The 60,948-nt window shown below is 44.9% G+C and overlaps 4 protein-coding genes across 5 annotated transcripts; 2 read left to right on the top strand and 2 right to left on the bottom strand.

Moving 5' to 3' along the window:
• Window positions 1-6,136: 6,136 nt before the first annotated feature.
• LOC133896634 (uncharacterized) lies at window positions 6,137-10,635 on the top strand. Its single transcript, XM_062337231.1, has 5 exons — window positions 6,137-6,589; window positions 6,714-9,019; window positions 9,412-9,822; window positions 9,920-10,149; window positions 10,244-10,635. Exons 1-5 carry the CDS (start codon window positions 6,408-6,410, stop codon window positions 10,493-10,495), a joined length of 3,381 nt encoding a protein of 1,126 aa, XP_062193215.1. The 5' UTR covers window positions 6,137-6,407; the 3' UTR covers window positions 10,496-10,635.
• An 11,857-nt stretch (window positions 10,636-22,492) lies between these two features.
• LOC133897843 (large ribosomal subunit protein eL34-like) lies at window positions 22,493-24,239 on the bottom strand. The gene is made up of 4 exons (XM_062338672.1): window positions 24,062-24,239; window positions 23,857-23,936; window positions 22,901-23,010; window positions 22,493-22,810 (listed from the first exon to the last, which is right to left on the bottom strand). The coding sequence occupies exons 1-4, from the start codon at window positions 24,138-24,140 to the stop codon at window positions 22,720-22,722; spliced, it is 360 nt and encodes a 119-aa protein (XP_062194656.1). The 5' UTR covers window positions 24,141-24,239; the 3' UTR covers window positions 22,493-22,719.
• A 21,085-nt stretch (window positions 24,240-45,324) lies between these two features.
• LOC133897165 (uncharacterized) lies at window positions 45,325-48,770 on the bottom strand. Of its 2 annotated transcripts, none has more exons than XM_062337779.1 (10): window positions 48,408-48,770; window positions 48,025-48,140; window positions 47,776-47,883; window positions 47,551-47,633; window positions 47,139-47,272; window positions 46,854-46,903; window positions 46,666-46,758; window positions 46,442-46,533; window positions 45,924-46,030; window positions 45,325-45,694 (listed from the first exon to the last, which is right to left on the bottom strand). In XM_062337779.1, the coding sequence occupies exons 1-10, from the start codon at window positions 48,660-48,662 to the stop codon at window positions 45,653-45,655; spliced, it is 1,080 nt and encodes a 359-aa protein (XP_062193763.1). In that variant the 5' UTR covers window positions 48,663-48,770; the 3' UTR covers window positions 45,325-45,652. The 2 variants fall into 2 exon arrangements, with proteins under 2 accessions (XP_062193763.1, XP_062193764.1); XM_062337780.1 differs by having other exon boundaries at window positions 48,025-48,113; window positions 48,408-48,768.
• Window positions 48,771-48,896: 126 nt separating this feature from the next.
• On the top strand, window positions 48,897-57,665 carry LOC133896955 (uncharacterized). The gene is given in 5 exon segments (XM_062337574.1): window positions 48,897-49,007; window positions 56,470-56,586; window positions 56,707-57,017; window positions 57,019-57,097; window positions 57,591-57,665. Coding segments are annotated over 5 exon segments (693 nt in total).
• The last annotated feature ends 3,283 nt before the right edge of the window (window positions 57,666-60,948 follow it).

Below are 60,948 nucleotides of genomic sequence, written 5' to 3'. Positions count from 1 at the left end.
TGACATGAAAAATACCGCTGGTACTTGTCATTTATTGGATACTTCTATTATGTGTTGGTCTTCTCGCAAACAGTCTAGTGTTGTGCAGTCTACTATTGAAGCTGAATATGCAACTACTGCTAGCTGTTGCTCATAAATTTTATGGATGGTTGCTATTTTGAGGGATTTTAGACTGAATTTCAGGAGTGTGCCACTTTTGTATGACAACACCAGTGCCATAAGCTTAGCTAACAACCCAGTTCAACACTCTAGAACCAAACACATAGATATGAGATTTTACTTTCTAAGAGACCACAGTGAGAAGGGAGAAATTGAGTTGAGCTACATAGATACCTAACACCGGCTAGCAGATATATTCACCAAGCCTCTATATGTTACAAGATTTACTTATTTGAGAAAGAGCTTGGTGTGTGCCATCCCTATGACATTGTGTGAGGGAGAGTTGTCCTTGTACATACTTTATATTACTTTTGTTGCATTTGCATTACATTTTATTATGTAAGATAATCATAGTAGTTGAGGTTTGACTTGAATGTCTTTAGCATTTTCGATTGCTAGACTTGAATTTGGACTAAGTTAAGTAGTTGTGTGGAGCAATCTTTTAATTTTAGACTCTTCTTGATGCTTTGACATGATATATTTTAAGCAAGCTTGCTTTCCTTAAGATGAAATTTACCAATTTTATGAATCATGTAGGCTATGAAATGCTACATTCTTGATCATCATATTCGTAATTGCTTAGGCTTAGTCAATGCTTGTGTTAAGGCTAGTTTGATTAATATCTTGCTCTAGGTCTTCTTGGTTCAAGACAGTGGATTAGAGAATATTACACTATGTTTTCTGTCTTTGTTAAATGTTTAGCTCGTGATAGAACCTTGGGGAAACATGTGTTCCTTGTGTCGCAAAGGCACTACTTAACTTAATCTTGTAACCATTTTAATAGCTTGTGTGAATTGAATAATCATGAAAAATCAAGTCTCTTGTGCTAAATTATGATCCAATACGGTTGTCTTGAAGGCTCAAAGTGTTTACCGTACCCAGTCGCACGATACTTTGCTTGGATAAGAGGCAACTTGAGGATAAAATAAAATTCAAAGAAATGTGTCTAACTATTTAATTCTTTTTAATCACTTGATCAATCTAAGTCATGGTTTCATATGTGAACGTTTGCAAAGCCTACTATCATGAACACTTATTTGCCTAATTTGAGGTTAAAATTGGCTAGTTCTTAATGCTTATATTGCCTCGGCACGAGTTGATGCTTATGTGGTGGTCATTTTGAAAATGATTCAGCTATGTGAAATTAAATGCTCCAACCAATTCTTCGGGTTTAACTTGTCAAGCTTCATGTTCTTATGTCACTGTCTCTTTTTAAGCATCTATGCGATTTTGAGCTCTACGTTCTACCTTCCGGAGCCCTTTGATAATTCTAGCTCTCGCAAATGATTTGTGATATACTTGTAAAAGGTCATTTAGTTTTTCTCTGTTTGTTCCCTTGCAAGTTTGCAAGTTTTCGATATTTCGTTTTGATTTTTGGGTTAAATTTTTAGCACCTTATGAAGTCATTCTTCTTGTTGCTAGAGGCTTAAAAATCACATACAAGTGTATACTCATGGGTCTTGAACTCCCTTACCTCTAGATCATCAACTTCGAGAATTTCTTCAACCGGTGACCTTATCTTTGATTTTTGAATCTTTTTTCTCAAGTTCCAAACTTTATGTGGGGATAAGTTATGGATTAGTTTGCTGTGAAACCTAGTATTCGATTACAACCATGATACCCACCTTTGATTGGATCTTCAAGCTTGGTTTTTAAATTCTTTGAGTTTTTGTTCTATTTTAGACGGATCTTTCGGATTGAGCTCCGTTCTTCTGCTGTGTTTTTGTGTTTTGTGTGAAGCTTTGTTCTTAAGGTGCGTTGGGTGACAAAATAGGAGAAGACCGTCTATTTCAAAAGAAATTTGTTAAGGCGCCTATTCACCCCCCTCTAATCGTTATTCTCTGTCTTACACTCCTCTCTTTTTTCTCTCTATCACAAAAACTAACATTGTCTGCTCTTCTATTGCGCAGTTTTCACGACCCAGTAGCCTCGGTCTTCTTTTATACTACCCAATACCAACACTAAACCCTAGCCCTTTTCCTACTCGGTTACTGAACACCAGCTGGATGAACATGTCCTATATGGCCATGTGTGCATACACATGTAACATGCAACCATATAATTTTAATATATCAAGGCAACAACATTGTTGTGTCCTACTCGAACACCATCCATACCAAATAAACAACGTCTAGCTCCTACAACCGAGTATGTCTCATGCTCCCGTCTAACTTTGCCTCACACTCGACTCGAGTATGTCTCGTGCTCAAGTCCGACTCCACCTCGCACTTACTCAGATTCGTTTCGTGCCTGAGTCAAACTTCATTGTTTGACCACATCGTTCGACCGTATTGTTCTCTGGTTGCCCACAACCTCGCATATGTCTGCTCTTCCTATGACGCACCTAGTCGCACACCTGTAACCTCATCTTCACATGCATTATTCTCTAACAAAAACATCTCGTATGATATCTTTGATCACTAGAATCTTAGTTCTTCCCTGAACCTAGATCCAATCTCGTCATCGACCACATTCACCCTCAATACACACATGCACATGAATAAATCATGAAACCACATACGAGCACAAGATCTTCCTGACTTGACTCAATATCAGTACATGCAACATCGCTCACATAAATGTATTTCATCCATATCAAAACCAACTGCTACCCAACTAGAAGCACATATCACTATGCTATCACGAACATATCCAAGCATCATATTAGCAACACATGCACATCATCTTATGCAATTATGCTAATAAATCACTTTGCTATGCCAATTTTATCACTAAACTAATTTTTCTTCACGCATGACCTCACAATCCTTCTCTTGATGAAACATTAGTGACTCTATTTGAACATTGGCAACACCTTTATAGACATGTTTAAAATGTAAAAAGCAAAGTGAAAAACAATAGATCATCATCAAAAGATCCAAAAATTCTCCCCCTAAGAGAAAAAGAAGAAGAAATATTCTCCATTTGACTAAGAAGGAAAATAATACAAAAACAAATGCGTCCAAAAATAAAATAAAAACTCTCCAATTTCTCCAAATATCCAAAAACTCTCCCAAAATAGTCAAATTTCTCCCCCTTTGACAATGGATTCATCAAGAATTCAAAGGAAAAAAATATTTTTGTTGTTTTTGTAATTTTTTTATAATGAGCATCATAAACCATCTACATATATTGCAAATACTCGCCCATGCACACTATAAAAAATATTTGCACCAACTCATCTACACATGTAAAATGTAGTGTAAGCATAACTAGACATCAAATATTCTTAACAATTTATTTGCAATACATGATCTCCCAATTTCAATTACTTCAATCCCTGAAAACTTGATACCACTTCTATACCATACATCTATTTGGTGCTTAAAAAAACTCATTTGTACCACTTGTAATCAAATGAGATTCTTTTGCAAGGAATTCTATGGATTATTTTGCCTTACTTTTCAACCAAGTCAAACCTATGTCAAAGTGATAATCAAAAGTTTAAGGTCAATGGTTTTGATCATACACAACTTCTTACAAGTCCATATCAAACTGCAACTTCTTGTGAATTTTACTTTCAAGAAAGAGTTTGCCCAACTTTCTTAGGAAAGAGTGTCAATACCTTTGAAAGTTTTGTTGGATCTCATGTTGGTTGATTTTGGGAAGCCAGTACCTGTAGCATCGAGAGATGATCTTCAAGAAGCTTTTTTAGATAAAGCACAAAGCTGTGAAATCAAAGACAAAACAAGGCGTATGATGTTGGAATTAAAATCAAGCAGCTAGCTCATATCCTATTATTTGATCAATACTGATGCTTGGCAAATATTTCCACGGCAATGACCTCCAAAGAGTGACACGGCTTGATTGTTTCTTCTCTTTCTTCCTCCTTCTGCGATGATCTTAGGAAGTAGCAAAGTTTTTTCTTTTTAAGAAATGGAGCAACGAAGCTAACAGTGATATGATCTTGGTACCAATATCTGTGCATGCTCATGTTGATTGGATGGTTCAAGATGGAGCTGGCATATTAGCACTAAGAAAAAAATTTACACAGGCCACCCAATTTATCAACGGTCAACACTTCCGAGTTTATCTTTGCTAGTCACAATAAATCGTCCACCGCTTATATTAAGAGTACACCTGTAAGGTGTTGTTTTGGCATTCTAATGACCTTTTAAATTTGTTCTTAATTAAGACTGTAATACTCTCTCTAGTTACAAAAGATTGTCGTTTTGAATTACATGCAATCAACACATTTAAACTTTGACATCAATATATTTTTAATATTGCAATTGAAATTTCAAAAATTTATAACAGGATTTGTCCTGAAAAGTAATTTTATAACATTATAGTTTTGATAGACTTAACATATTTTATACTAGTAATTAGTGGTGATTGGTGACCCTACACTCATTTTGACCGGATGTAGTTAGTTTAAAGCGTGTTTTTCTCCGCAACAATAAAAACTTACTAACACAAATAAATATTTTGTAGCATAACAGAACATAGCAATCGCAAAATTACCCTGCATCGAAGGTTACACAGATAAATGAGTCAGTAATTTGCTTCGTATAATTACTTAGGCCAACTCCAACGGAGTCGACAAACCATCCGCAAAATACTGTGGTTTGTACTTTTGCCGATTATAGTTCCCGTATTTCTCTCCAACAGCTACTCTAAATCTACTTTTTTCATTGCTACAATAATGCGGGATGAAAATAGGGGTCAGCAAATTTGCGGCAAAAAAAGGATCGCGTAACACTGTAGCTAGAGTATGCGTGTGGGCTCGAAAGAAGGAGGAGAGTAATAGAAGGTAGGAAATAAATGATGTTGTAATAGTATTAGGGGATGCTGTAACAGTGTTATAGATGATGAATTTTTAAAATTTCTGTTGGAGATGGTATTAGCACTAGCCGGTGAAAAACCAATGCTAGGGAAGAAGGATATCTGCGTTTTGCTCATTGACTCGAATAGCTGACTTTATATTGACATAAAGGAAGCATGAATGGATTCCATAGCAGCCTTTTCCAAATCCGCACCGCACGGATGCGTCATAAAAAGAAGCGAATCCCATATCCCACACGCATTTGATGGCGGGCCATTATCATTGGACAAGAATCCGAGCTATAAAAATGGAAATCATAAAATGTTCATAATAGAAGGTGCCCCCCCCCCCCCCCCCCCTTCAAGAAAAGGCAACCAATGATGCGCTATGCCAAAATATCCCGTTCTCGTGTTAGTAGTATTACTTGGAAAAAAAAAGATGTAAGCCGTAGAAAATTTAGTTCGTTCCATATAAATAATCTATTTCACCTTTTGGCAGCTAAGATGGACTCAATTAAGATGTGTTATTCTAAGACGAATAAAAATGAGCACTTTACAAAATCTAAAAGGATAAATTAAAAAACAGAGGTAGTGCAGGAAAGAATAAGAGAATCGCAAGCCACTCAAACCCTGAGCTTATATCCTCGTTAAAAATTCTCCAATAAAGATCAGAAGGAAGGGGTGCTAAAAAAAGAGAACCGAGGGCTTGTGATCTGTGAAAGGGAAGGAGACGCAGAAACGGGTCGTTCGGGATAGGAGTAGGACGGCACCGGCGCACCGACTTGGACGCGGCCGGATCATCAGATCAGAGGTTGTTATTTGGCCGAGTCAGCCTCCACACTAACCTAACCGGACGACACCTGACCCCGCGCAACACCGACTTGGACCTGCCGAAATCCTTCCCGTCCGGTGCTGCGCGTACACGGGAGGCGGGAGAAAAGAGATGTCGGTTTCGTCCGTCTGATCGTATCGGCCCCGAGGCGAGCCTGACCCAGCGCCCGCCGGGCAGCGGCCAGGGGCTCGAGTCGAGGCTCCGCGCTCGCGAGTCCGCTGTTGATCTGCCATCGGGCGGCGGGATAGGGGGTTCGGCGTGAGCGCACGTCTCCGTTTGTGGAGTGGTTTGGCTCGGTGCACGGGCGTCATGTCAAGTGTAGGTGCGACTCTGTAGCGCGACGCGGTCTTTCTTTTGAAGCGCAAGCGACGCCACGGCGACGCCTCCAGTCGCTCTCCCTCCCCTCTGGCCCCTGCTCTATCTTTCTTCCTCCTCCCGTCTCCACTGCTCGATACGACTTGTGGCACGTTGCTTTCTTCGCCTCTTGCACAGGGGGTCATCCGCGGCCGCGGTGTAGAAAGCGGACAGAGTAGTAGGATCGGTAGTTCGTCCCGTTGCCCTGCCGCTACGTACCTCGGTACCTGGCTGTCTGGCATGGTGTGTTGGCTTGGAAGGTGAATTGGCCGGCGGGCGTCTGGTCGCGGGTCCACCCATGGATGCCAGAGGTGGAGGAGGAGGTGGCGGTGCGGCTGTGAGCGCTGCCGCCGCGGCCAATGGCTCACACGGACTCGTCCGCACCGTGGTGGGGTACTCCTCGTCGCCCCTCTTCTTCTGGCTCCTCACCGTCGCGCTCGTCGCCGCGACCCACCTCGCCTCCGTGTTCTTCTCCTCCAGGTGAAAAACAAGGGCTATGAAACTGCCGGAATTCTGAAATTTGATTGGTCGTATTTGTTTGGCGTGTTCTTTGACACGACGGATTGATGGTTCTTTTCCCCTTGGTGTTTCTTGGTCTCGGCAGGAGCGAGGAGAAGGAGAGGGAAGAGAAGAAGGCGCGGCGCGGCGGGTTCGCCGCCGGCGAGGAGAGGGAGGAGGCGGACAGGAGCGATGACCGAATTCTGGAGATGATGCGCAGTTTCAGCTTCATGCAGGCGACCGAGGAGGATTTCCTGGAGGGTATGGCTTCGTTCCATAACGTTGCCGCTGGCAAGGAGCCTGAGCCGGAGGCACCATCGCCAGCGTCGAGCCTCAGCTTCAAGTTTCAGCTTCAGATACCCGAAATTCCGCGGGAGGCGGTGGTGATCTCGAGAGACTTGCCAGCCCGAGAAGAGGAAGAACAAGAACTAGAGGAAGAGAAGGAATCATCGGTTCCATTGGGATCGACGGCCAAGCAAGAACACGAGGACGAAGCAGAGGAAACGGAGCTAGCAGTGGAAGAACAGAGGAGAGAGGTTGTGGAGGCAGCACCATCGAAGGTCGTCGCGACCACGCACAACTACCGGTTCTTGACGGAGCGCGACTTCCGGGGGTTCGTGAGGGAGCCGGAGGCCATGACCGTGCGCGTCGAGGAGTCCTTCGTGCCGGCGGCGGCAGCGCAGCCCGAGGAGCGAAGAGTGGTCGACACCGCCCCCCGCAGCGGTGGCTTCCTCACGGAGAAAGACTTCCGGCCAGCGAACGAGCCCGACGTGTGCGAGAGCGTGGCGTCGTCCGGGAAGAGGGCGCCGTCGCAGAGCCGGAAGCTGGCGAGCCCCCCGTCCGCCGCGTCCAAGGGCAGCGCCGTCGCCGGGAGGATGAGTTCTGCGTCGGAGTTCTCCAGCTTCAGTGACTCCGACTCCGAGACGAACGCCAGCGACGGGTACTCTGTGAAGGAGCTCGTCATCGACTCCGACAGCGAGTGGTTCCTCTCGGAGAAGAACTTCCCGGCGAGCGCACGCGACGCCGGCACCCTCAGAAGTTACAAGGCCAAGGTGCTCAAGGCCATCGAAGCCCTGGATGAGGCGCCCAAGCTGGAGCAGTCTTGCCAGGACTCGGCGACGACGGTGTGGACGGGCTCGCTGGGCCAGGGCTCCCCGGACAGCATCCCCGACAGCTCTGCCAAGTATCCTGAGGACATGTGGTCTCGCAGCCCTTCGCCGGACGTCGAGTACAAAGAGGACGAGGTGAAGGTAACACGAGAAGCTGAAGAGGCCGAGGACAGGAGCACAGCGGAGGAGGAGGGGAGCATCCACATGAGCGACGACGAGCACTCGTCGGGCGGCAAGAAGGTGGCGTTAGCACCGGTGTATGATGCTGCTCCTGTTTCTGAGGACAGTATGTATCATTCAGAGAAGGAAACCATCACCGTAAATGATCACTTTTCTGATGTTCAGAGAAGTCCAAAGGCAGTCTCTGAGAGAGAATTAGCTGTTTCCTCAGATCAAGTAGCTGGTCCTGATGCTAAGACAAGCCCAGAACGATCAGAGAAGGAATTTGTCGGTACGGTTGATCATTCACTTGAGCACAGTTCTGAGGACAGGAGAGAAACTGCCAGTGAAAGCGATCAGTCATACGAAATAGTTTTTGACGACAAGAGAAACCCAGAGCCTTTGGAGACAGGATTTATCGGTACGATTGGTCACTCGCATGAACTTACATCTGATGTTTGGAAAGAGATCCTCAGTATAAATGATCAGCCATGCGCAGAGGATTCTGACGATAAGGGAAGCCTTGATCCATCAGATAAAGAATTTGTCGTCGCAAATGATCATTCAAACGAGCTTATTTCTTATGAGAAGAAAGTGACTTTCAGTACTACAAATGATCAGTCATATGCAGCAGTTTCTGGTGATAAGAGTATCCCAAAGGAGCAAGAATTCAGTGCAAATGACCATCCATATGGAATGGTCCCTGACGCCAAGCGCAGTTTAGAGCTTAGAGGAGAAGAGGAACAAGCCAGTGCAAATGATCTTTCAGACAATGCAGGCCGGCAAGATAATGTTTCGGCAACGGGGAAGGCGAAGATGTATGAAGAGGACGTGGAGGATCCCGAAGTCAAGTGGAAAGATTTGACAGAAGAGGAGGAGGATGAGTTGGAGTCATTGTGGGAGCACCAGGACCTAATAGAGCAGCTGAAGCTTGAGCTGAAGAAGGTCCGGTCGACCGGGCTGCCAACGATCCTGGAGGAGTCGGAGACACCAAAAGCGCCGATGGAGGACCTCAAGCCGTGGAGGATCGACGCCAAGTTCCTCCGCGAAGACCCGATGGACGAGCTGAACAAATTTTACAAGAGTTACAGAGAGAGGATGAGGAAGTTTGACATATTATGCTACCAGAAGATGTATGCAATAGGTACGCTTAATTTCGCATTTGTAAATTTATTTACCTTTACTTATCACTGATTCTAGTATTTTGTAACACTTCATTTAGTTGGGTGAAATTTGCAAGTCTGTTCTTGATTTACCTGTTTAACTCAGATAAGAATCAAGAACCATTCCTCAAAAGAATAAGAATACTAAAAAAATGCAATTCTTTAGTTAAAGGAGTACATAAAGTCTGAAATGCTAGTCAAGATTCACATTGCTGCAACTTTTTGTAACATTCAAGCGTGGAATCTACATTTTAAAGCTACTTCAGGACTGGAAGACTGATGCAGCTTTATCTTGCTTTACCTAGCAGCTTTATCTTGCTTTACCTAGCAGCTTTAAGGCACTAAAATGTTGCTGGACTGAATTTGGATGCAGATTTCTTACAACTGAGAGGGCCTCAGCAGTCCACCAACTCTCTGAAGTCCTTGTCGCCAACGGTAACATCCATCCTGTCGCATAATTTCCGGTCATCACGTCGGAGATCACCCGAGGACCCGTCGGAGCGGTTCCTCAAGGAGCTCCGGTATGACCTGGAGACAGTGTACGTTGGTCAGATGTGCTTGTCATGGGAGTTCCTCCGGTGGCAGTACGAGCAGGCCTGTGACCTGCCGGAGTCTGACCCTTACCACAGCCATCAGTACAACCAGGTGGCCGGGGACTTCCAGCAGTTTCAGGTGGTGGTGCAGAGGTTCGTTGAGGATGAATTCTTCAAGGATCCTAGGCTGCCAAACTACATCAACAACCGTTGCATCCTTCGCAATCTCTTGGAAGTACCCGTAATAAAAGGTAGTTCAGACTTCGGAGCTGAAAAATTAGTTAGCCCATGTTACCGCTGAATTTTTCAGTGTAAAGATTGATCCTAATGTGTATGTTGGATTTGCAGAGGACAGCTTGAAGGACAGAATGGAGGACCAGCGCAAGGGGAATTATGTTGTAACCAGCGAGGAGCTGGAGAACGTCATGGAGGAGGCGATGCACATTCTGTGGGAGTTCATCAAGGCCGACAAAGTCGAGACGATGTCAGTGCTCAAGGGCTTGTCGAGCACTCACGTTGAGCTTCAGAACCCCTCGGACCATGATCTTATGGCGCACATCCATGCTGCGCTACAGAAGGTAAGTTTCTAACACATTGCCGGCAGGAGATGATTTGCTACAGTACCAGTAAAATACTAGTTGTATGACGCTGTGAGGTCTGAAACGTGTGCAGAAAGAGAAAAGGCTCAAGGATCTCCTCCGCACCGGGAACTGCATTGTAAAGAAATTCAAGAAGCCCAAGGAGGACAGGACGAACCAGAACCTCTTCTTCTCGCAGGTCGACATGCGACTCGTGGCACGGGTGCTGAGGATGCCGAGGATCACCAGCGAGCAGCTGCAGTGGTGCAAGGCGAAGCTGGACAACATCATACTGGTAGATAGGAAGATCCACAGGGAGCCTTCATTTTTGTTGTTTCCCTGTTGAGAGAGTACATATATATGTTTTTTTTTCCCTTGATAAAAATATCTTCACCATGTAATCCACGGGTGTAGGGTTTTCTTTCAACCTTTTGGTAATTCAGTGCCTTACACAGGTTCATAATTATAATTGTAACCTCATGAACAGGTCACAGTCCATAGAGTTTGTCACACCCATGTTCTTCTAGAGGAAAAAAAATCTCTATCTCTCTCCCCCTTCCCCGTGACCCGGCGCCACTCGCCCCTGTGTGCGCCAGGGCTCTATGCCGCATCGTGCCGCGCGTCACAGGCCAACCTCGCGCACGGCATCGCCTCGCGCCCCGCGCCACTCTCTCGAGCCTCAAGCTCCGCCTCACGCCCCGCGCCGTCTCACGTGCCCATGTCGTCGCCCTATAAATGAATAGTACCCTCTTCCTCCTCTCTCCACACTGCACCGCACCACCTCCCTTGCCTCCACCGCCTCCCTCTCCCACTACGCCACCACACGAGGCCAAAGCGTCGTCACCATTGGTGAGCCCCACCGCCACCCTCTCCTCCCTTCTCACCCGAAGCCCCAAAATCTCCAAATCCGAACCACATACCTTAGCCACTCCGTGAATCGCCTCCACCACGGTGTAGATGAGGCCATCCTCGCTCCGTTCTGCCAGTCACCGGATCTCCTCCCGTCGTTGGCCGTCGCCCCCACCCTCGCCAGTTGATCATGTTAACCTTATATTTTCAAACACAACTCGTAGAGGCATTATTTTAAATTATAGTGATATGCATGTTTTAAGTTAATAATTGTAATTTTAAAAATATGCTAATGTAGTTATGATCTAGCTTGTTTATGCTATGTCTTGATATTGTCAACTTTATTCTGTTGAAACCCTAGAAGGTCCTAACATCAACTATAATGATTGTTTGGATGAATTCTTGTTTACCAGCATGCTTGGGATTAATTTGCTCAAATGAAAGAATCAGGATAATTACATATGTTAATCATACCTTTTCAAATAATTTGAAGTGTTGTGTGCTTGGTGTGTGTAAGATGTGTTTATGAAAACTCTAGTGTATTTTAACGGGGGTGAGTAAGGTACCCCATATGTGGGAATTACCTTAGAGCAATGTTCGTCTGAGGTGTTCTTGCTGGGAGACACTTGTCTCGATCGTATAAGGGCTGGTTCGCTGTGACATCCTACCTAGTATTCAATCGTACAAGTACATGACCTGAATGGGCAGGACTTGACTCAACCCCTTCAACTTAGTTTGGTACCCACTCGGAGGCCGGTAGTGGAAACTGGGACTAGGAGAACTTGGGCAGTGCGTAACTCAAGGTCCGGCTGGTGATATTGTTAAGGCTATGTCATAGCTTTGGTATTGCTAAATGGTCCTTCCCGTGAATATTCTAAGGTTTTTGGTATCTTAGTGCCTCGCAGGTGGATATTATAGCTATGTTGTGAGGTCGTTGTGTTTCGTTATGATAGTTTCACCAATTGCTAAGGTTGGAGTTTGTGTATATCTTATGAGTAAAGTGTACAACCTATACAGAGTGTTAAACCTATACAGATAATTGTGTCCTCGATCAAGGACATACTATGGTTCGATCACAATAATTAGCTTTTCAGTATGTGTATCTTCTTGGTGCGTGAGTGGACAGTGTGCCCGTGTTTTCAAAAAAAATATTGACCATGTGCCTGGAGTATCCCGAACTATGTGTCCACCGGCAAAAGAAGTGTAGGAACTTGTAGGATGAACATATAACAACTTCATAAACTCAACTTATGTGTTCTCTCAAAAAATATTTTAAGATAGTCTTTACAAATTGAATCTTGCATCAAAAACTAGCTTTTTACAAAACCTAAAAACTCTACAGTCTTATCCTTGATCTACCTTTATGCATCTAATATCTCCCCTTAAGGTAGAACTTGCTGAGTACATTATGTACTCACTCTTGATATATGTGGATTCAGATGATCTAGAGGCCGATTTCGTCAAAGGTGAAGATGAATGATAGAAAAGTTGGGTTTCGTCTGCACTCAAGCTGCCTGTAATGCTTGGATACTTTTGTGTTGTCTCAGTTGTGCTGTGAGGCTTTGTTTAATTATGCATAAGAGCCTTTATTGTAATAAACTTTATGTTGCACACTAATATATAACTTTAATCGATGTATAACTGTGATGTCTAATTCTATTAAAAATATGTATGTACTAGCTACTGATGTAAGGACTGGTATGAGTTGTATAAGGTGACTCGAAGGAGAGGTCCGATAGAGTCCATGGCTGCCATGATACTTACATTACCCAGAAGCTACAGTGCAAATGTGTAATAATAGCCTCCTGTCAAATAAGATCAACCATCACAATGTACAGATTGCCTCTTCAGAGTGAACTCTCCTTCTCTTCTGTCGCCACATCGTCAGACCACCATGCATGCCCTGGCTGTGCAATACAAAGAAATTAGATTAACCAACAAGGACTGCACTCTGACAAACATCAGCTGGTTGCATGTTCAGTTTTCACAGGGTTTGCACCACTGGTCCATCCCAATTGCACTACAAGGCTGCACCACGATTTGCTGTCAATCTGTCATGCCTGACCTCTGGATGAGCAGTTCTTGTGCCCTTTTGTTGGCCATATGATGCATCTGATGGCCGGCCACCTCGCTAGCTGATCCTAGCAACCCAAGCACTAACTGCAAGCACTGCTCACTGGACCTAGAAACAAACCTTTCATAACTGGAAGCTGATGGGAGCGAGATGCAGCTGAGTAGGACGAACAGTAGGCAGCAGTACGAGCTAGATCCTGGGGGTGGCAACCTTAACAGAGGCTCACCAGCTCAAGCAGGAGCCGCAGCACGATACAGGTTACTGGTAGGCGGCATTCAGTGTGTGCGGGAAGCGGCAATGATGGAGCTGGGGGAGATGATCAGATGGAGAGGAGAGAGGCCACCAAGATCCCCGCATGGCTGTTTGCGGGGCTGGATTTGTGTGTATGTGTGGCGCCGGGGACCTCGCGTCCATTATCGGCAGGAAATGCGAGGTAGGCGTCACGATCACGACGGCAAATGCAACAAGATACAACAGCTGTGCTGAACAAAAGCATTCACACGAGTTCAGAGCTCTAGAGCGCTGGTAGATGCACTTGTTATGCGGTTTTAGTACTGCCAAGGCATTAACGAGTTCAAGAGTGAAGTTGGTGAAGTGAGATTTGGGAAGATAGAACAAGTGTACACATTAGAGACATATATGTAATTTACACTTCTCCTTCATCTCCCTTAAATCATAAATACATGTTGTTTTAAATAAGATAGGTTCTAATGCATAGTTGATGCTTATGTTATTAGCTATGCCAACTTCTTCAAATACCTTATCACAATATTTTTAAACAAAACCGACAAGAGAGCTGTCCGTTATATTAACCTTGTCACAATACTGAATATCCCTAACATTTGCATATGTGGAAATCAAAGCCTCCTTGATCGCATTATGGGCATCTGAGAGCAAGCAAGCAATATGCTCGTAACTGTGCATTTCTTAATCACCGCGCCGCTCCGCACGATCTCCCTGAGCAGCACCATCGCATTCGCTGGCTTCTGCACAAAACCAGCGATGGAGGTGGTCCAGTAAACCACATTCAGGACCGGCATCCTCCAGAATTCCCTCATGGCAGCGCCCATATCACCGCACTTGGCAGACATGTTAACGATCGATGTCCCCACGAAGACATCGTACTCAGGATCGCGCCGAAGCACCATCCCGAGCACCAACCCGCAGCTCCGTGCCAGCCGCGCACGCGCTGAGAGCCCCGGAGTAGGTGAACGAGTTGGGCTCGCAGGGCCCCCTCGCCATGTCGCCGAATATTTCGACGGCGAGAACGCGCTCGCCGTTCCGCCCCGCCCCGGAGATAGCCGCGTTCCAGCAGACCGGCCGCGCTCGTCCTGTCCCCGTCCTCGAACGCCCTCAGAGCGCCCCCCCAGGCGGCCGCCCTTGGCGAACAGGTCGACAACGGCGCTGCATACGTACGCGTCGCCCGAGAGCCCGTCCTTCCAGGCGGCGCGGAAGAGCTGCTCGGCGAAGGCGGAGAGCGCGTTCCCGTAGGAGAACCGGCAGGGGGCAGCAACCCCCGCTGCACGCGCGCGGACGAAGCCCGCGAGCGCCGCGGGGAGGTGCGCGAGGCGGTCCGCGCCGCGCCGCGGCATTCCATCGAGCGGGTGGGGGCGCGCGGGAAGGGGGCGGCGGGGGCATCGAGGAGAGGTCGTGGAAGTGGGTGCAAGCCTAGCCCAGAGCCCGAAGGCCTGCTAATCGTTACCCATCGTCGGATTGGGCCCAGTGAGACGGAGTACTTAGCGCGAGAGAGGACAAAGCGAGGCTGAGAAAGAAGATTCCACTAAACCTCTACTGCTTTCTTCCGAGTTTTTTTTATATTTTTTCATTAAAAATTTAAATAAATAAATTTCTCGGTGTAATATTTACAAAAATAAGCATCTGTCGTTCTCTGAAAAAACTATAGGTCTCTCAGAGGGCGATAAGGATCCTCCTTACCGCCCTCTAAAAGAACGGGTAGGGGGATTTCCAACGTCCGCCACCCTAACCGCCCCCTGAGAGAGTAGCTTAGCCCACCTGCTCTCTCGAAGAGCGGTAATGATTACTTACCGTCTTCTAAAAGGGCGGCAGGCGTCTATTTTTACAAATATTGTATCGAAAAATCTATTTATTTAATTTTTTAATAAAAAAATATAAAAATAAAAATAAAAACTCGCTTTCTTCCTTCCCTCAACCACATTTTCGGTTCTTCCTCCTGACTTGGTGCTATGAATGCTGTCCAAACTACCATATGAGTGAATCGATTGATCGCGGAACGTACCATAGGTACTTGCTTTCGAAAGGGAAAAATGCAAAACCCCCTCAAAAATTATTTAGATTTTGACTTTCCCTCCAAAGTTGTTTTATTGCAAAAAGCCCCAAATGTTTGATTTTGTTGCAAAATCACCCCAAAAATTCCAAAACATTTTTAAAAATCACAAAAAATTCTAAACAAAACTAGAGACAATTATAAGATTTTTTTTAAAAAAATTTCAAAAATAATATCCTTTGCATCATATTTCATGAAGAGTAAGTTTGAAAAAAAATAAAAAACATGTAGCTCATTTATTAATTTGAGTTAAATGCATAGTTAATTATTTACTAATCTAAAAATCATGAAACAATTTTTTTAGTCTTCTTACATGATTCTCTATCTTCTAAAAATACATAAAATTTTGAAATAGTTATTGTAACATGTAAGATTGAGTAAATATGTTGCAGATAGATTAATTCATAACTAATCCATAATACCTCCAAAATTAGTGAAACCACTTTTATTAGTTTACTTAAACAATTATTTGTGTAGGAAAAATAATGGTAGACATTATAAAGTTAAAATAACATGAGTTAATAAGCGAGCTGCACATTTTTCTTTTTTTCCAAACTTCCTCTCCATGAAATATGATGCAAAGGATATTATTTTTGAAAATAAATTTCACAGAAGGTCTTAAAATTGTCTCTAATTTTTCTATAATTTTTGTGATTTTTTTTTATTTTTTTTGAATTTTTAGGGGGTTTTTTTGCAACAAAATCAAACTTTTGAGGAGTTTTTTTGCAACAAAACAACTTTTGAGGGGAAAATCAAAATCCAAGTGACTTTGAGGGAGGGGGTTTGCATTTTCCCCCTTTCGAAACTTGGGTTGGGTGCCTTCTGATTTCTGAATCGTTGGAACATAGAAATTTACTGTGAATCTCTAGCTTTGAATCTATGGGAATGTTTCACAGAGTTTTAGCTAAAATAATTTTTAAAGCTGCATATTTATAGCTTTGAATCTATTTTATTTTTAGTTTATAAACTTTAAATCTGATACCAAGCTAGTAGCAGAAGGCCTACTAGACAAGACCTATATTGGCTCGTAGCAAAGGTCTTGCTTTTTCAAATCAGCGTTTGGTTGAAAATTATCATGATGTAAAAAAAAGGGCTTCAAAATCATGTTTCCAGCGTGGAGCATATTTGTATAGACCGTATATATAGGATGAGATAAAGTAGACTAAGCGAAATTATATTTATTTAAAAAAATGTTTGATTTATTGTATCTGTTTGAATAGACTGAGTTAGTTTTCTGTTTGGTTGATCGAATCTGATGTTATATGAGCGAATGTAATAATTGAAATTATCATTAATTGATTGTATAAAAATGATTTATGACATCGACAAGTTAGCCTCACTTTATAAGCGGATGAAGAGGTCATATCTACCGATCCATACTAGAGAGTAAAGCTTAGGCCAAACTGAAGGTGTATCGGCTAAACCAGGATACCCAAATACATATAACCGATCACACCTTATGTGAATCACAGTGTGATTATGCATGGCAAATAATAGGGTCTTGTAGCTGTTGCATGGTCCCCTTCTTGATTGGAATTCTCACCGAACTTGTTTTGAACTTAAATTCTCAAATATTTATAAATATTTTGGGTATTTCATGCGAACAACAAGATGACCGAGTTGGCCTGCCCTCTACAATATGGAGCGATGCCCAGAAAAAAAGAGGGTTCTATTTGTCAGACTTTTGAAATTAGACAAAATCTCAGTCACAGCGTGAGGCAGTGGGAAAAAAAAGGCCCCACGGTGAGAAATTGGCGTCGATTTGCACGCCACAGCGTGAGGCATCGCTCATGGGACCCACCAGGAAAGAAAAGACAAACCTGAAGTAACTCGTCTTCCTCTCAGCGCATGCGCTTCTCTCCTCGCCCGTTGATGCATCTCTCTCCACGCTCTCGTTTTTTAATCAACTGGCACCGACCCAACTACGTGAGCAGATTCAGATCCTCTGCATTAATGGTGATATAATTATTATTTGCACATTGTAACGAGTCTATAGCTACGTACCTTTTTATTAAGCAAAAAGTTCACTTTGCCACCTCAACTATTGAGTTGGTCTGATTTTAACTCTGAACTATAAAACCGTGTAATTCTAATCGTGACTATTAATTTTGGTTCAATTTGTATCCTAAGCTCGTCCGGAACGGTTTTTAGTTGACATGGCTACTGTTTTTACTTCAACTTTTTTGCCACCTTGGTGATGATATAAATAAAAATAATCATTCTAGTGAAGCCAAAAGACCAAAATACCACTAACCATACTTATCCTCTGCCTTCAATCTGCTCCAACTGCCACTGCCTATCTATCTCTTTCCAAGCCGCCGCCCATGTGCTCCTTCCCGTCGGTCTCCTGCTCCTCCTCTCAGGCCATCCTTATGCTCCTCCTCCTAGGCCACCTTCCTGCACACGTCACCGCCTCTTATTTCCTTATCGGGAACTCTCCTGCCTCCATTGTCGTGGGACGAGGCCGAGTCGCTGCGGAAGAAGGTAGCGACAGGCACACGTGACTGGCCATGAGGAAGAAGGCAGCGTCGGTGGCTCCAGAACAGCATCCGGGCCGTCCGTGCCTAGATCACCGAACCCACATCCGCCTGTTCAGTCCTCGCCCACCTCGACGCGCTCCATGCTGTGCTCGTCGAGCTCCTCCTACACCCCGAGGCGCATGTTGCTCTCCAAAGCGGCTTAGCCACCGCAAACCGCCTCTTTGACGGCTTCCTCTTCCTCACCGAGACCGCATGTCATTCTTTCTTTCCTTTCTTCTTCTTCTTTCTTCACGTCGAAGCAGAGTAGGAGCATGAGCCCGCCGCTCATCGCGATGCTAGAGGTGGTGGGCGCGACGTTGATGGTGGTGTTTTATGCACTTCTGGTGAAGCGACAACACCTTCTCAGCCTACTACGGCCTCGACAACACGGCCATAAAGTCGCTCCCCTCAGCGTAGTTCCTGGCAACGGCGTCGTGTGCCTGCTAGAGTTCGTCAATGGCGACGAGCTCCATGAGCTTCATTGTGAAAGGACAATGATGTTGCTAGAGGAGGTTAATAGGCGTTTTTACCAAACTTTATTCTCTTTTACTATTTGGCCTAAATTTGCAGCGGAAATAAACTAACAGATTTTTTCATAAGTGAAGAACCTAAATATACTAGGCTCAACTAGTGCACAATCATCCTAAATAAGTGTAAAGGTTACAATCCTAGGGTATGACAAAGATTATTTAAATCTAGTAAGATATACAAGAAAACTCTAATCAATAGTTCTGAAATTACTGTTCATCAAAAGTTTTGATACTATCCATCAAAAGTCCCAAATTTTACTATTTATTGAATGTTTCGATAATGTTCATCGGAACTTCCGATCAGTGCAAAATAACATATTTGAATATCATGAAATTAACTCAATGCACATACACATAAATATACAAGCATGGATATCAAAGTAATATACAAGAGGAAATACGAAGATAAATGATTTGTTACCGAAGTTCGGATATCCACCAATATCTTACATCTCCGTTGAGGAAGCTCGGTCACACTTGAGTCGGGTTTTTTCAACCTTTTTCCTCACGAGGTTGCACGCAAGGACTCCTCGTCTCCACTATAGCCAACTCTTCCTCCACTCCGGAGATGGTGAGTTCCGCAACCATTTTTGAGCCTCCTCACAATCTTCACTTAAGGAGATCGCCAGCAATCTACCATCGAGCCGTCTAGGAGACGGTGGTCTCTAAGAGTAAAAAAACTCCTGAACTCGCATACAATCAACACCAAGTGCTCAAACATACACAACTAATATGACACGTACGAGCAACCCAAGATCCACAAACCTCACACCATCACTCTATCCACACTAAACAACAAAGACTTGATTTTCACAAATTCTTAATAGAGAGGGGAGGGAAGCACTCAAAGGTGGAATACTAAGTTCTAACACCTCTCCTCAGCACCACAAAGCCAGCAAAAAGCTAGCCCCACATAAGGAGGCCAAGGGGTATAAATATCTCACTCTAAAAAACTAGTCATTGGAAAGATTCTACACTGATCGAATCTTCTGATCTCATTAATCCCAACGGTTGAATCTGGACGAAACTCACTCCTAGATCTGCTAAAAACCACATATCGGAACTTCCGACCCCTAAATCAAAACTTCCTATTAAAAACTAACTCCAAGCCGAGAACTCCGATTCTTCTAAACATCGGGTGTTCCGATAGATCAGAATTTCCGATCTACCCATCGGAACTTTGGATCGAAACTTACGATTCCAGCACAGCTGACACTCTGAAAACGACGATAACTTTTGATCCCGATGTTCGATTTCGATGAATTTGGACTCTATAGAAAACTTATTTAGAGGGTTACACAACTCTACTAAATTCACCCTGAAATCCGATTTGCACACTTCCACCCTTTGTACAAAAGTTTAATCACCCAAGATTAAACTAGATACCATATGGAACATGCCAAACACCACTAAGGCTTAGCCACAACCACTTTTTGCCACTGAGGTTAACAAAAACAAAGGGTTAAATCTAAAGTACATTTTAGATCCCCGGACTCCTAAAGCGAACTATCAACACAAACTCATCCCGCACTAAGCACATGGTTTGAGCATTCAACACAACAATTGAGCAACGCTTTTGGTAGCCCCTCTTGATAGTACGATTATCGATCCTATAACTCGGTCTTCACCAAACTCCTTGAGACTGAAAAAACTAGAAAATATATTCTAGTTATACGTTTGCCTTGAACAATCCTATTGGACTTGATGAACGCATCATCCAAGCTTTGATATTTCTCATAGCTCATCAAAGCTCATCATCAACTCATCTTCTCTTGATGACGATGATCATATTCTCTTCCATCTTGATCTTTTAAAAGCTTAATGGAGCTTACTTGATTGCTTCACATGCATCAAGCATAGAAGACTTCTCTCTTTTCATCATCTTCATTCGGTTCACCATTTAGGTATGAACCACAAGCATCAAGCACACAAGTTGTCCACTAAGCTTGTTTTGATCTTGCTCTTCTAACTTGGCATATTGAATATATGAATTCAACTCATGGCTTCTTATGAAACCTAGTCCTAACTCACTCTCAAACACAAAGCATATGAGTTAGTACATAAAACCTAATTGATAACTTTATACCTTAAGTCACTTGATCTTCACAAGTAACTTGACCTTCACTCTTATTGTCAATCTTCATATAGAACTTAACCTCACTCACTCTTAAGCACATAGCTCATTGGTTAGTCCATAAAATTCAATTGATAATCTCATATCTTTAGTTACTTGATCTCAATAAGTAACTTAGCATTCATGGTTATTATCAATCTTATTAAGATCATCCTCAACCTTCGAGATCTCTTTCACTCTAGTTTCTCCTTCATCACATGAGCATCACTTAAAGCTTAATGACATCGATGCATTTCTTTTGATCACATGACATTCCTCAATGAATCCATACTAAATCCTTCATGCATCACATATGGAACAACCTACTAACAATTCTTAATATAATTGTTAGTCAATAGGTATTATCATTAATTACTAAAACTATACTTAGGGGCTAGATAAACCTTCATGTTGTGCATGCACGCCTTCCACGCCGACTGCATCGGTGTCTGGCTCTGTGCGCACGCCTCCTGCCTGCTCTGCTGCGCCTGCCTCCCCTTGCCTGTCGCCAACCTCAATGACCTCCTCTTCTTCCACTTGATCCCGCCGTCCCCTCCCGACAGACCAGCTCACCCAGGGTGGTGTCATGCGGTGGCATGTGACTGAGGCGAGGGGATCAGCGGCCGCCACTTCGGGTGGACGGCGACGTTGGGACTCCGGTGGTTGTGGACGGTAGGGAGGCGAGGCCTCGACACTGCACGGTCGTGGTGAAGGCGAGGCGCAGAGAGGCATGGCGACAACGAACGACGACGCCCAAGGGTGGAGATCGTCGCGGCAACGCTACCATGAATGATGAACGAAGGCAAGCCCTCACGCGTGTTCCTGGCAACGGCGTGGTGCTCTGAACGTGAAGACATGGCACGAGACTCCCCACCAGAGGAGATCGACGTGGGCGCTCCCTCGCTAGAGTGGGAGAAGACGATCTTGGCGGCGGTGATTTGGGCACTGAGAGCGAGAGAGAGCAGTGGAAGCGTGCGGAAAGGGTGCGTCGAGGCCAGAGACACCATTTTATAGCCACTGAAAGGAGCGGAACGGCCGAACGGCGATGACGGCCGTACAAGATCACCGAAGCAGGAGGAGACGGCGACGTCAACTAGATGGAATGGGAGGACATGTCAATGGCTACATGACACTGCTAAGTGGGTTCGGCCTTCAATACCGCTGCCATGTCAGCAAAAAAAATCACCCAAAACGGGCTCAAAGTGTAAATTGGATCGTATTTGATAGTTTGAGGTGTTAGATATATGGTTTTGTAGTTGAGGATTAAAATTAGACAAACACGATAGCTTAGGGCCAAAAGTGGGCTTTTTTTCTTTTATTAATCAAGTTCATACTGCAGCAACAGTGGAAGAACAGTGTTCCAATTTGGTATTGTAATTGTTTTACTGTAGCAACCAGGTTTTGATTGATCTAGAACGTTCATCACAAATCGGACAGAAATACTCACTAATGCATAAGACTGTAGATCCTTGTGTTGACTCCTTTAATACAGAGGATCCGATCCGTGCGCAGCCCCAGCTTTTTAATCAGCTTTTTTAGGCACCGCATGCTGCAATGTGAGGAGCGGTGCCCAAATCTTCTCTCCATTTCAAGCTTCACTTCAGGTGCGCATTGTTGAGGGCATAAGGTGCCAGTTTGAAAGGGCATGGGATCGAATCCCATTCTTGACATAATAATGGAAGTTTGCTATCAGAATTTAGTAAAGGTGTTGAACCTAGGAAAATAAACTGAGCAAAAAAAAAAAAAAAAACTCTCTTTGGGATAAGATCCATCCACTGATTCACCGGAATGCATATAGCAAGTGGAGATAGAAAACAGTGGTACCGCGCTGAGATCAATGCCAGCATAGCACGAGCACCGTGCTAAGACGAGACAGCCAGAAGACTGAATGAACGATAAAACCGAATGGGTGAAAATCCAAACTCCTCGCACAGCAATGAGAATCACAGGAACTGATAAAGGGCACGGAGGGCTATCTCGTTGCAGCAGGACGAATATCAAATGGTGATCAAATGTCGTCTTACAATCTTTGACATCACAATGGTAGACAGATTTCAAGTACTCTAAATTTAACAGTTGTCACCTCGACATACTAAAAGAGACTAAGCCATTGATCATCACCATCGATAAAATTATCTTCCCTTGTTTACAGAACAGCATCACACTTCCATATCAAAGAGTTACTTTGAGGCAGTCTTGTCCTTGGTCTTCTGTATTTTCAACACCTTCTTCACAATCTTCTGCTCTTCAACCAGGAAAGCACGGATGATCCTGCAAGGTATTACGGATCACATGAGATTGCATAATACAAGGCAGGTTTGGGGACATTGCATCAGAATGTGTTGATGCCGATCTGCTGACCTTTCTCTAACTGCAGTTCCAGAGAGCACGCCACCATAGGGACGGTTCACAGTTCTGCGGTTCCTAGACAACCTGGACCTTTTGTACTCAGCAGGCCTGAGATGGGGGATCTAAAATGGTTGTCATCAAACCATGAGGAATGCAGGTAGAATAATCATGGCACTCAGGTGAATAATAAGCTAACTCTAAAATGGTTGTCATCACACTCTTTTTTTTAACAAATATGATTCCCATCAGCCAGACTATACGATGCAACTCTACGAAACCCCATCCGAAGGACCATACACACCCTACATGAACCCATGGAACCCTAATGGCACCTATAAACACTTTTCAAATGTAAAATCTTAATCATAACATTGCAAACAACCAGATAAATACAGATACAAGAAAGAACTTCATTAGTGGTGGCACAAGTAGTAGCATAAAAAGCATCATACTGTACAAACAACCATGACTAAACCGAGAAAACAAATATGACCAGCCAATATGCAAAATGCTGCAGTGCTATATAAACGCCTGATGGGCGTCTACATCATGATAGGAAATGAGAACATCTAGAATTAGCCGCAGCAAATTTGAACTGCGTGTTCATGCACAACCAACTAAATTCACCAACCCAAAAGGCATCGTTTCTTAACACTAAAAGATGCAGTATTACAAGAGCATCATCTGGTTGCTAAATTCATTCCCGACAAGCTGAATTCGTCACCTACCAACACAATTCCAACACCGTTTGCGCATAAAAGGCCCCCTTGTGCTAAACATTCTAAAGTAGCATAAAGTAAGATCGAGATTAACAACTAACTCAGCTACATTTTGCGAACTCATTCAACCAAAACCCTACCCCACCACCATAGCGACTCCTAACCCAACTCGCGCTACCAAGACTAACTGAAACAATCAAGAACCACATCACACAAGCCAAACAAAAGCTAAGCTAAGCAATCGCTCACCCCCTGGATCTTCTTCCCGGTCACGGGGCACTTGGGTCCGCTCGCCCTCTTGTTGGTGTACTGGTACACGAGCCTGCCACCTGCAAGCACAAGCCACAAACCGATCAAGCACATCTAAACCACACGAAAGCAGATCAAGAAACCAACGAAAAGGAATGGGGGGGGGGGGGGGGGAAGGAGGAGAGAAGAGAAGGGGGATCCGGACCTGGGGTCTTGACGACCCGCGTCTGGTTGGACTTGGTGGCATAGCTGTGCCGCTTCCGGTAGGTCAGGCGCTGCACCATCTCGCCGCCGCCACGCACGCGCCGGTGGATAAACCCTAGTAGGAGCCTAGAGGCTAAAGCAGAGAGGCTGGGAGGAAAGGGGAGCGAGCGCGTGGCGGCGGTACGGACTATAAATGACTGCCTCGAGGGGTCTTGACCTAGATCGGACGGCTGAGATTTGTTGTTGTGGTAGTGGGCTTGCCGGAGTTGCTGGGCCTCGCACTAGATGGGCCTCCATCTAGTGGCTTAAAGCCCATTTGACTGTTAATTGAAAAAACAAGACGGGGACATGTACGATTGCACCGCAGCAAGCAGTGTTACTGGAAACCGTGTCTATTTTTTTTTTTTCAAATTGGACATCTAGAATTGGAGTTAGATTTTGAATTAGATTTTGAATTGTATTTCACGTGTCCAAATTTTTTGTACCGAATCGAATACTCGAATTCGAGTCGGATTCTAACACCTGTATCTAAGTAACACAACGTTGTAGTCAATAGATTATGTGAGCTTAGAAAAAACAGATTATGTGAGGATTTTTTGGTAAAAAAAAGATTATGCGAGGATTCAGTTAAAAAAAGGGATTATGTGGGAATTGCATATGAAACCTATTGAACATAAGTACGAATTGGAGTCTAACCTGAGGCTCGTTTGGAAGACAAGAATTCATCCCGAATCATGCAAGAATTAAGTTGTTTTATTTAATTTTTTTTTAAATTACTGCTCCCTCTAGTCATAATACGTATTGTTTAGAAAAGGTTCGATTAAACTTTTAAAACTTTGACTAATAATAGCTTTCAAAATATTAAATTTAGAAACTTAAAATCATATGTGTAGATTTGTCTTTATTTTAATAAAATCACAAATTCAATAAATTTTATAAATATATTTTGATAAAAAAATAGTGATCAAAGGTCGGCTTTCATATCTGGGGTTAGTAGCCATAGCCTGCAAGCATCAATTCAGTTGTTAAGGAGGATGTTTCGTCAGGGCATAAGACCAAATGAAACATGCTATGCCTCTATTTTCAGTTCTGTTGATTCAGCTGAGCTTGGCAGACAGCTGCACACGTTCAGGGTGTTCTTGCGGGAAGTGCTCTCTCCACCGTGTACTCAAGATGTGATGATTTGAAAGATAGGTACAAGGTTTTTGAAGAGATGCAGGAACGGGATGAAGTGTCATGGACATCAATGGTTGTTGGGTCTGCAACACATGGTCGTTTAGTTGAGGCACTCCAGTTGTTCAGGAATATGGTGGTTGATGGTTTTACGCCTGACCATGTGTCCTTCTGCCATTGTTTCATATTGTTATGGACCAGAGTGTTTGCTCAAAGGGAAGGAGATTCATGGACATGCTCTTCTCGTCTATGGAGGAACCACATCCATTAAGCATTGTTTTGTTTCCATGTATTCCAAATGTCGATATGTACAAACAGCGAAGAATTTTTTGATGCAACTCCATGCAAAGATCAGGTCATGCTATCTTCAATGATTCCTGGATACACTATAAATGGTTGTAGTGAGGAAGCAATCTCACTAATTCAGCTTATGATGGCTACTGGTTCTCAGATAGATAGGTTTGTATGCTCATCTATTCTTAGCCTCTGCGCTGACAATAGTGACGGATCTAGGATTCACAGAATGGGTATTTAAAATTTTTAAAAAATATGTTTAGCAGGAAATATCACAAATTTACAACTAAAGTACACAAATTGTTCAGGGTAGTGACATCTAGCTAATTTAGAGAAATTATAAAATAATTAAGAAAACTACAATTGACCACGGTGGCTTTTTTATGGCTTGGAACGCTCGATGATGCTATTTTTCTTGATTTGCAAAAAAAGTCACACTCTATAAATACGTTACATAGAAAATTCAGCACTAACAACTAGCGACCTTAGCTGGTCTTAATGTTGAAGGAACCGGTGAAATTCTAATAGAGGGGTGAATTAGGACATTTAGAACTATTTTTAGCTCCAAAAACAACACAAGATAAACTTATATCAAATTTTATCTAGATGTGCTCTAGATTTATCTAGTATGTCTACTTTACCGATCAAAGCGCTTGCAACCTATCTAAGAAGATAAATTACAAGAATGTAAATACGGAAACGTAAATGAAGTAGAGAGAGCAAACTCGGTACAAGGATTTTTTTTCCCCGTGGTATCGATAGCATGAATGCCACCTCTAGTCCACGTTGGAGCTCCAAGAAGGATATGCTTCTAGTTGGCACCCGGTTATGTCTCTTGAGCCACCAAGTCACAAAGACAAGATCTCCACCCAGATGAGCCACCAAACCACCAAGGTAAGATCTCACCACTAGCCTCTCTTCCGATTCCTTGCCGCTATGATCACTTCGGAGCTTGAGCTACCAAGGCAAAGGTCTTCGCGTCCCCGTACACGCTTCCTATCGCCGCTCCACACCAAGTCGAAGGGTCAACAAGCTTGCCGGCGAGTCACCAAGACTCTAAGGTGCCGACGTACCACTTTGTACAAGGTTGGATTACTTTTTAATCCACTCTCTAGGCAGTAATCACCTAACAACACTCTCTCTAGGACTATAAGCACTAATCACTCACTAATCTTGTGCTTAATCACCTTGGATAATCACATTAAGAATTTTAGTGGCTTGGATATCTTCTCAGGTGTACATGAACTTCTCTGGACTCCAACAGCATGCCACACCTTCAAATAACTGAGTGGAGGGATATTTATAGCCTCAAACTCACGCACTAACTGTTAACCCAACGGCTCAGAAAAGTTGTTAATACAAGATGATCCGGTGTTAGTACTAGTGTTCTCACCGGATGACAAACTAGCCGTTAGAACCACACTCAAGCCTCTGTGAACACCGGACACTCCGGTATATACTTCATCTTCATCACCGGACTATCCGGTGAGTTATCCTGAGCCATCCGAGCCTTTCCTTCTTCTCTGTGTAAATTTCTTCGATGAAGCATCCGATGCGTATCACTTCATCACCGGACTATCCAGTGAGTTGACTTCAGCTAACCGAACCAGTACAACCCTTTCTGAAAATAATGCTCCAGTGTGCACAGCCTTCATCACCGGACCATCTGATGCATTGAACTTTGTTCTGCCTCTTTGCACTGTTTATTGTCCGGTGTGTGTAACACATTGATCATCGGATCATCCGGTGCTTTGATCTTTAACTTCAATTGGTGCAACCTTCTATGGACAAAATACTCCGGTGTGTATCTCTTCTGATCATCGGATCTTCCGGTGAGGTCTTCAGGCCTCTCTCCTCTTTGTCAAATATATTCTGGTGAGTTCAACACTCAGAGCAGCGGACCATCCGGTGAGGCAAATCTTTCTGGGACTTCTCCAATTCAGTCCAACTTTGTTCCAGTTGCGGTGGCTTCTTCATGTATTGCATCTATGAGATCTACTAACATATATTCTTGACAAACATGTTAGTCCTATTAACTATGTTGTCATTAATCACCAAAATCACAATGATGGCCTAATAGATCCATTTTCGCTACAATGGTAAGCTATTTGATTTCAGCACATCACATTAAAATTGCAGCACAAAAGTAAGCTATATAATTGAATAACCTTGTGTATTCAGATAATGGAACAAAATTATAAATATTAGAGTAGAAAATTTAAGAGTGTGCTGACGCTAAATTAGCTCACCTTTCAATTTGGCTTTGGAGTTCGTCCTAGCGCCTAGCCGGCTGCAAGCTGCCTGTGGTGTGCACTCTTGTCGCACTGCACGTCTGCCCCGCTTGGAGCGGTGGAGCCCTAGACGGTAGGACGGGTCACGGCTGGTCAGTTGGACGCCTAGTCATGCCACTGGCTGCCCGCCGGCGTAGCCTAAATGCCACCCGCTCACCAGCTACTCGGTTGGTCCAGCCGTCGCCCGCTAGCGTCGCGCATAAGCGTCTTTGCGGGCTACGCCACTGCGGACATGTGACCCACCTGGTCACCTGGCCGCCTACTGCCGACCGCCACCAGCCAGCTGCCTTTAAACCCTAACTGTAGGCATGAGCTCACGGTGACACAGTCTGGTGTGTGGAGGCGAGTCATGAGACGATGACAATACGACTTGAGGAATTGAGGTCACGGTTTACCGATCTGGTGGAGCCTCTTATCGCATGTGGGCTAACCGGCTGGATAAGATTGGGCCGTTAATGTGAACTCGGAACGGAATCCGGCAAATCTCAGTTTATACACATGTATATATACCTTACATATACTTGATTTTTTTGTAAAAAATAATAGGTATTCAACTGAATACCCATGAATCATGGCATGTCCGCCTATGGCTGACATGGCAAGACCATTATGTGGTAAGATATTACATGGGTATGCAACTAAAGTAGGCATATTGTGTGAGTATCTGACCTATCTGGAAGTAGTTCACTTGTTAAGGTGTACTCCAAAAGTGGCAACCTGGATGATGCTGGTAAAGTTTTTGATGAAATAGGTGCCTCGGATTTAGTTACCTGGACAATTATAATTGATGGGGAACCGGCTCCCCTAACTTACCGAAGGAAAGTCATGGTGTAGGGATCGGTGACGTTCTAAGAGAGGATAAATTAGAATATTTAAAACTAATCGATTCTAAAAACTTCATAAGATAAACATATATTAATTTCTATCTAAATATGTTCGAGGTTTATCTAGTGTGTCTACTCTACTTTTCAAAAGAGATGGCAAGTATGTAAATGCGGAAATGTAAACAAGGTAGAGAGAGTAAACTCGGCACAAGAGATTTTTATACCATGGTATCGATGTCATAAACGCCACCTCTAACTCGTGTTGGAGCAGCCATCTAGGCTATAGCTCTTGGACGACACCCGGTCACAGCCCTTGAGCCACCTAGTCCTTAAGTAGGTTGAGCCACCAAGGCAAGACCTCACCACAAGCCTATTTTTCGGTCACTTGCAGTCATCTTCACTTCGGAGCTTGAGCCAGCTAGGCAAGGGTCTTTGTGTCCCTGTACAAGAATCTTGCCGCCACTCTACACTAAGTCAGAGGGTCAATAAGCTTGAGTCATCCAGGCCCAAGGTGCTGGCGTACCACTTGGGACAAGCTAGGATAACTCATTGATCTCCTCTTTAGGCAGCAATAGCTAGACACAATTCTCTCTAGGCTTATTAGCACTAATCACTCTTTAATCATACCCTTAATTGTCTTGGATGATCACTTTAAGCACTTTGGTAGCTTGGATGTCTTCTCAAATGTATGTGAGCTTCTCTGGACTCCAACCCCTTCAAATGACTGAGTGGAGGGGTATTTATAGCATCAACCACATGGACTAGTTGTTGCCCCAACGGCTCATTTTACTGTATACGTCGGATGATCCGGTGTAAACAACATTGTACTTACTGGACCATCCAATATGTACATCCTTCAAAAACTAGCCATAGGATCCCCACTCAAACCTTCTGTGAACACCGGATCATCCGGCGTGTTCACCAGCTCCATCGCCGGATCATTCGGCATGTACACTGGAGCTAAACCGTGCTACTTCTTCTCTGTTCAAAATACCAGCGTGTTGATCTTTAGGACGCCGGACCATCCGACGTGTTGATCTTCACTCTCCAACACTTGCAGCCTTCTCTCCAAGAAATACTTCGGCTTATTCAACTTCATATCGCTGGACCTTCCGGCGTGTTCTTTGGTTTTCTTCCCTCTGACAGAAATACTCCGGCGTTACTAACTTCAAGCGCCAGACCATCTAGTGTGTACAAGTGCCATGAGCTAAAAAGCTCTGGCGTGTACAACACCTCTATTACCGGACTATCGGTCGTGTACAATTTTCTTGGAACTTTTCTAATTCAACCAATTTTTGTCCCGGCTTCGGTGGCTTCCTCATGTATCGCATCCATGAGACAAACTAAAGCATATAATTAACACATATGTTAGTCCTATTAACTATGTTATCATTAATTATCAAAATCACATACATGCTCTAAGGGTAACTCCAACAGATACCCAAAACTAGTCTCAATAGCTAAATTTTGGGTACATGAGCCGAAAAACTCCTCCAACAGAAGCCCAAAAACGTTCTCAAAAAATAGCTACGCCCAAAAAATGCCTCTGAGCTCGCAAGATGTAGCGAACCCCAATGAGACTCCCAGTTTGTGAAATCCTCGATCTCACACTCATCCCACGCTTCGAGCGCCTCCTTTGCATGCCGCCCGCAGTGGAGCGCTCACTAGTGGGGCAGCTGCTTCGTGCGCCCCTGTAGCCCAGCGAGGGAATCATTTGGAGGTCGACGGCCGACGGCTGCGACGCTTGTCGTGCGAGGGCGGTAGAAAGATCAGCTTGGAGGAGGCGATGACTTCCCTTTGCTTCCTGTGCAATTCTTGCGGTTCCTTGGAGTCCATGGACAGCGACTACGTCACCAACCTGCTGTTGGGCGCTGCCGCCTTCGCTCTGGGGCTCGACTTTGGCACGCTGGATGGCGGGTTCTTGGAGATGCTCTACGGCGTCTGTAACATCCTGAGTTTAAGCATACCAATTAGTTGCAAACTTAGCTCCAAATTAAAACTTTTAGGGTTAAGAAGATAAGTATGTGGATGTATGTATATGCCTTCATGTACATAGGATGTGCTAAGTTGAATAAGTGTTCCAAATAGCACTAGAGTCAATTTCAAAGTAAAATCTACTTTAGGTTGGTTCATGTGCTTTAGTTTGAGATTCCTATGGTTCCTGTGTGGTGGTTTTGAAATTGAATATCTCTCAATTTCCAAAACCTACTCTTAGGTTCTGTTCGGCTCAAATCCAATTGAAATTCAAATCTTTAGATTCAAATTATCCTCAAAAAGGTCTCGAGATCCAAAGGTCAGATATTCTAAGTGAAGTTGATCTAAATTCAAAATCAAATCCAAATTCAAATACCTCAAATTGAATTTAAACCTTACCCTTATCCCAATTAATTCTTTTCCTCTTCTCGGGCCGAATTCATCTCTCTTCTCTCTTTCAGCCCAGCTAGCTCGGCCCACCTTCTCCTTTTCTTCCTCCCGCGTGCAGCCCAGCTAGGCGGCTCGCCCAGCCATCCCTTTTCTTTCTCCAGTGCGCGTTGCGCCCAGCCTGCAGCAACACCGAGCGGCCCAGCTTGCCGCACTGTGCCGGCCCACTCGCGCGCGCGCGCTCGTGCGTCCTCGTCGGTCCGCTGGGCCACGCGTTGCTGATCCAACTGCGTGCTCGCGCGCCTCTCGCCTTCTCCTCCTTCCAGCGTGGTGCGCTCGTCGCCAACCACCGGTTTCTCTCTCCTGCGGGAAATATCCCACGCCCGACCGGCCTCCGCTTCTATGCTCTCTCCATCCCCTCTCCACCCATGCTCGCATGCCCATGCCGTGCGACTTCCACGTCCGCGCACGCGTGGCCGGCGCAGAGCGCCCACACCGCAGGAAATATGGTGGGCATCGTTCCGCCACCTCATTACCGCCCTGCTCGCCGATGTCTGCCCAACATCACGCGCGCACCGCCTCCGTGCTCTCTCTCCCTCTCTATAAATAGCAGCCCCGCGTCTCTCTCTCTCTCTCCCTCTTTCTCCATTTGCCTCACCACAGCGCTGTTGCCGTTGCCATTGTCGCTGCTGCGACCTTTTCGTCGCTCGTCTACCAATGACATGCTCTAGGGAGCACCGGGGAGCCTTCACCGTCCTTGTGCCACCGTCCAATCGTCGGGAGCCCGTCCACTCCAATATCCAAGTATCGCCACCGCCACCTCTTCGACAAGTCACCGGCCGCCGTCCGGCTTATCATTTTTGCGCACGGTGAGCCTCTTGGCTCCCCTAGCACCCCCCTAGATAGCATGTAGGCGTCTCTCGAGCCCCCTTTTTGCTTGTTGCTATGTGCCACCGTGTGATTGTCGTGTGCTGCCGTGCAAACATCGCCGCCGATGTGCTTATGCGCTCTGTGTGGTCACCGGCTGTCATGCCATGTGCTCTAGAGGCGTTAGGCCTCTTTTCTTTGCAGGATTGGCCCCTCCCTGTGCAGGGGAGGTGCTGTCCAGTTGCACCGCGCCACTGTTTCTTCTTCAGTGGTGACGTGGCGTTGTCTTCATCGTCGGCCGACGTCAAGATGCTTCCTGTCAAGTCCACTGTATCACGTAGAAGGCCGGCGTCCGCTTGTCGTCGTGAAACTCCGGTGAAAACTCAACCCCGGCGACCTTTCCGGCGACACTCGTCGAAATCCCTCGCCGTCGGCCGATTCTCCCCCCTTCTCTGTCGCGCGCTCGCGCGCGCGCACAGCGATGCCGTCGCTCGCGTGCATGGAAATTGGCCACGGGCCGTGGCTCAGCTTGGCTCGACCCAGTGGCCAGCCTCGCTGACCCAGCCGCCAGACGGGCCGCTTGGTAGGCCGGCCTACCTCCGTGGCCCGTTAGCCAACCAGCCCAAAACTCAAGCAGGCCTCCCAGACCCGGCCCAATCTAGGCCCAAGTTACTGTTCACATGGGTCCCACCTATAAACAGTGCCATTTCTTATTTTCTCAATTTAAATTTTGATTAAATCTTTTGGGGGCCATAACTTCTCCGTTCTGGCTTCGATTTCGGCGATTCTTTTGCCGAAATTTCTCTGAAATCGAGATCTACTCCTCGGTCATGTTTTGGTATCAATTAAGGCTCATTTGGATTTCCATTTGGTGTTAACTGATTCTTCTTTAGTATCACCATTATTGATCGTAGTCGCGATTTCAGGGCAACCCGAGTTGTGCGAGTGCTGCGCCAGAAGCATCAGGAGTGAGGAGGATCCCGATTACAATCAAGACTTCAAAGAAAATTCCGGAGAAAGCAAGTCCTATCTCCTTGATCATATTAAGCCTATGTTTTCAAATAATATACACGATCCACTAAAATCGGACTTATTATCGCATGTGCTATATATTGCGTTTTCTTTCATACTACTTGCAGTAGTTAATGCTATCAACACTGCCATGCCTTACATGTCATCATCCAGAATACATATCACCCTAGGAATACCTGTTGTTAAATATATTAACAATGGGTGACTCCATGATATCTAGTATGCTTAGGATTGAGTACATCTTCTCGGAGATGTTGCTTTTAAAATACGTCTCCTTGGAGATATCGCTTTTTAAAACACATCTCCTTAGAGACAAGATTTACTGTTATCAAGGATATCTCATAGACCATGAATCCTTGATGGTTGTGGATTCCGTGATGGTTGTAAAATCCTTGATGTTATGTAGGATATGGAGGGTGATGTGTAAAAATGGGTGAAAACTGTTTTGGCGCGGGCAGGTAGAGTGGTCCTCCAGGGAGGATGCTCTTGGGGGCTTGAGTTACATGACGGTATTCATTTCCCATGAAAATGCCTGGCCTGACCGCTTAAGAACCGAGTCATTTCGTTGCCATGCCTTAGCGGCCCCGTGCAACCATGCGTCCTGTATGGGCAGGACTTAACTTTTCCTTCACCAGACTAAGTTGCGCATCATATCAGGAGGCTGAGAGCAACGAGCAGCCAAGGGTCTATCTGTCCCACTGTTTGGAGGTTTCAGGGATCGGCTTAGGCTTAAAAAGGGATGCTAGCCTTCGGAACATGCAGCTCTAGGACTTGGCGTGTCTCATGGAAAAGCCCGACAGGAAAGGTGTTTAGAGAGTCTCGGTATGATTCGCTCCTCTGCTTTCAACGGTTGGAGGCTAAGCATATCGTATGGGTAAAGCTGTACAACCTCTGCAGAGTGTAAATCTATTCGAATAGTCGTGTCCACGGTAATAGACATGCGAAGGCAGAACCTTTTTGACTAGACTTCTGGTGCATGTGTCTTGATGAGTGAGTGTGTGAACTAGATGTCCGTGTGATGTGGTTCTTGGCTCGATCCGCCAGAAGCTGTGTGGTACTAGAGGTACACCAGATGTGATAAAAGGGACTGCGGAGTGAGGTATAACCCTTCCCAGGACCAAAAACCCCAGATATAACTTGTTACCTTGGTTTTGGTTTTAAAACTATTTCGACAGCTTTGCTATCAGGTCACCTTCTAATATGTTGGGGACTTGAGGTGATACTCAGTACCAACAGAAGATGCCTAAATCGTTTTACTTCTAAACCATTTGGACAGCTTTGTTACATTTATTTTAAAAGGTTAACAGTGAAGAATGTAACTGGATACTTGCATAAAACCTGTTTTACACTTAAAACTATCCCGTAAAGCCTTATCCTTGAAATATCCATTATGCATCTATCAACCCCCTTGATGTAGTATAGGATTTGTTGAGTACCTTCCATACTCAGTCTTGTTGCTTTCATATTGTTGAGTTGGAGATCAGCCTTAACCCAGATGAAGTCAAAGAGAAGAAGTCTAAGGTCGCGTCCGCACCCGAGTTGCTTGTGGCTTTGGGTTGCATCGTCGTTTCGCTCCGCTACGCTGTAGGCTCTTCTGCCTGGCTGGTCTGTTGTGGATTCTTGTCCACCGGACCATCTTTTCTCTTTTTAGGTATTTATTTTACTTATTTGTATTCGAAGTATGTATTTAATATCATTTTGTTGAATTCTGTTCGTATCAGCTACTTGATCTAGGGATTGATACAAGAGGCATAGGGGAACCCGGGTTTGGGGTCCTGATAGCGACGGTGGTTCCGCCCGTTCGGGGTGCGTAGGTCCCCAGAGAAGTTGTCAGTGTCTGACCTGGCGTGGGCGCACGCGAGGGACAGTGATAATGCTAGGAAGAGGAAAGTGACCATAGGAGCTGGCGGCGGGAAGGGCGATGAGGCCTGCTTGGGCAAGGTGGGTGCAACGAGCAGCGTGGAGAGGGTTCTGCCATGGTATAGCTTTCTAGTTCATGATGTGTTTGTCTCATTCTGAATTTTGGTTTAGCATGTGGGGGAGGCAAAGGGGTTGGATGGGAAGAGGTGCAAAGTGGGCGGTGGCGAGAGCTTGGTGAAGCTGAAGGTGGAGGAGGCGATGACGAGCGACGGTTTGTTTCCTGCGTTCAATCGTTGCAACAACAAGTTGAGGTGAGGGTGCCACTTACATTTGGTTGCGTCATACGGTCGTAGCTCGAAATTCTAATCCTTTTTTCTATTTATTACACTTTCAGTTCTTGTCCATGAAGCTCGTGACCGTGAATCCACAACTTGACTTCAGCAACCTGCCTACACTCATACACAAAGATATGAGCTTGAATTATCTCATTTAAGGTGCTCTAGATCTATGAAACAATCCGCCATTAACATGTTATTTCCTCGGTAAAAATTAGTGCTCTCTAAGTCTGTTAGACACAGCTCTATACCACACAACCAACCCACAATTTACTTTTCAAAAGCAGGTGACTAATTGTCGATATTGTGTGATTGATGCAGGGCAGTTACAAGCAAATCATACAAAGATCGTGTTTTAATCCCTGGTAATCTCCAGTGTCGATATTTTTGTATATAGGGAGTATGAAGACCTGTGGCAAGTGAAGTCCTAAGATGACTGCCATTAGACTTTAGGCTTGAGAACTGATTAGTTTCATGATATGGTGGATGTATAGCAGCTTGATTCTTCTCATAAGATCATATGGATCCCGCAAAATTAAAGTAGATTGTATAATAGATATGGTGCAAATATTGTAAGCACCATCTTCTAAAGTTCTAATATGTAAGATCTGGCTGGTATTGGAACGATACCATGATGCAAATCCTATAGATTTCTACAGGTTGTAATACTTTTATGATAGCGTGTGGGTGTCGTAATTCCGTTTACTCTAGTTACTTTGTCCATGCTCGAGTTGTAACTATTGCTACCATAACTTTAATGGTAACTATGATCATAGTGCACCTGCTAGTGTCATAACTAGAGTTATGCAGCCTATGCCTGAGTTGTAACTATTGTTACCATGACTTGAATGGTAAGTGAGGTCATAGTGCACCTACCAGTGTCGTAACTAGAGTTACATTATCCATGCTCAAGTTATAACTATTGCTACCTTAACTTAAATGGTAATTGCCGTTTATATTTATATGTTTAAAAATAGTTATTGAAAATATTGCAGTTTGAATTGTAGACATTTAAAAATATAGCCGTTGGGATATAGGGAGTTAGATATTAGGAGTCTGTTGGAGAGTACATCGATATTGAGAGAGAGTCTTATTAGGAAGGCACCATATATAGGGTTTTTAGAGTGTGTTGGAGATGCACTAAGAGGGTCATGCTCGTTACACACGGACGAACATGACCCATGACTGGCCTATATAAACAGTGCCTTTGAACAGTATTTTCGTAACCAGATCATGATTAACTACAAATTACTGTTCATTAAGACATATAATATTGTTTATGGATACTATTCATTTGTGACATTCTACACCTGGTAGGAGCCGGTTTTGATGTATGGATATGCTCAGCATGGGAGCAGTCAGGATGCTTTGGTGATGTTCGAATTGATGGTTAGATGTGGAGTAAAATCAGACACTATCGTACTAGTGAGTGTTTTGTCCTTGCCGTAATTGTTTGGTTGAAGAATGTGGCATAGGAGACTAGGGCACATGATCTTTGATTTACTTACTAGTTTGAGTGCCCTAGGCTTGATCCGAGGATTGCCCAAGCTCAAGTTTGAGAAGAATCTTGTTTGTGCTCCTTATCGGAATGGTAAGATGGTTGCTACCTCCCACCCACTAATCAATCTGGTGATGACTAAACGACCAGGAGAACTTCTCCATATGGACACTATTGGTCCTTCTCGAGTTTGTTCGGTGGGCGGGAAGTGGTATGCTCTTGTCATTATTGATGACTTCTCTCGCTACTCTTGGGTCTTCTTTCTTATGAGCAAGGATGAAAAGTTTTCTCACTTTCAGAGTTTGGCCTTGAGATTGTCTAAGGAGCTCCCTAGTGTATTGAAAGTAATTCACAGTGATAATAGCACCGAGTTCAAGAACTATTTCTTTGATGCTTTCTGTCTTGAGTATGATATTGAGCATCAATTTTCTGCCCTACACGTTCCTTAGCAGAATGGTGTAGTTGAGAGGAAAAATCACACTTTGATGAAGATGGCTAGTACGATGCTCGATGAGCATAGGACTCTTAGGAAGTTTTGAGTTGAGGCTATTAGCATGGCGTGCTATATCTCCAATCGAATTTTCTTACATTCAATCTTGAAGACTTCTTATGAGTTGCGTTTTGGGAGGAAAACGAAGGTTTCACATTTAACAGTTTTTGAGTGTCAGTGCTTCATCCTAAACCGTGACTGTCGGTGATATGGGAACCAGGGGTTCCTGAGTCCCGAGACCAGGACAGCGGAGTGCCACGTGGCGCCCTCCCTCGGGGACCATCTCCCCGAGGGCCCGAGAAAAGCCAGGTCTGGGAGGAGGTGCTCGGGGCCAAGAACAGTTAGTCCCCGAGTACCCAGAGTGCCCCGAGAACCCGAGAAGAGCCAGGCCTGGGAGGGGGTGCTCGAGGCCAAGAACAGTTGGTCCCTGAGTACCCAGAGTTCCCCGAGGACCTGAGAAGGGCTAGGCCAGGGAGGGGGTGCTCGGGGCCAAGAATAGTTGGTCCCCGAGTACCTAGAGTCCCCCGAGGACCCGAGAAGCCCCTTGCCGGTCACATCCATAATAAGGTGTCAATCAGTGGGAGGCCCGATACTGCATTTAAGGGGGAGCGCGGCCAGTCACATCCAACCACTCCCCCCCACGCCTGTCGTACTAAGTACGTCAGTCCCTGCCACCGCCTGACCAGAAGGCGTGGGAACAATTAATGCGGCGGGTCCCATCGTATGTCCCCTCGCGGGGCCCATAAAGGAAGACGGCTTGAAGATATCTTCGATGGGCTCGAGGCTTATCGCCTATCGCTCCGTTGCATCAGACTGTGTTAGACCTACTCTGACCAGACGGGCATGAAAGTGTACTCAGAGGTTGGTCGGAGGGCCCCCCTTGCACCTGCTAAAGTTGGGGCGTAAACACCGACGGGATTGTCCGAGGGGCACATTTTCAACCCTCTGTAACTTCAACTGTAGACCCATGATGGTTGTTTTTCATTTATTATTTACGAGAACTTGTGCCCCCATTCTGGGCACTCCCTGGAGGGCCTCCCCCGGTAGATAAAGGGGGGGAGCTCTTTGTAGAAGAAAAGGAGAACAAGAGACCCAACCGAAGCTCAAGACTTCACGCAGTCGATAGAATAGCAGCCCCTTGTAACACATAGAGCTAGAGATCCAGAGAAAGGCATTCCTAGAGCATTAATAACACACCAGACACACAGGAGTAGGGTATTACGTCTCCGTGCGGCTTGAACCTGTCTAAATCCTTGGTGCATTTACTTCTACTAGCCGACGATCACTCGTCCCACCTAAGTCCCATACACGTGCATTAACCCCACGTACGAGGTAGATCCAGGACCAGCCCCCCGGCCGAATCTCAAAGGGCCCTCAGGATCCCCGCTTGCGGTGTTCATCCACCGACAGTGATAATCTTGACAAGTTTGAGTCGTGTTCTTCCGATAGTTTTTTCTTAGAGTATTCTCTTCATAGTCATGCTTACAGTGTTTACAATCTTTACACTGACACAATCATGGAATCTTGTGATGTGACTTTCAATGAGTTAACCCCTTGTGCTAGTTCTATCTTTGAGTGTGTAGGTCATCAAGAGATGAGCGAGAGCATCTTGGTAGATGGCGACCTTTCAGCTCTTGGTGATGATGAGGATGATCCACTACTTCCATCTACCATACCTACTCTAGAGCTGGCTCCTGCTTCTTCTACTCCAGTAGAGGGTCTTGCAGCCTTTACTTCCACTTCAGCTGCTTTTGAGCCTGAGCCAACAGTATTTGAGGGGGAGATACACTCACAGCATGAGGCCCCTCAACACATTCAACGACGACACCCTCCACAGACAATGATCGGTGCCATCAATGAGAGGGTAACGAGGTCCAAATCTATTTTTCATGCTCATTTTACTAATTCTGCATTTGTTGCTTCTTTTGAGCCCTATGATGTTGGACATGTTTTATCTGATTCGAGTTGGGTTAATGCCATGTATGAAGAGCTTAAAATTTTTGAGAGAAACAAAGTTTAAGTCCTTGTAGAGCCACCCCTAATGTTCGCACCATAGACACAAAATGGGTTTTTAAAAACAAACATGGGGACGATGGGTCTATAGTGAGAAACAAGGCTAGACTAGTGGCTTAGAGTTTCACTCAGGTAGAGAGGATATACTTTGGAGAGACATTTGCAGCGGTAGCTAGACTAGAAGCCATTATGATCATCTTTGCATTTGCGATATCTCAAGATTTCAAGTTGTACCAAATGGATGTCAAGAGTGTTTTTCTTAATAATTTTATTTAGGAAGAGGTCTATGTTAGGCAAGCCCCAGGCTTTGAGCACCCTAAATACCCACATAAAGTTTACAAGCTTAGAAAAGATTTGTATAGGCTTAAGCAGACACCTAGAGCTTGGTATGATATGCTTAGGTCTTCCTTACTAGAGCATAGGTATGTGATGGGGTCAACCGATAAAACTTTGTTCACTCTCAGGTATGGTAATGATTTCTTACTTGTTCAGATATATGTGGATGATATCATTTTTTGTAGCACTTCTTATGCACTTATGGCCAAGTTTGCAGAAACTATGAGTAGAGAGTTCGAGATGTCGATGATGGGCAAGCTCAACTTCTTCCTTGGCCTGCAAATCAAGCAATACAAGCAAGGTACATTCGTCCACTAGATGAAGTACACCAAGGACTTGCTGAAGAAGTTTGACATGAGTGATGTGAAGCCCTTGGCAACATTAGTGGCTACCTCGACAATGCTTGATCCAGATAAGGATGGCGAGGAGGTGGACCAGCGGGAGTATAGGAGCATGATCAACTCTTTCCTATACTTGACGGCGATAAGACCTGACATCCACTTCGCCGTTTTCTTGTGTGCTCGCTTTCAGGCTTTACTGAGGATGTCTCACCGCTAAGCAATGAAGCTTATTCTGAGGTACCTCAAGCACACTCTCGAGTGTGGGTTTTAGTTTTCCGCTTCTTCTTTGCTTTCTCTTCGAGGTTTTTCGGATGCAGATTTTACTGGTTATAGAATTGACAGGAAAAGTACCTTTGGTACTTGTCACTTCTTATGTACTTCACTTATGTGTTGATCTTCTCATAAATAGTCTAGTGTTGCGCAGTCTACTACTAAAGCTAAATATGTAGCTGCTGCTAGCTGTTGCTCACAAATTTTGGATGATTGCTACTTTGAGAGGTTTTGAGTTGAATTTCAAGAGTGTGTCACTTTTGTGTGATAACACCAGTGCCATAAGCTTAGCCAACAACCCAGTTCAACACTCCAGAACCAATCACATAGATGTGAGATTCTACTTTCTAAGAGACTACAATGAGAAAGGGGATATTGAGTTGAGCTACATAGATACCCAACACCAGCTAGCCGATATATTTACCAAGTCTCTAAATGTTACAAGATTTGCCTATTTGAGAAGAGAGCTTGGTGTGTGTCATCCATATGGCATTTTGTGAGGGAGAGCTGTCATCTGTATATACTCTATCTTAATTTTGTTGCATTTGCATTACATTTTATTATGTAAGATAATCATAGTAGTTGAGTTTTGACTTATATGTCTTTAGCATTTTTTATTACTAGACTTGAATTTGGACTAAGTTGAGTAGTTGTGTGGAGCAATCTTTTAATCTTAGACTCTTCTTGATGCTTTGATATGATACATTTCAAGCAAGTTTGCTTTTCTTCAGATGAAATCACTACCGCAAAAAGTCATAATAGTGCCAGTTGAAAAATGGCATTAGTGTCGGTTTTTCAACCAGCACTTTTTACTTTGCACTGAAACTCGACTAGTATCAGTGCTGGTTGTCCACCTAGCACAATTGCCATTTTCAGAAAATAAAAAAAAATTGGTGCGGTGGGAGCAGCATCCAAGTCAACTTGGAATCGAGTCGGCTCGGATGCCGCTCCCCCGTCGCAGCTCCACTGCCACTGCTCCCGCCGCCACGGCCACCACCACTCCCCCGCCACCACTGCTGCCTCCTCCACGCTGCTCGGCATCGACGCTGTCACCCCCGTCAAGCCCAGATCTATCGCTCCCCCACCACCATGGCTGCCACCGCTCCCCCGCCGTCCCCCAACCGTCGCTCCCCCGCCACCACAGCATCGCCCTGCCAAGCCCAGATCCGCTGCCACCACTCCGCGCTCAAGCCCTCCACACCGGCTGCCTCCTCCATGTTACGTGGTGTCGGCGCCGCTCCCCCGGCCGCTCGTGCCGCGCGAACCAGCCAGCGAAGCGGTGGGTGGAGGTAGGGGACCAAGAGATGGAGAGAGAGAAGAGACTGAGAGAGGAGACCGAGAGACATAGAGAGAGAGAGAGAGAGAGAGAGAGAGAGAGAGAGAGAGAGAGAGAGAGAGAGAGAGAGAGAGACTGTAGAGGCACAAGAGGATAAGATCAAGAGACTCGAGCCGATGGAAAATATCAATCTGACAGACACGAGGTGGCAAGAGTAAAATTGATTGAATACAAAATTCAGGTCCGATCGCTTTATCAGTGTTGGTTCGTATTATGAATCGGCACTGATACTATCAGTGCCAGTTCTTAATATGAACCGACATTGATACTAGTTATCAGTGTCGATTTTTGCTTGAATAGACGGGTGGATGTTTGATTTTGCTACCAATGTACCGGTACTGATGATGCGACACTTATGACTAGTTTTATAGTAGTGAATTTGGCAATTTTATGAATCATGTAGGCTATGAAATGCTATATTCTTGATCACCATATTCGTAATTGTTTAGGCTTAGTCAATGCTTGTGTTAAGGCTAGTTTGATAAATATCTTGCTCTAGGTCTTCTTGGTTCAAGATAGTGGATTAGGGAATATTGTACTATGTTTTCTGTTTTTGTTAAATTTTTAACTTATGATAGAACCTTGAAGGAACATGTGTTCCTTGTGTCATAAAGACACTACTTAACTTGATCTTATGACCATCTTGATAACTTGTGCGAATTGAATAATATGAAAAATCAAATCTCTTGTGCTAAAATGTGATCCAATACGGTTGTCTTGAAGCTTCAAGGTATTTGCCGTACCCAGTTGTGCGACACTTTGCTTGATAAGAGGCACTTGAGAATAAAATGAAATTCAAAGAAATATACCTAACTATTTAATTATTTTTAATCACTTGATCAATCTAAATATGGGTTTCATATGTGAGCGTTTGCAAAGCCTAAAGTCATGAACACTTGTTTGCCTAGTTTGATGTTGAAATTGGCTAGTTCTTAATGCTTGTATTGCCTCGGCATGAGTGGATGTTTATGTGGTGGTCACTTTAAAAATGATTCGGCTATATGAAATTAAATGCACCAACCAATTCTTCGGGTTTAACTTGTCAAGCTTCATGTTCTTGTGTCACTGTCTCTTTTTGAGCCTCTATTCGATTGTGAGCTCTACGTTCTACTTTCCGGAGTCCTTTGACATTTCTAGTTCTCCCAAATGTTTTGTGGTATACTTGTAAAAGCTCATTTAGGATTACATGTTCGTAATATTTTATCCTTGATGTTTGCATTGCCAAAGAAGGAGAGCATATATACAAAGATGAGAATATGCATAAATATGCTTCAAAGGAAGAGAAATGAGAACATTTGCAACAAACCTCAAAGATAAATGAAAAATATGCATTCATCAAGGGGGAGCGTTTGTTTTTGAGTTTTTCTTGCTCTTTTGGGGTTTTGGCTTGTCTTTGCCTCTCTTCGGCCTTTTGCAATCTTTCTTATGCCAAATGACATGTTTTTGCTCTTTTTTGAGTTTTGGTCAGTTGGATGTGCTTCATCTCTTCAAATCCAAATCTTTGTGTCTCGAGGTGTTGTCAATGCACTCATTATAGGGAGATTGAGAAACTAAGTTGAAATGTGCCTTGATTTATATGTGATGAGCGATTGGTAAGGTTATCAATTTGGTTTGTCGAGTTTTGGATTGCTTGAGCTTGATATGAGCATTTTGATTATGAACTAACTGGAGTTGGAGTTGGAGAAATATGTTTGCTTGTCATATGGTGTGCAGGTGATGAATGTAACTTGGCGGTCGATGGCGGGTGATCGGGGCAAGCGAGTGCTTGGTGCTGGACGGACAAGGAGGTTGGACGAAGTCAATGGTGATCATAACTGTATACGTGGAGGTCAAGCAAAGCATGAAACAGAGGATGAAGATGCGTGTGTTGATAAAATTAAGCGAAAGGGATGCTGGTGTAAGTGAAAAGGCAACCCGAGGGATCAGGAGCAGGAGAGACTTACCGGTGGTCAGGATCACAAGACAGAGTACACATGTCGATATCAGAATGCTTGCTTAAGTCGTAAACAAGTGGCGAGTCACGCTTTGAGAAGCGTGCAGAGGGTTTCACGGTTTGGTCTCAAAATCATGGGAGGACTAGAGGAGCACGTGACACCATCGCAAAGCTTACGTCAAGGTGAAGATAAGTTGTAAAGGCATCACAGCCGTCTGATGAATAGAGAAAAAAATTGATTAAAATGCCATCGGTAGTAATAGGAGTGTACTATAAGAGAGGGGTATTTTAGAAAAAAAAATAGAAAACTTGGGATTAATTTTCTAAGCGTATAAATAGAGAGATAGGGCTATGGGAGAGAAAGAATCAGTCACTTGAGCATATTGTGCCACTCATTTTAGAGCATAATGTAGGGTTTTAGAGGAGATAAAGGATGAGTGTTTAGCCTATGTATTAGGTGAGAGTTTTGAGTGAAAAATATTTGTAATCCATCTAAAATAGGACTGATCTATTTGAGTAATAAAGTTAGCTATTTTCTTGTTGCTAGGGGTATAAAAATCACATACGAGTGTATACTCATATGTCTTGAACTCTCTTACCTTTAGATCATTAATTTGGAGAATTTCTTCAACCGGTGACCTTACCTTTATTTTTTGAATATTTCTTCTCAAGTTTCAAACTTTGTGTGGGAATGAGTTATGAATTGATTTTCTGTGAAACCTAGTATTTGATTCTAACCATGAGACACACCTTAGATTGGATCTTCAAGTTTGATTTTTGAATTATATGAGTTTCTATTCTGTTCTAGACGGATTTTTCGGGTTGAGCTCTGTGTTTCTATTATATTTCTGTATTTTGTGATATGCTTTGTTCTTGAGATACATTGAATGATAAAATGGGAGAAGACCATCTATTTCGAAAGAAATTTGTTGATACGTCTATTCACTTCTTCTGATCATCATTCTTAATCTATAACTAGATTTTTTAAGAACTTTTGTTTTGGTTTTGGTTCAAGAGACTAACTATATAGCGCATGAACTTGCAAGATTTGGCGCGGCTATGGATCCCTCTTGTTCTGTATGGATAGAGGGCTTTTCAGAGTTTGTTTTGATCCAAACATCTAGCGATTTGGCTGGTGCTTCTGACAAGAGGAATAAAGTCTTTTTTAATATGGAAATGTTTTATTATTCTGGTCCCTGTGCAAGACACACACAACCATTCATTATTAAATGTTTTAGCCATGAGCTGCAAATAAAAAGCCAACTACACAAGGCATGCACACAACTATTTATTATTAAATCGTTTTAGCCATGGACTACAAATTAAAAGGTAACAAATGGCAAAAGTTATTATAAAATCAACCATAAACATAATAGAAATCCAGCTTCAAGGATCGGGCATTTAGTAAACATCCACTCATGTTTGACAAATATCTCCATTATTACGGTCTTCAGGACACACCACACCCACTTCATTCGATTTCTTGCCTCCTCCTTTTGCAGTAGGAACCAGTGCTGAATCCAATATATTTTTCTGAAGATCACTTGTATGTAATTGTTTGGTTTTGATTTGTCAAAAATAATTTTATTCCTAGTTAACCAAATAACTCAAACATAAAGCGCTTGCTCCAACCAAAATTTGGGATTTCAACTTTAGATCCATATTGCATAACCAATCCCCAAAGACATGTGAAACACTTTTCAAAGGATCAATACCGAAAGCAATCTGCACTGCTCTCCAAATAAACTTAGCAAACTGGCAATAAAAAATAAATATTGGACAGTCTCCATGCTATTTAAAAATCAACATTGAACACTACCTTGCTATTTTCGCTTAAGCAAATTATCTATTGTAAGAATGACCCTTCTAATTAAATACCACGAGAAGATCTTGATTTTTAAGGGGATGTTTTAACTTCCACAAAAAAATGTATTCTTCATTGAAACCATGATTCATCAGATTGTTATCCAAAAATTTACCAATAGCATGTAAAGACCATTTGAAAACATCTTGATCATTAAGTTGCACAAATGCCAACTTTGCTACTAAATCATTCCAGTCGGACAAATTTTACCCTATTAAAGCCCTATGAATGTTAAATATTCCTATAAAAAACTTAAGGACTTAATCCCCCAATGCACAAACAGAGCAAGTTTTGATTCGAGAAACGGTTAACGTCTCAGCTGAACTCTCTAACTGCCTGCTTAGTTTTTCTTCAACATGTGTGCACTTTTTGTTGTTACATCCGAAAGAATTCATGCTTGATGGATTCGCTAAAGAGTAAACTAAAGTAGACCCGTAATTGCTTCCAGGTGGTTTTGCTGAAGTTATTGAGCCTTCACGATGCCCCCAAGAGCTCCTTGATATCATATCCTTGCAGCTGATGCAAGAGAAAATGACTTGTCAGTTACATGATTATTACTACTCACATCGTATGCCAGAGCAGGCACTCTGAAAGAACCAAATATATAGATAGATAGACAGACAGGTAACAGAAAGTAGCTTCCCCTCCTCATGTGCAATTCCTTGCATGCTAGCCAACTCATAATTTCTAACATTTTCATCAAGAAAGAATTTACAGATAGCCTGATACAGATGATAAGACATGCCTGAAGAAAGGTTAGCAGCAATATTACTCCCGAGTTCCAGAACGCATGTACTGTGATAGGAGTTAGAAGATTGTGGGTTTGAGCATATGAAAACCCCAATGCAACACCTGCATGCCAATAAACTGGATATCAACTGCATGCTGAAAACTTGTATAAACAAATTAGCAATAGTAATTGTCCCAAACTGATTGTATATGTCAATGGTGTGACTGTTTGGTTGTGGTCATCAGATCTAGTCCAGCTTAGGTGATGCATACTGTGCCTGCTTGTTGTGTTTTGCTACAATTTGCAGCTGTGGCTGCCATATATTTGCAGCCAGTCTTAGCTTCTTCCTTCCAAAGAAAAGGCCACAAGTATGACATAACGCAAAATGGTCGCAATGATGTAACAAGCCAAGATGCAATGTGGCACACTTTGATATGGCCAAGTTGTCTGGCAACTAATATGTTTGTGCACTCTTGGCAAAAATGGAATTCACACGATTTTCTATTTTTAGTTATGTCTGCACAGAGAATTACCAAGTATAAACAGCTGTGGAAACTGTCCAGGGGTCAGATGAGCAAGGGCAAATACAGCAGCACTGACAAGTACACAAACTGGAGTAGGAAACCTGTACCCAGAGCAAACTGTTGAATACCCCAACATGAAAATCTGCAAGTTGTAATGCGCCAAATTGCTACATGCAAGCATGTTAAAAAAAGTTGCTAGGATGAAAAAAGACTAGATAATATATAGATTTTACCACTTAGTCAAGGATACCATTAGAAATCCTCGAAACACAGTCTCCTCCAAAAGTGGTGCTAGAACTCCAGTAATTCCCACCAAAAAGGCAGTGCTAGCAACACATAAGAAAGTTGAAAACAAGATCAAGTTCTGCTTTCCTGGTTATAGGCAGGAACCCATAAAAACACAAAAGCAAGATAGATGTACCTGGTAGTGGATGAGCCAATCAGTGGCAATAAAAGGACTAGTGAATCAGTCTGAGCCAATGAAAAGAAACATTTTCATAAGTATTTAACGAATAGCAAGAAGCACTTGGCATAGGTTCTTGCTCCACAGTGGTAACACATAATTTCCTTTTATTCTAAATAATTTGAATAACAAGCTAGTATTGAATAAGATAAAGGTGGCAAAGAAAGTGTGAGAAATAATAATGTATGGCACTGCACAGGAAAGGTCTATTTGGCTATTTGCTAAAGCATCTATTTGTCTTACCTCTCTCTCTGGAGTTTCACCATTCAGATAGGTCATAGCAGCTCCGGCTATAGCAATAGAAATTATTGCTCCAAAGAGGCCAACTCCAGCCCACAAAAGCCATCCATTCTGCAGCTTGAATGGTTCTCTAATATCTGAAAGGCCGACAACATTCTTGCATAAACATACTTCTTTCCTTTGATCAAAAATTATAAAAGAAACTACTCATCACGAATTAACTTTGAGAAGCAGCACCCATGAAAATTGAGGATAGGCTAGGCGCTTAATTACAATTTACAAGGTAATTCCTGTACCATCAAAATATCCCATAAAACTTTTCACTCAACAAAATAGCTTTCATCAAAAGAATGGTACTGTACATGCATAATAACAAATTTATTGAATGACCATGGTAACGAGATTGAGTCCTGACCATAGCGAAATACATCATCTGGGAATGGTCGAAAGGTGTTGGTGATGCCAAATATGACACCAAGCACAACTACTGTCACGCTACTGCACAAGGCAGGACAAAAAAGAAAATATAAATCTTTTGGCAATTGGCAATAGCTATTCATATATTGGTGGAAGATAATTAGCTTATCAGCAACGGAATTGAAAGGTCTTGTGCACATAAGAATAGGAAATTGTATCATACAGTTGCCCAAGAAAGAGTATTTCTGCCTTCTCATCTATAGTTGCCTCCACAGCTTTAAACCCCACGTATGACAAAACCGATTGCTCAACCAATCCTGTCAGAACAAAGCTGTCTAAAGAACACTCAGAATTCTTTCTTCGATATCTAGTACAATTATGCATGCCAACCTCAATGTAAATAACAGGAATTTTAAATGAAAGAACATTATAAATTTATAATGCTTATCTGGTGCAAAAGGTTATGTCTTACCTTACTCCGCAGCCCACCATGGTGAGCACAATGGTTTGCCACTCCCATGGGACATCCCACCGGCGAAGGATCAGGCACTCGTCCGAACTCTGCTTATGTCCAGATAATGTCACAAGCTCCTCACCATGAAAACATCGCATGAAAGTAAGGAATAGCCACAATTTAGCTGAACTCCAGAAGAGTCCAAAGATTCAATTACACACATTGCACTTATGGATTACCTACAGTTTATCCTGATGCATTCGACTAAAGAATATGTTTTGATTTCTATTTTCAGAAGCTAAATTATGCACTTAACAGTCTGCCTCCCTACTTCGCTAGTTACTACTGGAGCAGTACTTGTTTTCAGGAGGTTATCAGGATATGAAACGGCAGAGCATCACCTTATCGGAAGGAGGGGGCGGCTTGTTGTTGGTATTGTATGAGAAACAAGAGAAGCCTCCGTCCCTCCTCCAGCTCTTCCTCCACCGGCCGGTCACCGGTGGGAGCAGCAACCGCTGCTCTGCTCCTGCTGCTACGCGGCCAGTTCTTGGCGAGAGGAACGGCTTCCTGTGCTTCGATAGGGGGACGGGTCTGCACCGGAGAGGCCGGAGGAGGAGAAGAGAGAGCTGCGGCGACGACGACGAGGAAGAAGCCATCGGGAAGATGCGTTTTGCTCCCTTTGCTCACCGACGGTGAAGCCGCATACCGATGGTGGAGTCTCGCGGCTTCGCGGGGATAAGGTGAGGGCTCTTTTGTAAATTACAAAATCCAAGGTGAAAAATTAAATTTGTAAAGGTAGATTGTTCATGAAATATCTTATAGCTCGGGGTCCAAAGAGCAAAACTTATTAACCCTTCTTCTCGTAATATTCGGCGCTTGTGGCGGCGGCGATGGCGACGTCGGCCAGCAAGTCCAGCGAGTGGCTGACGGGCGCCCTGAAGGAGCTTTGGGAGCGGAAGGGGAGCACGCTAGAGCTCGACGCCGACCTCATCTCGGGCCTCGTTTCTTTTGCAAGCTCGCGCCTCCCCCCGACGCCGCCGACTACCTTGCGGTTCGTGCGTCACTGCCCAACCCTTAAAACGATGCGTAGGCTGCGCGGTTAATCTGGCGTGGCGCTTTAGATTCTGATCGGAGCTTGTCCTGTGCGTGCGTGCCTGGAGCGGCGGTCTGATCGGATCGCCAGCCAGTGTGTTGTTGTCAATTTAGGGTTTGTGCGATTTGAGGTCGGTGAAAATTGTTAGTTTTTTACAACATGATCGCCGGTGTGTTGTGATTGTGTGGGAAGTTTGCTGCGCTGCGCTGCTACGTCGCTGCCAAATAGCTGCGCTGCTAGGTTTATGTGGGTTTCGTTGTAAGGGGAGGAAGCCTCAGCTTATAGAACAAGCTTCATGTTTTGTTGGACTTGCTGTCAGTGTCATTTTGAGCTGAAGATTATTAATTTCTTTGCTACGTTCTTACACAAATGTTAGTGTCCAGGGCATAACGAGATGCTAATCATGGTTATGCTACTCCTCCCTGGTGGCCATATATGTAGCACCGATCACTGTCAGCAGCACACTACTACACAGCAGTACTACATAGACGGGTGGAAACACCTTTTTATAAGTGTTTAGCGCACCCGCCTGCGACCAAAGATCTGTGGAAATGAACGATTTTCACAGGCGCAAAACAGGCTGTCTGTGAAAACGGATTTCCACAGGCGACCCACTTTATGTGCCGCCTATAGATATTTAGATTTCCACATGCGGTTCTTTTGTATGTATTTCTTTAAAAAAATAATGAGCAAACAGATTTCACATAGATTTCAATATCACAGATTTCAATAGCATCACAGATTTCACAGATTTAACACAAGTACAATAATATTCACAACATCACAAGTCTTCCCTCTCCTACTCACAAAGCCTCGGATGGTTAGCTAATTTACCTCCGGGATCAAAGAATATGCTACTCTTGTGGATGATTTCGTGCAAAATAAACCGGCACATGTCACGTTGGACATTTTGAATATCTTTGTCTGTGAGAGATTGGTCGGTACATTGGATCATCCGTGCCTGGATTGAAAACACAACTAAAAGAGTTACAACACTCCTGACAACGAAAACATAACCAAATAAGAATATGCAGGCGCAATGATGACTTACGTTCTCAAGGTTTGTTGTGTACCTTCCGTTTACCCTAAGAAACTCGCAAACATAATATTCACAAAGAACACTATTGAAATCTTATTTGTGACACTTCAAATAAAAACATACTTCTATTCGTTAGTTCAATAAGACTTTTCGTTATAAATAGCGAAATGCAAGTATTACAAGTGTGTTATTACCGAAAAGTGTGTACGGACCGCTATCGCATCCGATTTGGCCATATCGTGTATCCCACCTTTCGTTACGTACCACTTGTAGGTCCTATTCGAATGTCAATAATTAATTATCAATTCATAAAATGATTTATAAAAATTTTATATATGGGGATTTCTTTTACCTCTGTATAACGTCAATGAAATCTTGATAGGATTTTTGTTGGAAATTGGCTGAGTCAAAGACCACGAGTCGGCTCGACTTCGGCATCAGCATTATACAAATATAGTGGTCGCTACATGAATACTTATGTTAGATTCTTGATCGATCAACTAAGTTGAATACTTATGTTAGGTTCATGGCGTATCACACTTACTTAAAGTTGTAGGGAGCCAAGATATAGTCCTTGTCCTGCATTTCTAGCATAGCCCTTCCTATGTAGACTGATATTTCGAGCCTTTTTGATTTGGTCAAGTCTTTTAGGACCCTTGCTTTATCCTTTTTACTCTTCCCCTTAATCTGGGGGTCATCATTCCTCAAGTTCACGACCATGTTGGGCTGAAAAATTTGTTGCGGATTAATGAATCCGACGGGCCTATTCAACTTTTCCGCATCGTTAAATTGCATCCTACAGAACAAGTCACTAGTCATTAGCTTCTATAACATATATTTATAGATATATGAACGTAGGGGTAGATTGTAGGTACTTACAGGCACCACACGCTTATGAGATTGATGTCAAATTTTTCACGGCGGAACAAAGTGTGCATGTCCTTAAAATCCAACATGAGAAAGGAGTGTCCGCTTAGATAAATGTTAGCGGGGACAGAAGCAGTGATTACGAAGAACCTCGCGCGACATGCCCGCATGTACCATTCGTGGAATTTCCTCATCTCCCATGGACCTTCTTAGAGTTGAAATGAAGGCAGAAATGACTTCCCATGCTCATATTTCTCTAGAACATCTGGTGTAGGCAAGAAATCCATCTGAGGGGTACTTAATATTTTGCCAGTCTCTTTCGCCAGATCGCCCTTCGCTGGAGATTCCTGAGCGGATGATGCCTTTTCTTTTGAGGACGGAAGCCACCTCTTCACAGGACAGATGCCTTTTCTTTTGAGGACAGATGCCTTTTCTTTTGACGACAGATGCCTTTTCTGTTGAGGACAGATGCCTTTTCTTTTGAGGACATATGCCTTTTCTTTTGAGGACAGAAGCCGCACGGGGCCGCAGCCCGCTCCCAATAGAGGGCGTCCCAGCACAAGATGGGGCGGATGCAAGCAAGAGGTCGGATAGGAGCCCAAGCCCTCACCAGTCGTCCTCCTCCGACAGCAGCGAAAGTTCAGGGTCGTATCACAGCCCGAGCCCTGTTCCGTGTGATCGGGAGATCCGACGTCGCGAAAGTGACAACGACTACGATCCTACCGAAGAGGTATTTAGTTGACTCGATGCATTTTATACTTCTAAAATGGAGGAATATCTTTTGTTTATTTCAACTCTCCTTTTTTTCTCTCTAGAGGGTTAGGGTGCAATGATCTTCACGTTGATCATCTGCGCCATAACCCACCGCTACCTCTGTGCCCAAAACTTCGGGTCCCTCTGGGGGTACGCTGAAACGAAGAAGGGGCGAGCGTAGCAGAAACAAGTTATCGTCCGGCATTTATACAATAACACAGGTCGGTGTTGAAGGGGAGCCTGTTGCACCTCGTGAGGCCTGTGCTAAATTCCACAACAGTTACGGATTTCTTATCAAGGAGTACGTCCCAATCACTATAACTGATTGGCGGTTGCTGCCGGATGAGATGAAGGAGTTCCTGTGGGCAACATTGCAGGGAACCATCCGATTCCCCGCGGGAACAGAGGAAGCCGCCAAACATAATGCATTAAAAACTATGGGAAAGAGCTTCTGGGGCTGGAAGAGTGAGCTGAATAAGGAATTCGGGAAGAAGAACCTGGTAACCTACAATAAATACGGAAAGATTACACCAGACCAATGGGCAGAGTTTGTTAGGCAGAAGACCACACCTGAGGCCATCAAACTGAGTGAATCGTTCAAGCACCTTGCGAAGAAAAACAAGCACCACCATCACCTGGGCTCGTCTGGGTGTGCTCCCAAAATTCCTGAGTGGAGGAGGCAAGAAGAAGAGGCTGCCCGGGCTGGGAAACTCAACCCTTTGAAAAATTGTGATGAGCGAAGCAGGAACTGGGTCTATGCTCGGTCACAATGAACCGAGTCTGGGGACTTAGCCTTCAATAGCCCCGAAACTATGGAGGTGACCCAGACTATTCAAAGGCTTGCTAAGGAAGGGTCTCTAGAGCCCGACAGGGAGAATGACCTGCTTATCAAGGCCTTGGGAAACAAGGAACACTCGGGTCGCACTCGAGGCATCGAATCAAAAGTGGATTGGAAGCATGGGTTCCCAGACACCGCGGGCCAGTACAAGACCCGTAATAGATATAAGAATACCCTAGAAGAACAGATACAAGAACAAGTTAAGGTCCAATTCATGAAAATGTGGAATGAAAATGAGAAGGAAAATGCGGCATTAATGCTGATAGAGCAACCAACCAGCCCAGGCTTTCGGAGCAGCGTTGGGTCCATGCAAGCCGATAACCAGAGATATCCTATGGATGACATCACAGAGGCTACCCCGTGCATGCTACATGTTCCGGTATGCAAGGGAGACTTCACTGTCGAGGCGGCTACGGGCCACGCCATTCCAAGCCGTTTGTTTCACAATCAAGACATTCCGGCTGGTTACGTCAAGGTACAAGTGGACTCGGTACAACCACTTTTCATGAAGTACAAGCTAGACATCAACACACCTGAGGGTATCGAGCTTCTTGATGAGGCTGTTGGTAACTTCATTCTGTGGCCCAGACGGGATATCATCTTCAGCCGTCAGAAGTCACAATCGCCAGCGTCACGGCCGCCCCCGCGCCCAGCATCTCTGCCTCAGGCACCTACACCGCAGAGCCGAGCCTCTACGCCTCAGGCAACTCCGCCCCAGAGCCAAAGCCTCTCCTCCTCAGTCAGGTTCTCCCCCATGCCCAATATCTCCTCCTCAGGCATCTTCGCATCATGCTTCACTGTCTGCGACTCCGGCACCTCCGCCTCCAGCGTCTGTGACTCCGACATATTCATCACCTGAGCATCGAAGAGTCCCCAAAATAATTACCCCATACGAGAAGACTTTATCTGATCCGGTGAAGAGGTGGTTTCTGTCCTCAAAAGAAAAGGCATGATTTGCTCAGGAATCTCCAGCGAAGGGTGATCTGGCGAAAGAGACTGGCAAAACATTAAGTACCCCTCAGATGGATTTTTTGCCTACACCGGATGTTCGTGAGAAATATGAGCATGGCAAGCCATTTCTAACATCGTTTCAACTCCAAGAAGGTCCATAGGAGATGAGGAAATTCCACGAATGGTACATACGGACATGTCGCGCGGGGTTCTCCGTAATTACTGCTTCTGTCCCCGTTAACGTTTATCTAAGCGGAGACTCATTTCTCATGTTGGATTTTAAGGACATGCACGCTTTGTTTCGCCGCGAAAAACTCGACATCAATCTCATAAGTGTGTGGTGCTTGTAAGTGTCTATAATCTATCCCTACATTCATATATCTACCAATGTATGCTATAGAAGCTCATGACTAGTGACTTGTTTTGTATGATGCAATTTAACGATGCGGAAAAGTTGAAGAGGCCCGTCGAATTCATTAATCCGTAACGAATTTTCCAGCCCAACATGGTCGTGAACGTGAGGAATGATGACCCCCAAATTAAGGAAAAGAGTAAAAAGGATAAAGCAAGGGTCCTAAAAGACTTGACCAAATCAAAAAGGCTCGAAATGTTAGCCTACGTAAGAAGGGCTATGCTAGAAATGTAGGACAAGGACTGCATCTTGGCTCTCTACAACTTTAAATAAGTGTAATACGTCATGAACCTAACATAAGTATTCAACTTAGTTGATCGATCAAGAATCTAACATAAGTATTCATGTAGCGACCACTATATTTGTAATGTTGATGCCGAAGTCGAGCAGACTCGTGGTCCTTGACTCAGCCGATTTTCAACAAAAATCCTATCAAGATTTCATTGAATTTATACAGAGGTAAAAGAAATCCCCATACGTAAAATTCTTATAAATCATGTATCAATTGATAATTAATTATTGGCATTCGAATAGGGCATACAAGTGGTACGTAACGAAAGGTGGAATACACGATACGGCCAAACCGGATGCGATGGCGGTCCGTACACACTTTCTGGTAATAACACACTTGTAATGCTTGCATCTCGCTATTTATGACGAAGAGTCTTATTGAACTAACGAATACATTGCATTTTTATTTGAAGTGCCACAAATAAGATTTCAATAGCGTTATTTGTGGATATTATGTTTGTGAGTTTCTTAGGGTAAACGGAAGGTACACAATGAACCCTGAGGACGTAAGTCATCATTGCGCCTGCATATTCTTATTTGGTTATGTTTCCGTTGTCAGGAGTGTTGTAACTCTTTTAGTTGTGTTTTCAATCCAAGCACGGATGATCCAATGTACCGACCAATCTCTCACAGACAAAGATATTCAAAATGTCCAACGTGACATGTGCCGGTTTATTTTGCACGAAGTTATCCACAAGAGTGGCATATTCTTTGATCCCGGAGGTGAATTAGCTAGCCATCCGAGGCTTTGTGAGTGGGAGAGGAAAGACTTGTGATGTTGTGAATATTATTGTACTTGTGTTAAATATTGAAATCTGTGAAATATGTGATGTTATTGAAATCTGTGATGTTGAAATCTGTATTGAAATTTGTTGAAATATGTGTGAAATCTATATGCTTATTATTTTTTTTAAAGAAATACATACCAAAGGCGGTTCCGTAAGAGAACTGCTTGTGAAAATCTTTATATCTATAGGCGGCACATAAAGTGGGCCGCCTGTGAAAATGGATTTCCACATGCGGCCTATTTTGCGTATGTGAAAATCGTTCATTTCCACAGGCCTTCGGTCGCAGGTGGGTGCGCTAAACGCATGTGAAAAGGTGTTTTCACCCACCTGTGTAGTAGTGATACATGACCGCATTGCCGTCACAATGCCCCAAAAGAGAGGCGACAAAAGGGTATTGAACAAGGGGATACCGCCAAAGACAAGAGAGGTTGGGCTTGTGTCCTGCCACCTCAACACCTCAGAGTGTCCCTCGGACGGACCGCCAGGGTAGAAGAGGTGAGCATGAGGGAAGAGGTAGGAGGTACTTGGTGAAGAGGAGGCGGGCAGCCGTGTAGGATTTTGCGTGGCCGCAGAGGTGGCTGCTGGGCTCACGGTGAGCATCAGCTTAGGGCTGGTTGGCTAGTTGGCACAAGAGGGGCAGCTACAGTGGAATGCCCTTTCTACAGTACGTAGAGGGCGCTCCCATCCTTTATCTCAAAGTTGAAGGGTGAACTACACACACAGCCCAAATACCCATGAGGCCATGCTAATTGAACTCATGTGCACTTAGTATATTTTGTCTTGCTTTTTTGCTGGAAACTACTCTTCTCAATTGGGCACTTTGTATTATGAGAAGTCTCTAGTTGGACACTGCTAATTCACATGCGATTGCTCGCAGGGCTCCGCGCGCATCTCCCGATAGCAACCCGACAAAACTTCCATGAATAAACTTTGTAAATAGTTTTGTAAAAAACTTGTATACAAAACTTTTCCAGAACAATTTTGCAGAAAAGGTTTCATTCAATACTTCTACAGTAGAAAAAATTTAGCCAACAATTTTAAGTGAACAAAAAGTTTATATGAAAAAGCTTATCTAAAATTTAGGTTCTTAACGTAAAAAAAAAGTTGTAGTGAACACTTCCGTGTACAACTTTGCAAAACATTTTTTACACAAAAAGTTACAGCAAAAGTATTAAAACTTTGGTGGACCCCACGGCACGTGAAGACAACCGCGTGCTGTCACAAATCGTGCGCTCCAACGCACGCGCGTGGAACAGAAATTTTGTCTCTAGTTCCATTACTTCATTTTATTTTAGTGCATGTGTTTCATACTGCTTGTTTCCGAATCACATCACTACTGTCATATTTACATTATGCACAAATGCATGTGGAAACCGCTGTAACTTAGCTGGCATAAACATTGATCATGTTATGCACTTTTTAATGGTGCAGAATATTATTGGAGTAGAAGGTTCTCAGGACATTATTCAGGAGTACTTGCGAAGGAGGGGTTATGTTGATTCTTCAAATGGAACCGAAAGATTGCAATCGTCTAACCTTCAGCCTTATGTGAAGCCATGTGCTGATGTGGCGACTACCCAAACAAAGAAACAAACACACACACAAAAAGATGCAGCGTCTTCTTCTAGTCAGAGTTCCAAGAACCAATCAGAAACTGCAGGATCCTGACTTGCCTCCAGAGGTTCAAAAAAGAAAGGAGTAAAGGCCATCTCCCTTGCTGAGGCAGCGAAGGGTTCTATCGTCTTCAAGCAGGGGAAACCTTGTTCATGCCAAGCGCGCCAGCACAACCTTGTTAGCAACTGCTTATCATGTGGCAAAATTGTGTGTGAACAAGAGGGTGAGGGACCCTGTAGTTTCTGCGGTTCACTTGTCTTGAAGGAAGGAAGTACATATGCTGGTTTAAGCGACATCGGACTTCCTCTTTCGGAAACAGAAGCTGCAGCTGAAGTATATGCAAAGAGGCTTGTTGACTATGACAGACTCTACAGCAAGGACCAAAGTTTATGATGATCAAAGTGACTGTTATGAAATGGAGGGAAACAGTTGGCTCTCTTCAAAGGTAAATTACATTGGATTTGTTCTACATTATAGTTCCATTTCATTCCTTATACTTCATGTACGCTCATATTTTAACACATTTCCATCCATTGATCTTGGCTGTGGCTTTGCTAAACCTTAACGACTATGGGTATTCATACTGAGAGCTTGTTATCTATATGCGCAAACTAAATTAATCCTGATATAAGAGCACAAACTACATTAATCCTGATATAAGAGCACAAATTACATTAATCCTTCTATGAGAATCACTTTATATTATAAGATTTATAGTAGATTATTCTTTTTTAGACAGTTTAAATGATTTTCACGGAACTGATTCTGTTTCTGTAACAAACTCGTAATTATTATCCCTAACATTATATGTATTTGTAAGAACATGTAACTCCATGGATAAGACACGAAGTTACTGTGCGGCTATTTCGAGATATTGACATATTCTGATTGAGCTACGTTCAGGATGTTAACTGTAGTTACCTTTTTTTGCAATCCAGGAAAAATCGGTCCTAAAGAAGCAGCAAGAGGAAGCTCAGGAAGCAGCTGAAAGCCAAAAGGGTTTGATGGGATAAGTCTCTGTGCTGCGTCTCTGTGCTGCGTCTCTGTGCTGCATATGGTCTTTGTGGGGTTGCTTCAGATGATCCTTGGCTGGTCTTTGTGGTCCTTTCTAGGGCTACAGCATCTAGGACAGCATCTTAGCATCTAGGACAGCATCTTAGCATCTAGGACAGCTAGGACAGCATCTTAGCATCTAGGACAGCTAGGACAGCATCTAGGACAGCATCTTAGCATATGCTTGGCTGGCTAGCAGCCTATAAATATGTATCCCCAACCCCTCAGGTTGGTATGGCATTTGTGTGAGAAATAAACCAAAAAAATTGCCCCAACTCCTAGTGTCATCCTCTCTCGATGAGAGTAAGAATTCAGCTACTACCAAGAGTAAGAATTCAGCGACTAACAAGTGGTATCAGAGCCGTAGTATCCTGTAGCCTAAGCATCTCCTGCTCACCTCCTTTCCCAGCCGCGCAACAGCCCCAGCTGGGAGCAGCAGCAGCTCCGGCCGCTCCTGCTCACTTCTCTCCCTCTGCGCAGACGAGCAGCAGCTTGTCTGAAGCAGCCCTCTCCCCACGCAGCAGCCCCCGGGTAGCGCGTCATGTCCGCAGGGCAGTCTCAGCGCTCGGTCGCCTCGAGCACGCGGCGTCGGCAGGAGGCCGAACTTGCCGCGGCAGAGGAACGCGAGCGAGCGGCGGCAGAGACCGCTGCGGCGGCGGCAAGGGCGTCGAGGCTGGCAGCAGTCAGAGCGGAGGCGGAAGCAGCGGCGGCGGCGGATGCAGCGCGTGCGGCGGCAGCAGAGGTCGAGGCTCTGCGCGGCAGCATCAGCAGCTCCGTTTCTGCTGACGACAGCGCCGACGCGGACCTCGAGTTGCTGGGGAGGGAGGTAGCGCGAGCGCGGGCGGCGCAGTGGGCAGCCGCGCACGCCCACGAGCGCGGCGGCAGCCCAGACAGACGCGGACGCGCCGGCAGCGCTCCTGGAGGAGGCGCGCACGGCGGTGGCGCTCCTGGAGGAGGCGAGCACGGCGGTGGCGCTCCTGGAGGGGGCGAGCACGGCAACGGTGGCGGACGGGCCGATGGAGAGCGCGGCCTTCACAGGCAGCGTGGCTCTCTCTCCCCGGATCGGTACCGTGGTTACCACGGGCTCCAGGCTGTTGTCAGGGACGTCGGCCCCGGCGGTGGGTGGCCTACCCTCACTAAGACCAACTATGTCGAGTGGGCTGTGGTGATGAGGGTAAAGCTCCAGGTGCGGCACATGTGGGAGGCAGTCCGGTATGGCGACGTCGACTATGACCAGGATCGACTGGCGCTGGATGCCCTCATCGCTGCAGTCCCGTCCGAGATGCAGTTCTCGCTTACCAATAAGCGGACTGCCAAGGAGGCTTGGGACGCCATCGCTGCGGCACGCATCGGCAGCGACCGCGCCCGCAAGTCCACACTGCAGGCACTTCACAAGGAGTGGGAGAACCTGGCCTTTAAGCCAGGTGAGGACGTTGATGACTTTGCTCTCCGTCTCAACACTCTGTTGCAGAAGATGGTGCAGTTCGGCGATGACACCTACGGCGAGGAGAGAGCTGTCGAAAAGCTCTTCCATTGCGTCCCCGAGAAGTACAAGCAGATGGCTCGCTCGATCGAGTCCCTGCTGGATCTCTCCACGATGTCGATCGAGGAGGCGATAGGTCGACTCAAGGTCGTCGACAGCGATGAGCCACAGTCTCTCTCGGGGCCCATCACCACTGGCGGGAAGCTCCTTCTCACTCGGGAGCAGTGGGCTGCCTGCCAAGGTGACCGGAAGAAGGGGGAGCCTTCTTCCGCGCCAGGCGGCCGCAAGCGTGGCAAGCCGCGCAAGGCGCGCAGAGACGCCCAGGCCGGGGCGCGAGGACGTGCCGAGGGTGATGCCCGCGGAGGCGCCGCTGGCAAGTACAAGCCAGCACGAGACGACACCTGCCGCAACTGCGGCCAGCTTGGCCATTGGGCCAAGGACTGTCGACAGCCACGACGCGGCCAGGCCCATGTCGCACAGGCGGAGGAGGAGGAGCCGGCTCTGTTCATGGCACATGCAAGCATCGAGCTACCTCCAGCGGCACCGGCCGCAGCGGCTCTCCTCCACCTTGACGAGCCAAAAGCACACGCCCTCCTTGGCGACAGCTCCGGCAACGACAAGACTGACGGGTGGTGCCTCGACACCGGCGCCACCCATCACATGACCGATCGACGGGAGTTCTTCACCGAGCTTGACTCTAGCGTCCGAGGCTCCGTCAAGTTTGGGGATGCCTCCGGCGTGGAGATCAAGGGCGTCGGCTCCGTCATCTTCACCGCCGTGTCTGGTGAGCACAGGCTGCTCACCGGAGTCTACTACATCCCCGCGTTGAGGAACTCTATCATCAGCTTGGGACAGCTAGATGAGAACGGTTCGCGCGTGGTGGTTAAGGATGGAGTCATGAGGATGTGGGATCGCCGTCGTCGCCTTCTTGCCAAGGTAACCAGAAGCGCAAATCGACTCTACGTCCTTAACGTGCAGGTGGCACAACCCCTCTGTCTCGCTACTCGTTGGGATGACGAGGCGTGGCAGTGGCATGAGCGCTTCGGGCACCTTCACTTCGAGGCCCTGAAGCGGCTCAGTGCCACGGAGATGGTGCGAGGCCTGCCGTGCCTCGACCATGTGGAGCAGCTCTGTGACGTCTGCGTATTGACGAAGCAGAGGCGACTCCCCTTTCCCCAGCGGGCGAGCTTTCGAGCCAAGGAGAGGCTCGAGCTTGTGCACGGGGACTTGTGTGGTCCGGTGACACCGGCCACACCGGGAGGACGACGCTACTTCCTGCTGCTCGTCGACGACCTCTCCCGCTACATGTGGGTGATGGTCCTCGGCAGCAAGGGAGAGGCTGCGGACGCCATCAGGCGTGCGCAGGCTGCTGCAGAGGCGGAGTGCGGCCGCAAGCTGCGCATGCTGCGCACCGACAACGGCGGCGAATTCACGGCGGCTGAATTCGCGTCGTACTGCGCTGATAAGGGCATTCAGCGCCACTACTCCGCGCCGTACAGCCCGTAGCAGAACGGCGTCGTCGAGCGACGCAACCAGACGGTTGTGGGGATGGCTCGGGCCCTTCTCAAACAGAGGGGGATGCCGGCTGTCTTCTGGGGAGAGGCGGTGGTGTCGGCCGTCTACATCCTCAACCGCTCGCCTACCAAGGCACTCGACGGCAGGACGCCGTACGAGTCTTGGCATGGGCGCAAGCCGGCGGTCTCCCACTTGCGAGTCTTCGGCTGCCTCGCGTTCGCCAAGGAGCTTGGCCACATCAGCAA

This window comes from Phragmites australis, chromosome 17 (genome assembly GCF_958298935.1).
Source record: "Phragmites australis chromosome 17, lpPhrAust1.1, whole genome shotgun sequence".
Taxonomy (NCBI): Eukaryota; Viridiplantae; Streptophyta; class Magnoliopsida; order Poales; family Poaceae; genus Phragmites; species Phragmites australis.
The sequence above is the reverse complement of the archived record's forward strand: the minus strand, read 5'-3'. Positions and strand labels throughout refer to the sequence as shown.

Excerpts from the sequence above, each read along its gene's own strand:
- LOC133896634 (XM_062337231.1), top strand. The coding sequence starts at position 6,408 with ATGGATGCCAGAGGTGGAGGAGGAGGTGGCGGTGCGGCTGTGAGCGCT. Across the intron at positions 9,020-9,411 it reads CCAGAAGATGTATGCAATAG|ATTTCTTACAACTGAGAGGG; the intron begins GTACGCTTAATT and ends ATTTGGATGCAG. Across the intron at positions 10,150-10,243 it reads TCCATGCTGCGCTACAGAAG|AAAGAGAAAAGGCTCAAGGA; the intron begins GTAAGTTTCTAA and ends AAACGTGTGCAG.
- LOC133897843 (XM_062338672.1), bottom strand. The coding sequence starts at position 24,140 with ATGGTGCAGCGCCTGACCTACCGGAAGCGGCACAGCTATGCCACCAAG. Across the intron at positions 23,937-24,061 it reads GCGGGTCGTCAAGACCCCAG|GTGGCAGGCTCGTGTACCAG; the intron begins GTCCGGATCCCC and ends TTGTGCTTGCAG. Across the intron at positions 22,811-22,900 it reads GGAACTGCAGTTAGAGAAAG|GATCATCCGTGCTTTCCTGG; the intron begins GTCAGCAGATCG and ends AATACCTTGCAG.
- LOC133897165 (XM_062337779.1), bottom strand. The coding sequence starts at position 48,662 with ATGGCTTCTTCCTCGTCGTCGTCGCCGCAGCTCTCTCTTCTCCTCCTC. Across the intron at positions 48,141-48,407 it reads CGCCCCCTCCTTCCGATAAG|CTTGTGACATTATCTGGACA; the intron begins GTGATGCTCTGC and ends CATGGTGAGGAG. Across the intron at positions 46,759-46,853 it reads ATTGGCTCATCCACTACCAG|CACTGCCTTTTTGGTGGGAA; the intron begins GTACATCTATCT and ends ATGTGTTGCTAG.